The 72,089-nt window shown below is 35.9% G+C and overlaps 1 protein-coding gene and 1 non-coding gene across 2 annotated transcripts; both read right to left on the bottom strand.

Moving 5' to 3' along the window:
- Positions 1-20,268: 20,268 nt before the first annotated feature.
- On the bottom strand, positions 20,269-20,429 carry LOC134845330 (U1 spliceosomal RNA). Its single transcript, XR_010162745.1, has one exon. It is a non-coding gene; the product is annotated as a U1 spliceosomal RNA (small nuclear RNA).
- Positions 20,430-25,752: 5,323 nt separating this feature from the next.
- LOC134843677 (tyrosine-protein kinase Shark-like) lies at positions 25,753-53,983 on the bottom strand. Its single transcript, XM_063859888.1, has 8 exons — positions 53,068-53,983; positions 30,479-30,652; positions 29,695-29,850; positions 29,279-29,534; positions 27,973-28,250; positions 27,262-27,447; positions 26,761-26,979; positions 25,753-26,508 (listed from the first exon to the last, which is right to left on the bottom strand). Exons 1-8 carry the CDS (start codon positions 53,845-53,847, stop codon positions 25,900-25,902), a joined length of 2,658 nt encoding a protein of 885 aa, XP_063715958.1. The 5' UTR covers positions 53,848-53,983; the 3' UTR covers positions 25,753-25,899.
- Positions 53,984-72,089: the final 18,106 nt, after the last annotated feature.

Genomic DNA, 72,089 nt, shown 5'->3' with positions numbered 1-72,089 from the left:
CAGCAAATTCTCGATTATTCACTCAAGCAGAGCTACGACTCTCAACTCTAATGAGAGAATGTACAGCCATAATATATACACTGACAGAATATGAATTTCTGATACTTGGATCAAAACATCCCACAGTTTTATTCACAGACCACAAACCAATCATTTTTCTTTTCACACAGAAATCTAACCCAAACCACCGAGTTTACAGATTTCAACTAATTCTAATGAAATTTCCAAACTTACATATAGTTTGGACTGCAGGAAAAAATCTTGCATTACCAGACACCTTAAGTCGAAATACACCACCTGAATTACTTACACGAAAAACAACAGTTGAAATACCCAAAAACATAAAATTCTACCTTGCAGAAAACGAAACATCACCCCGATTAGAATGCAAATATGCAGTAAAAACTGATATTGAACAATCACAAATAAATAATTTACAACATTTCCCACTTTATTTAGATTGTCAAAATAATCATTATGAAGTTGATCTACTTGGAACATCAACTTTCAAACCAATCCCATATTCTCAATGGATAAAAAATAACACCCAACAAAAACGAACAAAACAACACCCGCCTAAAAAAGACCATTTTCCACTAATTGAAAAAGAAGATTTAACTGATAAAATAAATTTATCAGGACCACAAACAAATGATTCAAAATACACAATAAATCAAGTTTTTGACCTTCACGACCCACTTGATACAATACCCTTATCTAAATTCGAAATTGAAAACATTTTTCTCCCCCCAACAGATACGATTACAATTTCAACACTGAAACAATATCAAAATCTTGACCCGATAATTCGACAACTGAAATCATGGCACAAATATAAAACTAAACCTATCAAAGCAGATTCAACCATACTAGGAAACAAAACACTCCTCCGATATTTTCGCAAATTTAACAACACAACAATTAACGAAAATACAGACCTTTTAGAGTATAACCTGAATGAATCTACAGTTCCATGTCTCCCTATAAGTATGATTCTCATCGCTTTTAATATTTCACATACACAAAATATTAAAGGACACTCTGGATCAGAAAAAACATATTCAAATTTTATACAAAATTTTTACTTCCCAAATGCACCAATTTGGATAAAAGTACTATGCAATGATTGTATAGTATGTCAGCTAAATAAACCTTACCCAAATCAAAAACAAATAGCACAAAAACAAGATTTCAAAGGACAAAGTTTGTACTTTAATCACCGTATCTCATTTGATACTAAAGGCCCAATTTCACCCTCATCAGAAGGAAACTCCTACATTATGGTAATTGTTGACGCATTTACACACTATGTAGCACTTAACCCAGTACCACATTGTAATGCTTATTACGCATACACAACACTTTATGAACACTGGATAGCAAAATTTGGACTACCAGAAATTTTAGTTACAGACAATGGTACAGAATTCATAAATAATGAAATAATAACACTATGTCATTTATATAACATTAAACACAAACCACGTACATCTCATGCACCTTGGACAAACGGCTTAGTCGAAGGTATGAACCGTTCACTACAAGAATATCTTAGATGTATCATCAACGGAAATGATACAAAATATACCGAATGGTCAGCAGATGTAAAATTATTTACCTTAGCATATAACTCACAAATCACGACAACTTTAGGAATGTCACCATATGAAATGGTTTTCAACCAAAAGCCACGCAAACCAATAATGTTTACAGCAAATTCCCATAAAAACGCACAAGGTTATTGTCAACCGAATAAAGACTCAATTTGTTATAACCTCCCATTACATACGCACGATGAAGATCATTTTCATCACCCACAAATTCTTAAATTAGCCTCCGGTACACACACCGAATGGATTTTAAATAGAGATAAGAAACACAATGAAATTTACCAAAAAATAACGAAAAAGTTATTACAAAGACAAAACATAAATGAACAAATCAATTCACGTTTTACACCAGCTTCCGATTTAAAAATTGGAACATTTGTTTTAATACCTAATTTTAATACTCAAAAAGGAATTTCTAAAAAATTACAACCCCTCCGAAAAGGACCCTACCAAATAATTGCAAAACCCACTGATGTCACATATAAAATTACCGACTCAAACAAAAAAGAAATCGTTCAACATCGAAACAACCTATTACCTTATTACCCAAAAGAATACGCACTCCGCGAATTAACTCAATTATATTCTTTCACAGGATTAAAAATCATTCAAAATGAACCACATCTGAAAAACACAGAACAAAATGATAACCCCACCGAAAATCAAAACACAAAACCAACCGCCACCAAAAACAATACACAAAACCATAAAGAATCTCCAAAACCAAGAAAAAATAGAAAAATGACAGAACAAATAATACCCCAAGAAGAAATAGACAAATCAGAACATAGAAAAACAACAAGACTCCGAAATCAACCACGTAAAAACTACAAAATGTTCATCCCCCAATCTAAAATATTAAAGAAAGTAGAATTTAAAAAGTAATTTTAAGATTTTATACTTCACAATCTTGAAACCTCCGTAACATTTTTCATTTCAATTTTTCAAAATAACATGCTCACAAGTACGCAATAATTCTAGTTCAAAATAGACCAATAGGATTCATCCAATCCGCCACTTTCTCTAACTCAAACTAAGACCAATTAGACGAATAATCTAGAACTCCAGGCACATCTCTAACTATAACTTTACAACCTCCAGGTCAAAAATAAGCAAACCACTCCAACTTGACAACTAAAATAAATATCACCATAATACCGTACCCCTCCCTTATCTAATAACCCAAAGATCAACAATATTTCCCCAACTCAGACCACGAATACCCCCAAAACAAATTTGATAACTTAGCCTAAAGTAACAAAATGAAGATTTTAATTAGCCTAAAGTATAAAAATCTCACCATACCCCGGATCATTTGACAAACAAAAATAAAGAAAAAGACGACCTCCCAGTCACCATGAAAATTGCCCCCAACAATTTTTTACAAAACTCAACCCACTTGTCAAAAAACTAATAAATAATTCGACCACACTAGAAAATCGCCTCAAACAGCAAAAAATATTCGACCAAGAGATCATTTCTTAAATGCTCTTCTCTCAAACAGTCGCTCAAATACTTATAAATTTTAAACATTTTTTTTCAATACTTGAAGCTTTTATAATATTTCTTTTTGATATACTTGAATCTTTTCTAATAATCTTAATCATTTTTTGTAACATTTTTTTAATTTTCTACACAATACTCGAACTATTCCTCCAACTTTCCAAAACCCTTGAATATATCCACAGGTACGATTTTAACAACTTGTCTAAATGATACGAACAATTTTCAGTAGAACTGATATTTTTTTATTGTTTGTAATCTTCATAACATTTTTATCATCCCTCATTTTGACAATATGTAAATGTATAAAGAAAGCAATCATCACATTTGCCCTAGCAACAATTTTTCTAATTATTTTTTTGGAAGAATATTATAATAAACATAAACCTTCCCACTAAAGTAACAATTCAAAAATCCATCAAAAATTGCTACCCAACAGTCACAGAATCAGTCTTCACCGACATCATCCCAAGATAATCCAACACCACCTTTAACTACTCAAAATCCTCAAACATCTACACGAATTTCTTTTCAAGACAATCCATACACTTTTGAAGAACGGCACGCTCGTTTATCTGAACCACTAGAACCAGTTCAACGACAAGCATCCCTAAGTGAACCAACATATAATCTTTACCCAACACTACCACAAGAACTAAGTAGAATACGAAACCTTAGTCAAAACCAAAACACAACAGAAATAAATAGACAAATTATACATCCTCGACGAAACAGAAATTTTCAAACTCCCCGAGTTCATTTTGATATACCTCAATCCCCATCACAAACCACTCCAGAAAACACCACTGGTATCACACCAGAAACTCCTACACTTTTTTCACAACGAAGCACTTCAAGTCTACCCTCAGACTACTTAGGTTCAACACCAACATCTGAACAAATACATGAAAATCCCTTTAACCCCCCAAACCTAACATCACGACTACCATATTGGACTACACATTCATTCACACAAGGTGAACCAAATTTAGTCAATGACCCCATAGATATTTCTACGGATACAACAACATCCTCATCACTACCAGAAACATTATCACTACCATCAACACCATCAATAAGCCAATTTTCACCACTACCCTTTAACTTAAATTTCCCAAATAATCTAGACGCCAGATATCGAGAACAATCATCAATAAATATTCCTTTAAGATTAGATTGGAATACATTCACAGCACCTCCACCATTATTTGGACAACATCAAGAAAGTAACCGCCTTCATAACTGGGCACTTAATAGATTACAATATCGCCAAGATATTCACAACGATATCCGTGATCACAATATTCAAATACTCCAACAAAACAGTTTACAATTAAAGTTTGAAATCACAGTTAAATTAAACAATATTACACAACATCCCTACCCATTAAATCCACCTAACATAACAGCTCAATCACTACCACCACCGTTTATAACTACTGAAGTAATATATAAATACGACAGATACACCAAAAACACAATTGGTTACATTACATTTTATAACCCATACTCAGGATTATCATACACATGTATATTCTAAAATTATTAATTTTTCTCCAACTCCTTTTTCTAGTAATCTCAAATCAAAACATAAACCCTTCTCCTCGTACAGGACCACAAGATTTATTAGTAACACATTACGATTGCGAAGAAAATGAACAAAAAACACTACATAAATATGCAATAAATCAAGTATCACAATGTGAAACAGAACCACAAGCTATAGAAACCACAGATATAATAGCAACACTCTATTCAAAAGCCCGAGCAACAACAGTTACAGGTTATAAATTCACAGCGACATTTTCCGAAAAGAAAGTACATTGTTCACAAGTCTCCAACGGCAACAAAAACCGACTTGACCATGAATCATTCTATCAAAGTAATATAGAACGTCTTTTACATCTCAATCCCGACGATTGTAAAAATGAATTACTTAGACTAAACATCACACAAAATAAAAATTCCCAAAAGAAAATTAGTTAATTTTCAAGTTTTTTCAGACTCTGTACACCAATCACAACTTGAAAGACACCAAGGACATATAAAACTAGACGAAAAATACCCGTATAACGGCGCACACGGACGATTAACCTATGACCTACATGATAAACATTGGATACCACACATTGGTATAAATAACCCATCAAACTGCAAAGCAGACACGAAAAATAAAGGATACCAAGAAAAAATGTTTTTCGATTGGAAAATACAACTCGAAAAAATACAACTCACACGAGATTTATCTGATAATACAATGATCTATCAAGGAATCCGACTACCTTGTAAAAATGATCAAGGATATTGCGACCCTACAACAAGAACACAAGCAACAATTGTTTGGTTCCCCGAAGATACATGTACAACATTTCAAGTAGCAAAAATACACGCTCGTATGATAAAATTTCACGAAAAATATTTCATACAATCAATTCCTTATGAACAAGTCCATCCATCACGCAAACTAAGATCCGATTTTAGAAACATAGACAATATAGAAAATAAATTGACACGTTTTCAAATATATCAAGAAACAGAACTTGCATGCAAATACAGGAATCCACTTCACAGAACACAATACTCTGAAATATTAGTTGAATACGAAAAAGGATTCGACATGACCACTGGAAAAGTAAAAATCGACCCATATGCCACAGGTCATCCTCTAAACGAAGGAACATCCTATATACCAGTTAATTTTGAAAAAAGCAACGGACAACCTGGTGGACATCTAAAACCTTATGACACCAGAAGCACACGCTTACAAGAATTATCACTAATGAATACTACATATTTCGGTAATATCCACTATGATATTCATTTAGATATGAAACTAGATTATACAATTAGCCGAATTTTTCAAGAAATGTCACTCTCCGAATTAGAAACACTACACCAACTATGCGAATTAGAACGAACACAAATATTACAATCACTTGCACTAGCAGTATTAAAAATACCCTACGCAGGATACTTATTATCTGGAAATAGATCAAATTTTTTAGACTATGAAGGAAACATCTTATGGTTTTATACTTGTACTAAAAAAGTATCACCACTATACGTTTTTGAAGATAAACGATGTTATAAAAGAATCCCTATCTTTTATAAGAATAAAGTACATTTCGTGGATACACTTTCACGAAGAACCTATTTCTGGGATACCGCAGTCCCATGTGGATCAGAAAATAGCCACAATGTAGTACAACTAAACCCTGATGAAAATAAATATTATCTTCTCACTCCATATCCCACATTAATGCAATCACTCAAAAAATTTTCACCAGAAAGCATTCGCGCTATCGCTCGAAACCCAAATATAGATTTACAATCAATAGGAATCTATTCAAAATCAGATATTCAACATCACATTAGAACACAACAATTCCAAGAATTATTAACACAAATGGACACTATACAAAGACAATCAATAGACCAAAATTTACGCAAACTTGCAGAAACCGCAGGATTTGCCGATATCTACACGCAAGACTATAGCGGATATTTTAAAGACATTAAAGATTATATATATCTAAACGGCGAAAAATACCGTCCCCAAGATATATCACCAATCAACATTTTTAGCTTTGTTACACTCAAGAATGAAATCCTTGATTTTCTAGGATGGCCCTACTACATCTTAGAAAAATTGACTATTTTATACGCAATGTTTAACTTTATTGGATTTCTTTTCTCACTCTTAAAAGGAATCTACAATACATGTGCTATACACACACAAGTAAACAGACAAGCAAGCGTAGCACGCATACTCTTTGCAGGATTTTTTGGAATTTTTTCCACATCTATAAACAAAATTCTTTTAGACGCACAAATAAAAGAATATAACACAAAATTAACAACACGACAAAATACATACGACGAAGAACATAACAATGTCGACACACAGCCAACGGCACCACAATTACCACCCCTACCAAATAACCATCCACTATCCCTAGTCCCACGAAATTTTCGAAATTTAGCAATCACACATAATCCAAATTTTCGACTCAATACATCGCAAAGTCCCGTCCAACATATAATGACACACCAGTCACAAGATGATAATACTTATGAACAAATTATTGAACAGCCCCATACCACCGCTTTTCAATCTCAAAATAATCATTTTTTTAGCCCACGATGAGCCGCCAACTTGGATCACTACACCGATCAAATTCCCATCCAACCAATCTTACCTCTCCAATCCCAATCATACCACTTTTTGCTTTTCCGCCACCCGATTTTCCATCTAGCAATGTAACATCAGGCATGAATTCCGACACTAACTCACATATTTCAGTTTTATACTCCATCTCACAGCTAAATAACCCGAATATTGAAACCCCCGATGAATTTGCCGACTCAGAACCATCCCCATCTAATAATTTTCATAACCCTTCTAATTTTTCTCAACCTCCTTTTCAACCCATATTGTCAAATAACCCTGACCCAATCACTCCCACACCCTCTTATGCTTCCCAAGTTACCCCAACCTACTCCTCACACCATTCTGACCAATCATCTCATTCTCCAGACACCCCCCGAATCTCCCCAGAGCTAGATAATTTTATTACCCTCCAACAACAATCCTACCACCTCAACACCCCGACCATAAACCAAATCTCCTCCACTACAGATTCATCCAATCCCCCTACACCCTCTACAAATTATACTGAATCATTAACACCATCATCCACATCCACTATATCTTCACTAAACACAAATAGAGCTTACCGCACTTTTAAAAGAAAATTCCCCAACCATCCTTTCCCAGCAAAACCAGGAACAGCCCGTGAATACATAAACCACCCCCAGCATACTAACACTAAAGAATTTTTAGCTATCACTTTACCCTCATTTCCACAATACACTTTAAACACCCCTCACGACGCTAACGAAACACGCAACTTTGTAGATGAATACGTTTTAATGCCCACTCTCTCTTGGACCTCATACTATCATTTCACTAACCCTCTTTGCTTACCTTTATTCAGCACTTCCATCGATATAGAACGAAACAAAGACATGCTATATCGACTAACTACACCACTAACCGCTAGACAGTTTACTTACGTTGGATATAAAAAATCACTAAAAATACACACTGCACCTAGAGCTAATGAATATACGCTAGAATACTACGATCACAACATCATCAGAGCTAACCAAGATCAATTCTTAGACGACGATCGCTTCGCTAATCCACAAATCACCGAGAAATTTTTCATCAAGACACCATATGTATTTACACTAAACATCTTCGACCGAAAGTTTGATCACATTATTTCAGAAGCACTAACAAACACACAGGCATACGAAAGTTTTAAAGAACGCTTCGAAATTTTTTCACTAACCTTTCATTTTCTTGCACCACACGAAAGAGATTTACACTGCTCACACGATATTATGTTGCGAACTAAACAAACACATACATACAGTTACTATCGTTTCATCCAAAATCACTTTGACCTCCACACACCCTCTAGACAACCACACCATCGTTTCCAATTCATCAATTCAAAATACACTTCACCGTATTTCCTAAATTTCACATATTGTATTAAAGACACTAACCTCCATGGTATTCTTCGTAATTATGACCCCATAACCCAAATGTACATTTTCTGCCCCATCACCAAGACCTTCAACGCCGAAGAATCCCGACCCCTCCTTATCCCGCACGAGTTTGTACAGCCTATAGAAATCCCCATTTTAGAATTCATCCACAACACTAAATTTAACCACAAATTATATAACTTAATCCAAAACACACCTTATGAGTTTGCAGTAGGCACTGAAGAACTAACCACCATTAAGGCACTTCAATTGCTTTGGCCACTGCTTCAAACTAAAAATATCATCCGCATCTTAGCTAAACTACTAACAACTTCAGAACTAATTCACGACATCTTCCCCCACGGTTTTTTCCCCGACGACTAACAGGTAAGTATGAATTCAATGAATATTACTAACTAATTAAAATATTGAAAAACTCACCATTCTTTATTCATGTTTTCTTTAGATTTTTAGCCTTCATCCTAGATCATCTGAAAAATTCACAAAAGAAAAATAAAAAATAGCAAACTTCTTCAAAACTGTTTAAGACTCTATTAAACTTTTGCACCAACAATTAAATAAATATAATACCAATGCAGTAAATTAATTTATAAAATTTTCCCCCAAAAGCAGTAAATCTAATTATAATGAAAATTTGTATCTTAAAATTCCCCCATAACTAGCAGTAAATTTCCAAATTCTATGCAGTAAATTAATAAAATGCAATTGCAGTACTAACCTTTTGATATTTTCATTCATTCGCACAGAAATTCTATCCACACTCGAACAGCTCGCCCACGAAGAATTGTTTAAAATAATGAATTTCAGTTTCAAGTTTTCACACTCAACAACTCTAACATATAATAACATGTTTCAAACTTTCCTTTAACCCGGTTGGAAAGGAATCATATACTAAACAAAACTAACCAACGCAGCTTACTAAATACCACAAATCATAGAATAACAGCATGACTAAGAAAAGGAAACCAACGGTACCCAAACCGGATTAACCCAGTTTAAAACTGGATAATTTATTCTTTTGAAGACTATTACAAAGTCTTAGAAAGAGATAATAAAACACAAAAAAGTCGAAAGACAAACCCATACCACAAACAATTTGCTTTTTGGAAAAAGTACATAACCAACAAGACACAAGTAAAACCACAACAAACCCAACATAAAACGTTGTCACATAACAGGACCCCTCACAAAAACCGCATGAAATCATACTCCCACACCTGGCCTAACCCACCAGGAAGGACGTCCTGAGCATGCTCTATAGCCGGCCTAACCCACCGCGCTACATCCACGCTTTGTGACCACACCTTTATTTTTAATAAGAGCTACTCAAGGGTGAGTAACTCTTCAAAATAACCGAACTAAAACAAAAAGCTTTTGTGAAAACAACTAACTAAAATCATTATTAAAAAATATTAAACTAATAAAAGTTTTATAAAATGTAAAATCACATGATGCAATATATAGATCAGAATACAACACCAAGGACGAACATCAAAAGACAAGACGACCCCACTACACTCGAGAGAGAATGACCAACTACAATCGATATGCCGCTCACAATCACAACTCAAAGGATTTAGAGTACGACTTGACCTCGCAGAAAAGGACTTCATTGAATCAGACCAATGACCACCTCGATGACCCAAGTGTACGTACAGATCCGAGTAACCAGGCATCCCCTCCACGCACAGTCTCCACGCCATTCCCAAGCTAGATCAGACACAAAAGAAGTTCTCCACGAAGAACAGAAAAACCTGACATAGCCAACCATTCTGAAATCAGAATTGATTTTGTTGCAAAGACTCAGTCGTTGTCACAAGAAGAAGCGGAAGAAAATTATGATGTTCGCCAAATACCAACGTCCATCATCCACCCTTGAATTACAGAAGAACTGTTCTAAAAAACTCTGTAAAACCCGGATGGGTGGAACCTGATCTAAACTATATTTTATGATTGGATAAATTAAATGTTTTACCAATGTAAAGTATTTAATATTAACCAATCATGATCAATCTAACTAACAACCCACTTATTTGTAAGTGCTGAAGTTACTTGTAATTTCAGCACCAGAGAGATTTGAATTTAACTTAGAAATTAGTTGGACTCTCCCGAGCACTTCAGCAGCCGCAATAAACCAGTATACCCTAGATCTATTGAGCCTAGCAGAGACTAGTTAAACAACCTGAGACTAGATAGTATAAGAGTAAGATTAGGATCGGTATTAGACTAAGAAGTTGCACGAATCTATCCGGCCGAAAATAAGATAGCGTGACGAGCAGACGGTGTACCCTATCCGAAATTACTCTATGAGTTATACACCCCAGTCATAACTCAAGTGGTCAGAAAAGGAGAGCGTCAAAAAAATGTTGTGAGGCGTGCAATTTTGAAACGTAACAAAAGTTATAAAACGCTTGAGTATACAATTTAACCAGCTCCAACTTTGGTTAGGTCCAAATGAACGCCAGAGGGTATATTTGAAAAGATACAAATCTGGGCTAAGTTTTTGATGGAACAGCTCATTATTATCTGTCTCCGTCAAACAGTGTGTTTGATTCACCCTTCATCGTTTGTTGCCTGTTTCAGACCAACTGGACCAACGACAGAGATATGAACAATCACGAAGAATCCGTTTCGGTGCGAATCTGATGCCAAACGACTGGCTTTTCTCGGAATCCATTCATAGTTCTGGTTTCCTCTGGAACTGAACGCATATATTACTCACAATCCCAAAATCATTTCAAAAACATCCCAAACTTGACGGCTCATATCAACTTAAGCCCTTCACTTATTTGGACAAATCAAATATTCTTTTTATGCTATTCAGATTGACTAAAAATGCGCTAGCGCTTTGAGCAAAAACTTGATCCTGATTGACTGCTATATGCCAAAAAAAACTCTGAACACCAAATATTCATTTAAGCTTTCATGCCCCTACACGTCGACTGAAAAGAGTATATCTACTTGATATGAAGGCATTTGGACTTCATTTATAGAAAAATGTTGAAAGTTTGTTTCTTTGTCTCTGGACAACTCCGCTGGAAAAATTTCACCTTCATCATATCATATATACCATCAGAAGTAACAGTACATTCATCTTTTTATTGTAACGCTGTAGATTCACTCTAACGCTTCTATTAATCGTTAAGTACCTTATAACTTCACTAGTAGTAAACTAATCTGATCTAATAACAAAACCGCCCGTGATGTACTGGCTCCTTGAAACCAATGACCACGCTTTTGTATATAGTGTAAATCGAAAACTGGTGTATTATCAATTTAAAAAATTATAATAATTCAATTGTATTTTCAATTGCACGTTTTCAATGTGTTAGCTTTTTTAGTTTAGTGCTGGTGGCTAAATTACTTGAAAGTACAGTGCTGATTTAAATTATCCGGACAAAACGAACAAAACTTGAATTTTCAAACGCGTTTTTCTCAAATTGGGTTAAGATTAGACAAAAAAAGAAAAGAGAACAAAAGTTGCTTAGAATTTCATCAAAATTACTATAGTTACCATCAAAATTCCGAAATTCTCAACCAAAGTTTTACCCTAAAAATGGGTCATTTTGGCTTTTTTCAATTAATCAAGAATTACACTGAAACTACTTTGTTAATTGATGAAAAAATTACATCACAAGAAGCATCCTACATAGTCCAACAAAGTTTAAGAAGGGTTAAATCTCCAAAAATTTGCGCAAATTGTTTAAAATGTGTTTTTAAACAGAGATTCTGGGTTTTATTTAGTAAAAATCACATTTATTAACTGTCAAGTAAAAACTTTTTTTCTTATACTGGTTTTTGGAGATTTAACCCTTCTTAAACTTTGTTGGGCTATTTAGGAGGCTTCTTTTGATGTAATTTTTCCATCAATTACTAAAGTAGTTTCAGTGTAATTCTTGATTAATTGAAAAAAACCAAAATGACCCATTTTTGCGGTAAAATTTTGGTTGAGAATTTCGGAGAAAAAATAGCACCATAGTAATTTTGATGAAATTCTAAGCAACTTGTGTTCTCCTCACTTTTTGTCTAATCTTAACATAATTTGAGGAAAACGCGTTTGATAATTCAAGTTTTGTTCGTTTTGTCCGGATAATTTAAATCAGCACTGTAGTACTGCATGAAAATGTACGTAAGAAGCTACCCTAAAAAAACTCAGAAACGGCTGTGATTTTTAAAAATAAAATGAAAGCGCTAACGACGGAAGTAATTTTTCATAAAAATCAATCTATGGCCCTTTTATAAAAAAAAATCATAATTTTATTGGAACTTGAAACAAGATGTTTTTGAAGGTTGTTTTTGTTCCAACCATTGAAAACGGGTAAAAACTTTGTCTTCGGGTGTAATTTAATTTTTTTCTTTTTTTTCTTTTTGTTTTCCTGCAAAATCAAGTACCACAAAAAATCATTGGACTGGGTTAAGCGATATATCATATTAAAGCCCTCTCAGTCATAATTCGAACCACATTAAGAAAATCACAACTCTCTAATTTCGAGAAAATTCGGTTGGAAATTTTGGATTTTTCGTCTTCTTTCGAGCGAATAAAGCAAGCGAGCAGGCTTACCACAGCTGAGTTTTGTCTAATTTAGGTCCTTAAAATTTAATTTTAAGCAAGTAAAACTAGTTTTTGAAGTTTTTTTAGCTTCATTTCGGGAACCGAAAAAGTTTGAAAAAATTTTTTTTTTTAGTTTTCTAGTCAGTTTTCTTCAAACAATTTTGTCCAATTTGCTTATATTTTTATGGCTGTCTAATATGCCTAATTTATTTTATTACGACAGAATCTTTTATCACACCAAGCAGAAAAAACTACATTACTTTGGAAGAAAAATTTCTCCAATAGTTTCCTCAAAACTCTGAACTAGAACAAGTTTGTGCTACTAGAACAAGTAACCGGCTATCCATCTTTTCATTGTTATTTGATTTTTCATTAAAGGCACCAAATATCTTTAAGCCTAATTCGCTTTGCTGAGGCAAATTATTTTCTAAAATTAGATTGGAAAATAGCCTAATAATGCTTGAAATTTTTTGTTTTAAAACTGAAACCATGAAAAAATCAAAAATCTCTGAAATAATAAAAAGGTAAGGTGCAAAATTGAAAAAAGTTTTTTTAGTTTCATCCCATTTCAGTCAATTTCTATAATATTTAGTTGAGTTTTGCTTAGCTCAATTAGTAACAAATAATGTGCAGAAGTTCATTGGAAAACGGTTCAAGTTAATTTTCAAGTTCAGGATAAATGACGATATCCAATGATGTTCTGGGTGGAGTTCACACCAAAAAAAGCGTTAAAAAAGTGTTGAAAAATCAGCGATAACCATCAAGGGTTTAACACTACACCTTAACCCTAAGAGCAACAACTTTCAGTGCTGAGTCAGCACTGAATCAAAAATGAAAATTTTAATATTTTAACAATGAAAATTAAAATTATGTAAATCATTGCAAACTTCAAAGCTGAAAAATCTTCACAAAGCTACCTAGTTTTTTCGACGGACTATTAAAAATCAATCATTCCTACGTTTTTCTTCTGATGCTTTTCCTCCAAAAATTGATCAAAAGAGTTTGTTGAAGAAAAAACTGATCAAATTGATGCATTACGCTATAGTCTCTAGCGGAGAGACGTTTGCCGCAAGCATACGGTTTCAAAAGGATCCCCTAAAATTTGAAGATATGTGATCCCTCGCGTTAGAAAAGGTCAAATTCAATATAAAATTTTACATTTTTTAAAGGAAAGCTATGTAAAACTTGAGCAAAACGAACGCACAAGCTCTAAGTAATCAAAGAAACAGCGCTGAATTGTTGCTGGAAAAACTTGAAATTTCAGCGCTGAAACATTGCTAAATAAAAATTGAGACAGCGCTAAAAAGTCATTTTTTCTAATTACGAAATCAAATTATTTTTTGTTTTGATGGTCATAATTAAATCCGCAAAAAAATGTTATAAAAAAGAATCATCGATTAAAATGATCTGAAACTGGATTCGCAAGAATTCTTTGTTGGGTTTTACCTGGATTCAACTTCGGGTCTCATCGATTTTTCGATGGGGAAATGAAAAATTTTACAAGCTTTTGCAGATTGTGGCAATCTCCGGTAATCGAGCTCTGCTGAAAACCTTGAGTTACTTTGAATATTCAAAGTAATAAGGTAAAATTTTTGCACCATTATTTTTCTAATGAATGATACAAACAAAATCTATGAACGAAAACCTCAGGTGTGACATTCTTCAGCTTTGGGGTCTGAAAATTGAAAAAGCCCCCCTAATTGCTTGTCTATATTCTGTGTCGAAGCAACCTGCTTTCAAAACCATTCCTAATTGAAAGAAGGCAAGCTTATTCGTCACAATAACTTCCCTATTAAAATTATTCATAATACTTTTAGGGGGTGGAACAATCAAAGAAAAACTACACATTGTTCAAAATTTCATATACTTGCCAACTTTTTCTTTCCGATACGAAATTAAAAACACTTTGAAGGGCAGCCGGAAACTTTAGGTTTTTGACCCTGATTTACGCAGTTTTTTTGCTCATTTTTAAGAAACATTCTCAGTTTTTTACGCTCAAAAATGAAAAAAAAACGTACAAGGCTGGGATTGTTTAAGGAAACTCTGTGAGTAGTGAAAAAAATTTTAATAAGGTTATTCACAGTGCCAAAAAGTGCGCCAAAAACTGCCAGTCGTTTTCATAAAAATTTCGTGTCTTGGGACTGGCAAGCTCACAGCACGTATCAACCCAACTCCCATGGCCAAAATTGACCGGACACGAGAACAGATTGTGGGCTAAACCCGAATTCCGCACAAAATTTTCCAAGAACCGGTTTCAATTTGTACGCTGATAGTTTAAGACTACGATTGCAATCGATTTTATTCAGATATAATAGCAAAGACCTCACAAAAGTTGATTTTAATCAATTTCAAAACGGTTTAATTCGATCTTAAAACTTAGCTTAAGAAATCAAATTCAATCGAATCAAAATCATTTAAATTCGTTTTGCCATTTTTTTTTTGGTTTGGTTGGCATACGGATTCTGAGTAATGATAAAATTAGCTTTTTTCCATTTTTTGTATACTTTTAAAACACATATTCTTTGCAAAAAATTTTTGGCTATCAATCAATAGACAAAAATGAAGATAAAATTATCAGTATGATTTTGATTTGACTTCTCGTATCTTTTGCATACCATTGGATACTCTTAGTTTTCACACCGCAAGAGCCTTTAGATTTGCAAAGTTTTATAGGGATGACTTTCATTTTTGAGTTTTGGTAAATAATTCTCCTCGAGTGACTCTTGCTCTCTGAAGCTCTGATGGAGGTTTTTCTTGAGTAAAAAAATTCGCTCAAATTTCCAATCAAAACAATTAAATAAATCTTTTTGTTGAGATTTTGATGAATTTCAACGCTTTGCACATGTCCATTTAATTTGATAATTTTTTAGGCAAAAAAAGACTTTCCTCTATCATAAAAATTCATCAATCTATTCTCATTCGATTTACATATTTAAATCGGGATACCGTAAATCTATTTTCAAATAAATTATTATCTGTAAAAAATTAATTTTTATCCAATTCAATTGCAAGTTTGTCATTTCAGTGCGGGCTACTCTTAGTTAATTAAATCTCATATTTAAAAAAACGTTTTGGGTGCAAGAAAAAACGTCGTGAGAATTCATCAATTAAATATAACAAAAACTGGTTGAAGCACAGCCAACTTTAGAAAATTGACCACTTGAAAAATTTCGTACATTTTTCGCTTGTCGAATTTTTTCCAGGATTGCCAACTCAGTTTTCCGAGATCTCCTAAATCACTAGAAAGACCCTGTTTTGGCTCCATTTTCTTCGCAGGTAAAATATTTTTTTAACAAAAAAAAAACAGGCCAGAAAAAACGTTTTTAGGCACTTTTTTGGAAAAATTGGTCAGAAAACTCCGTTTCTTTAATGCGCACTCCCCCTCTAAAATAGCAGGTTTTGGCGCCAAATATGCCTTTAGAAAAAATTAAGGTCAGTTTGCCAAAAATGGATGTCTTGAAAAAGTACCAAAGAGAGAAGGAACCCTTTACGTCATCGGGGGGTTGAATCGCTGAGGCACCCCCATCACCCCACAAACCCGCTACTGCACCTTATTAACCAGCTGGTCCTTTGATATTGCTTCCCAAGACCAGTAGCGGATTAAGATGAGCGTCCACCAGTTCCCTTTTTCTTCGGAGAGATTCGACCCCATGACTGCCCAAACGGTCCTCCTGTTGTTCCCACTTTACAACAGTTGGAACTTGATGTTTACAATATGAAAGGAGCCAATTTTTATGAACCAGGAAGCGAATATTATCAGTTCAATTCTACTGATTCTGATAACTCAACTAATGGAAACATTGATTGGTATGAATTGTAATTAAAATTCTATTACTTTCAAAAAGAATTTACAACAATTCTTAGGTCGACCGAGACGTTCAGTATCATCAATTCTCAGCCAGGCACAAAATCTTCGTTTTATAGGCTCTTTAAGGGAATGGAAACTCGATAGCCAAAAAATTGGGCGTGTTCTTCATCCATAACTTCTCAAGGGTGCAGTTTCGAAAACATTGTTGACCTGCTTTCTAAATTCTGCCAAATAATTTTCCGAATTCTCCAAAAAGTTGAAAAAAACAGGTATTTGAGCAAATTTGGAAAGATTTGACAAAAAATGCGTTGTTTTGGTGTGCTCGTCCCTCAATTTTAGTTTATATAAGCGCTCAAGATTTTAGGGCTGGTCAACAAAAATATTTAGCTTAAGACAATAAAGATTAATGGTTCGTCAACGAAAAAAGATGCTGTGAAATAGTACCAAAGGGGGATACTTTGGTTGAGGTTCGAATCCCTAAGTGTCCTTCCCCCCCTTTAAATCTTCAGCTGCCTATAACAGTTCAATGTTTTCTCAAAAAACTGCCCTGCTTTTCAATAATATCTCAATTCAGGCCACTTTTTTCATAACATTTTGTAATTTTCGATCAAAAACGTTTGCACTCTTGAGACATTTTGGTTCAGATTTTGATGTGACGTAAAAAAAAATAATCAAAATATTTTATTTTCTGTTTTTGTTTGAGGTGTTGCTGTAGATTAAAAAACAGTTAACGCAAAAATTTTGATGCTAATTGAAAAGAAACCACCTTCTTTTGAACAGATTCTTGTCAGAAACTTAGATCGTCAAGTTCCAAAGCTTCAAATTGATTACTTTCACCTGCGTCACAAAAATAGTCACAAGTAAAAGCAAACAACTTTGATTAAAATATATTCTTCAAACCACTAATCTCAAAATTGGCTTCTTTATCAACGAATTTGATTTTAAACATTTATCTGAGAAGAACAAACGTTGAAATGAGGTTCCTGATAGTTCTTCAGTTGTTCGCTGTTGCTTTCTGCAAAAACGTCAAGGAATCTATTTTCAACGACTCTTTGATTCTTTGGGACATGTATCGAGACCCTCTCACAGGAGTGTACTGTGACAAGATCTACATACAGAGTCAGGTTCCTTGCGGACCCTCAAACAACTTCTACTCCAGTGCCGGAACAGGAATGGGTCTGATCATCAAGACCATTATGGCCGAGTATGGCCACTCAAGCTTCGAACAAGCCGAATCAGATGTGATCCATACCTTGCAAACTATGGTCGATGATTGGCCGAAAGACACCCACGCGGGATTTTTGATCCACTTTACGAACCGAAATTGGCAAGTTATTTCAGAGTTCTCGACCATCGACTCGGCCGAGTTGGTGCTCGGAGCTCTATTTGCCGGCAATTACTTCCAAGGAGAGGTCTTGCAGCTTGCGAATGTCCTCAAAGACAGCATTGACTGGTCGGCGGCCATTAAGTCGGCAACCAAACCGAGAATTTTCTCAGTAGTTGATCCGGATACTGGCACGATGGGAGGGAATATTAAGCCATACAACGAGTACTACCTTAACGCGTATATAGCTTATATAACCTCCACGTCACCCGAATCCAAATCTGCTCAGCATTTTGAGACCTTCTGGGAAACTAATGGCGGGGAACCAGTTGGAAATGGGAGGAAACCCGTTCATAAAAGCTATCACGGATTTGACCTTCTGACAGACCAAGCTGGCGCCTTCATGTCCGGGTTCATCCCCCAATTCTGCTATTTCATGTCCAAAAGCTTCCAGTTGAACGATTTCTACTCCAACCAGATGTTTCCGGCCTGGCTCAGAGCAGACAAACTATTCTACTCTTTGAACATTCCTCACAATGCAACTGTGTGGGGCGTGCCGATTGCGGGAAAAGTGTTCGGAGCCGGGGCGGGTCCAGGGCTATCTGGATACTCAGTTGACAGAATAGACCAAAGTCCCGATCTGATATTTTCGGCCGCTATTATGGCCGGGTTTCTGCCGGCGGCCAATGAAACCGAACTCGAAGAGATCAATGAGCAGTTAGAATGGCTCTATGAGAACGAAGTGTGTGCCTACCCTCTAAGTTTCGAGGGCAAGCAGATCAAGATTGTGTGGAGGTGTTCCATTATACAGGGGAACTGGCACATCCCTGTCGTGGACAGCATCGACTACTCCACTTTCACTTTGGGTTATTCTCTCAACTTCTTGCCCGCTGACTTCTTCCTAACATATGCTGCGTAGAAAAACAAACTTGTATAAAATATAAATCAGAACTAACTGGCGCAGTCAGATCAGTTTGATTTGTCACATTTTTGTATGATACACAAATCATGTAATTAAAGTTTTCACTTGGGAGCAAACGGATTTCATTGTACAAGTTTTGTCAAAAATTGTTAGAGTTGGTCCTACTTTGAGCTAATGGGTCTTTTCTGTTATACGGCCCAAAACTGATCCTTTTGTTATTTTGAAAGTTGAAAATTGCATCATAATTTTCCAACCGATTGAAATTATTAACAACTATCAAAGGTAAAAAAAAGTTTAAAATTTTTTATTAACAACCCGCTCAATGTGGCGATTTGGCAATTTTGGGCCGATAACAACAGAAAAGACCCGAACTAATGTTTTAAAAAAAATTAATTGACATGTTTTTAGTCGTTTGATTCTGAATGCTTAATGCGCAGAATTGTGGGCTTCTATGTCTTGCAAGCTGCAGTCTTCAGACAAAAACTGTTTCTGAAAACGTCAGGCGGTTATCGGCACGCATTGTTGACCCCGCCTTAAGACCACTCAATCACTACACCCCCTCCCTTGCCTACCGGCGGCCCGGCCTCAGTATAGAGTTTTTGCAATAAGGAGGAGCTCAGTCATTTGTGGTGGGTTGAAGGAATATATTCCTAACTTAAGGGAAGAAATATTAGAAAGGAATATGCGGTTCATTCATTTGAGAAGTAGTTTTCGATGCAATCTGACATCAGTGCCAAAATGGGGGCTTGCATGCCTGACTATGTAACTACACTAACATATATTCGAGTGTTCCTCCTATATCTTGCTGCATCTTCCAATGGTTGGCAAATATGACATCTGAATAATCGGATCGGAGTAGCTAATGAGTAGCTGTTGTGCTTCAAATCTGAGGAAGACTGCGGAAGATTTTCAACCACTGCTCCCAGGCAGGATGTTCCGCTAAATTAAAATTAGGAAAGCTCATATTAATCAGGGAAAGCGCGTACGCAGTCCCTACACTAATAAATTGTGCGTCCGAGTTTCTCACTTGGAGAAATCGCAGGGGTCAACCTCCGCGCAGTGCAATGCAAAGGCCTCGCCCTGGACCACCTCTCTGCTTGATCGGAGGACGGTCGGCGCCAGGTAAGTATGAAGTACTTATGCAAAAATTCTCACTATCGTATAAGAGTTGCTGGCATTTCATTCCAAGGTGAAATTTATTATCCAGGATTTTGTCGATGTTTTCGATACTCTTGTCAATACGCCCACTAATTAATGTTTTTTTATAAACAGACATGTATCAACGCCGATTTCAGAGAAAAATTACTTGGATTCAAACTCAAACTTTTCAGACTCGATTCGATCAAAACAGGACCAGGACTATGTTAAGACCATATTTGGTCATACTACCAAATATGGTAATGTAAACTAAATCACATGTGCAATTGTTTGTTGCGTATGGACAAGTGAACCAATGATATACGAAGGATCCGCAGCCAATGAATCGCGTCCAGGCCGCTCAATGATAAGCACAGAGATTATTCTATCGTTAAAGTAATTGGATTGCTACCTCGAGAAATTTAGCTTATCTAAGAAGGAGCTTAACAGCAGGAGCTTAATTGTAGCTCAGCCTGGCTCTATCTCTTCCTTTTTCCCCAAACTCGCTTCAGTATCAATTTTATGGTGTAACGAGTAATTTTACAGGGTTAAATGTGTTGACCAAATATGTCTGGCCTAATTAGTCTGCATGTCATCTTTCATGACAATCGGACCATGTGAAAAATGAATACTTGTACAAATCCGCAAGTGGGGGGGTATCCCTCAGCTTTTCCACTGACTGCATCCTGGTAACAGGAAGAAGCCGGTAGTTTGTCAAATACACCTCCTCCCTATGGAGCCTATGAAACAATTGGCATTCCGATACACAACTAAACCAACGGTTAAGCGTATGAAAATACTGGGATCTACTCAACAATTAGCCCCACCCCTTTCAAGAAAGGACGCAATTGCTGGATCTAATAAACAATTTCACCCCCTTCCTTTCAAGAATTTTACATGGATGCTCTAATGCTAATTTACTGCTTTTGTTCACAGGGTGGCAATTTTTTAGCCGATACCATATGTACGGCGGTTATTGAGTAGATGAGAAGCCATGTGTGCTGATGATTGATTCAATGTCGCAGTAAACTCGAACTTCAAACTGTAGAAAACCAAGCTACCATTGATTCGTTAATTCAGTGATATTCAATTGGTCGACTTTCACCTTCTTACTCTTGATCAAAATAGATAAAAAATCTGATCAAATGTATAGAAGAAATCCGTTCGGTAAGCTCACAGAAAATGGGAAACGATTGATACTTGTTAGAGTTTTGATTTTTAACGTACATGATAGGTACTCAATAAAACTGTACAAACACATTTATTTAAAAAAATAGGATAACAGCTTGGTATTATAGGAGGCTAATAGTGCATCGGTTATGCCTGCACTAAAGATGATTACTTTAGGTACAGTCGTAACCTTTCTAGTAGGAAATAATATAGAGCTCTCTACTCCCCCCCCCCCCCACAATTGTTGAGTAGATCCCATTGTAACATAATCTAATGCCCCCTTGGAATAGGGGGAAAACAGTTAAAAAGATCGAAGGTCTTTTTTTTATTCTACCAAAACAACTCAACAGCAAATCATTTTCAAATTGAACGATTTGACCAAAATAGACACTGTGATTGTTTTTACTTTCAATCAATCAGATTTGATCATTTGATTTTCTGTTTTCCTATTTTAAGAATTACAATTTGAGTGGAATAAGAAGTAGGAACCAGATTAAGAAAGGTTTTTGTTGTGGATCGGTGCAAGGCAAGAGATGTTTAATGAAAATTTTAGTGAGACTGATGTTAGTTGTAATTTACCCAAGCTTTAGTTGGTATTTGTAGTTGTTATGTGGAAAAAGTATACAAAAGAAACAGAAAATGTCACTAGGGATAAATTTAGTTTTCGTTCACATGTTCTCAATTTTAGCAGCTTCTTGCCAAAATTACACATATATAGCATCGCATTCATAGATAGAAATAATTAAATTCAGAAAAATTTAACATGGTTGACACATTGTGACAGTTGGCTAAACTCGATTGATAATAAAGAGAGAGAAAGAGAGCAATAAAAATAAAATCACTTCGCTTCGTTTTCATGTTGCACTGGCGTTTTATCATCGAGAATGTCACTCGCTACATCTGTGGCATTGGTCTCTTGACTTCATCTCGCAATCTGGTTGTCGTGTACAAGAGCAGTCCGTTCTAATTGTTTGGGTTAGATCCAGTATGTGTTGGCCCACGTCAAATGCAGGCTGTGCGTCCATGTCTTTATCGGTGTCTTCATAAAAAGTATGAAAAACTTGTTCCATCATAATTTCGCTGAGCGGCAAAAATTCAAGCTCCTAGGTTTTTTGAAGGAAAACAGAACTCCTGTTTTGAGGCACGAAGCATGACTTGGAGTAATATTCAATTTGAAATGGGGTGAACATAAGAAAACCGACCAATCAAAATCTTTCCATTTTTTTCTCTGATCTGCGGCTCAAAATTACCAAAACCTTGAATGAGTTGATATGTCTGAAATTAAGCTATGGATATCATTCTGCATTCAATAAACAGGTTAAAGCTTTATATAGGTCTTTATTTATATTCGGATAAAACTGATAATCATCATTTGAAAATTGGTTGATTTTACTTTCGGCTAAAAAAGACCAGTGAAAAAGAGAAGCTCAATCAACAAATTGATAATTTTGGGCCGAGTAACAAAAAACCCATTTATGGCTATCCAATTTCCAAAACATCAAAAAGATAAACTTAGAGTTCCATAATAAAAAACAATCAGATATCTGATAATTTGCCTAAAATATTGATGTACTGCAGGGTCCTACCTTCTTTCACCTATTAACAACAATGGTTTACATCGGCTACCATCTAGTTTCGGCACTAATTGTTTCTCACTGACAATACCATTGTATTTAATAGCTCAAGGTTTGAGTTGTTTCAGAATATTTTGCCAAAAATTTCACAAAATTGATTTGAAAATAAACAACCGTTAAACATTGAAAAAAAATTATGTAAATTTTCTCAAAAAACAAGATTGAAGATTGTCAATTTATTTTAAATTTCAAAATTTCAAAAAAAAATGAAATAAACATAAAATTTTTGCAGTTTTTATTATGATTTTTTATTAGTAATTTTTGAAGAACATTTTGTCCGTTATGACATTTGTAAATGTCTGAAATCTAGGTTTTTTTCGAATAGTTTCATCGCACCAGGCACAAAAAAGTCAGTCATTTAGAAAAAAAAACAGTTTTCAAGAAGATGGTCGGAACATTCTGTGCTACTTGCACAGCAACCGGCTATCAGTTCTAGTCTGAAATAATGACCCGCCGAATCTTTTCAGCTGTTAAGTAATCACTTTGTTTTGCACTGGGTCGGCGCATGTTAAAGTTTTGCCTGAACATTCAAAGAAAATAAAAGAACAAAATAAGATCAAAAGGAGCGTCCTTGATGCGGAATCCGCTTACAATTCACAAAACGCACAGTTTAGCATCGTAATGCAATTTTAATAAAAAACAAGGCGTGACTGAAAAAGAGCAAATTGAGAAAATAAAATGCAATTTTCTAACAAAAACAAACTTCAATCGCGTTTATTTGCGACATTTGCAAATTTTTCATTTGTTTTCCAATTGGAAAGTTCGCTTTAAAGGAAAATAAAAATTTATTCAGCAAATACAAAAAATTTTGAGCGGAAACGACGTTTTTGCTACTTGCTTTCTAAATGATTTTAGCACTAGTGATATTTTTTTTGATACAAAAAACATTGCATTATAGTTACCAGACAGAACTGAGAACAAAACCATTTCGATATAGAAATAATTTTTAAAATTGTTTTTGAAGAACTGGATCTACAAAAATTTTCAGGTTTGTCTCACTTGATGTACATTTTGAGCATCATTAAAGACCATTGAAAACTGTCGTGAAAGCCATTAAACAGCAAAAAATAAGCATTTCCACTAATTGTTTGGCGGCAGAAAACCAAAGATAATTAGGTAGACGCCATTTAAGCCAAAAATAAATTTGAGCTATAATGTTTCCGAAGTCAAACTTTTTGAGCCATTTCCTGACTTCACTTAATATTTTGGTAATTCAAATGACGCAAAATGATTAGATTAAGCCAAAAAAAAATTAAACCGAAAACATTGAAACAGAAAGATGAAATAAAAGGGAAACTACACAAACTCAGAAATTCTTGAATCAGAGATGCTTCGAATAAAACACATACCGCTTCGGAAAAAACCGACGAAGAATAAACAGACAAATGTGAAACCTAAAGGCAGATTTCGTACAGACAACTTTTTTTGCGCATATAAGACTAAGAATAACCCATTGCTGATCAAGTTGCACAGAAAAAATAACTAACACAAGCCACCCACAGCAGATAAATATGCTAATAAATTGACATTGCCATGCAGCAAAAATGCCACCAAATACAAATAGACACTACTTTGAATGTAATAATTTGGATTAAGCCAAACTGAAGGCATCTATACTAACTTAGCATTTAAAAATTAGAAAGCATATAGCCAAATTATGCATAAATACGCAATTCGAAAAAACTATAGGTTTGGTTGAAAAATTTCTGATATCGAGTTTTTTTTATTGTGCTGTTGTTTAAAACAAATTACTTTTTTCGGTTCATTTGATGATTGAACATGGCATCAACTGTTTTAACTTATTACTAATCGGATGTTAGAGCTTATGTTATCAAAAAGTCGAGGCACCGAAATTTGCAATTCAGGTTGGAAAAAATAGTCGTATACGTACTTAACGCTCATTTAAATACGCAAGTGTCATTAGCGTTTCAATTACAAATTCAGTCTCTCATCAAATGAAAAACAAAATCATAGCCAACAGACAGTTGGAAACGAGTCAATGCATGCAGGTAAACAGAAAAAAAAAGACTTTCATTTTTTTAAAAATTCTCAACGTCCGAATTTCATTTAAAATACGGTCTTTGTAATTCTAGAAAAATTTATGATTGACTTAATCAAAGTCTAACCGCGAAAAGCTACATTTGAGCCCGAACAAATTTTAAGACTTTCTCTCAAAAAAAAACAAAACAAAAATATATATATATCAACTATATCAAACTCTAACGAAAAAAAAATGCAGACCAGTTATTCTCGACAAAGAGAACTTTTTGATTGCAAATCACGACCCAGAGCGTTTTTATACGATGCACACTCACTAGAATCCAAATCACGACCAAAAGGTAGTTACTTGAGCTTCTGGTAGCTTAAACTTCTTAGATGAATGATGAACACACATCATCATGCAGATGCCTGGCTTTGCGTAGAGATATTCTCAACAGTGTGTCGAGAACATCAAATATCACGATAAAATTTGAAACTCTCAGCTAAAAAAAAATTTCATCTAGCTAAAACATAAAACGCGAAAGAGTGTCAATTCAAAACTCAGAGCAACTAACTAAATTCACTCGATCTATCTACTCATACTGAAACATAAATTTAAGTTCACAATTGTTGCGTCAAGTTTAAGTTAAATAACGAAGAAGTGTACATTAAAGAGAGACTAAACAATCTTTGAAGGTCGCTTTATTTTCAGCATAGAGTCTTTAACTACTAGTTTATCTGGGGGCTTGATAGCATCAGTTGGTTCTTTTTCTGTCTTTTCATTGCCATTTGAGACTTCCTCGCTAATATTAACAACCTTCGCTTCTCTGGTTTGGGGTTCGTAAACTTCCACCTCGACCATCTTGGAAGAAGTCTCGACATACTTGACTAGAGAACCGTATCCACTGCTACTTCCAGTCGTGTATCCTGAACCAGTCATTTGCAGCTGACTACTGTTGCTATTATTATTATTAAGGCTGCTTTGTTGCACATTTTCATTGCTTGTGGTATCTGGTTTATTGGCACATATTGTAACTTTTTTAACCGGCGATCCCGGGATACTTTTTCCGCCGCCGGGGTGTGTAGAAGAAAGAGGGTCTGTGATTGCTTTGGCAGGTATTGAGAATGCAGCTAGAAATTGGGGCGACATGAATAGATTGGTGAGTTCGGCGAAGGTGGGTCGGTCGGCCGGCTGATATTCCCAACAGGACATCATGATCTGGTAGATGGCGTCCGGGCACCCAGCCGGCTGGGAGAGACGCTGACCTTCGTCTATCAGGTCAAACACCTGTAAACAAAGCTAATCATAGAAAAACACAGCATCTCATACATCCGTCAACTACAAAACTCAATTGTTGTGTTCTTCAATTTAGACAAAACTAATATTCCTGCTAAACAATCCAACATTAACCTTATTACCAATAGTCGCCCTCAAGCAAAATTTGTTAAGGATCTCAATTCAATAAGAAGTTTCCTGTTCAATCGAAGTTTTAGGCTTTTTGTATTAAAGTTACGAAAGATACTTGATGAGATAGCTTACCTGTTGCCAAGATAGATCTCCATAAGGTTGCTGTCCATATGAGAATATCTCGTGCATGGTGACTGCGAAAGACCAGACGTCAGAGGCAGAGGAGAAGTGCCACCGGTTGACACTCTCTGGCGCGTACCACCTCAGGGGCCACTTGCCCCCCTTAGTGGCCACGTAGTACTCCTTCCCCTCCCCCACCATCCGACTCAGTCCAAAGTCACACAGCTTGCACTGCAACACACGGCAATATGAACATTATCTTGCAGATCGCTTTAGAAACATGAATCTACTTCTCGTAAAGAAAACCAGAACACTCACATAGTGGCAAAAAAAATCTCTGTTGTTCATTTTTTTCCCAAGATTTTTTCGTCAGAATTCACAGAATGATCAATTTTATTTTGTTACGTAGGTCGCAATAAGATTTCGAATATTTTAGTCTTTCGATGCTTAACAGAGAAAAAACTAGGAACTTGAACCGATTGGAAAGCATTGGTTGAAGCAACAATTCCTTACCATTTTGTAGGACTTGAGGAGTATATTGCGTGCTGCGAGGTCTCTGTGTATAAGTTTCCTGGCCTCCAAGTATGCCATGGGTCTGGCTATCTGGGCACTCCAGGCCACCATCTGCTGCAGAGTCACAGTGTCCCCACTGTCTATCAGGAAGTCCAGCAGACTGCCTCCACACACCAACTCAGTTATCTGCACCAAACAATCCACTAAATTTACAAGTCACATCTGCAAAACCGATACTCAACTCAACTTAAAAAATGAAGTTTTTCGTTGAAAATCTTTCAGAAAAAAAAACCTTCAAAAAAATTTGATAAAATTAACCCAACTTGCGAATAATGAATGAATAGGTAATTTTTTAATACCGCATGTAAACCAGTTTTGAAAACCAAACAGAAGCTTCATTATTTTTTGGCATTTGCAACTTGAATTGAATTTAAGAAGAAATCATTAGTCAAACCAAACCGCCAAATAAAAATTTAAGTGTCACCAAATTAAAAGGTAGCGAAAAAGCACTTCGCAAACAAAATCGAGAAAACTGTAAGAAATAGCTCTAGAAAGCCAAAAACAAAACAAAATTAGGAAAAATTCTAAAAATCAGTTTTGTCGTGCAAAAAAAAACTTTGCTATAAGCCTGAATCGAACCTCCGACCTGGAAATTAGAAGTCACTAAAGGATAATGTGTCATTTAATATGGAAGCAGTTTAAGCTACTTACCAGCATGACAGGCGGTCCAAATGAGATCCCAATGAGTTTCACTATGCCCGGGTGGTGTATGTTGAAGAGAGCCCTCACTTCAGAGAGGAAATCGATCTGGCAGTTGGAGTCTTTCATCGCCATTATCTTCTTCACTGCTACATGTTCACTCGCTGGACTGCAGGCGGAGGAAGCAGCTGTCATGGTGTCTCCTTGGTTGAAGGAGGGCGACAGAGATCCCTTTCTGGTCCACATGGCCTCAACCACCTCTCCATAGGCACCCTGGCCAAGTGTTCTTCCTGGAAACCAGAACAAATATAGTCTCAGTTCCGAAAGCAGTTTACGCATTCTACTTTTGAGCTTTAAAGCAATAACTATGCTTAATCTTGACACTTATCCGTTATATTCCTGCAGTTGAGGTTATGTTCTACAATCTTTCATTTTATCTTAGCAAGCTAAATTAAAATGCGGGGTCGGTATAGCGGAAAAATCCCCCTTCTCTATTTGCCCCGGCCCTACTACCGCTTTACTATCATGAACCTTGATTTCGAGGGGGAGTTCGATTTCAACCATTTTACCGTAGACGGTCGCACTTTGAAGAGGCGTATGACACTGGAACCCTCTAATAGTGACCGAAGTGGGACTCAAACCCACGGCCTCCGTTTTTAAGGCCTCGCGTCTTACCTTCTCGGCCACAGCCGCTCTCCTAGAAACATACCCTTATCTCTTGCGGCTTCTCAAACGGTGAGTAAGAAACATTACAATAAAACGCTATTGTAGCATTGCAAGTTAGCCGAACAGAATAGAGATGGAAACAAACAAGTCGAAAAAAACTGAAAGGTTCTTATTTGGAAATTATCAAAACTTCAATTTCAGAAAATCAGCCGAGAAACAACCATGGAAGATTATCGAAATTTTTTTGAGCGATTAAAATTTAGAACTTCAAACTTTTACACTAAAGTATTTATTAAACTAATAATCTATTTTTGTCTTTCAAATGCCGCCACATAATACGTTGATTAATCCGACAACATATAAGCCGAAGATTTTTGAGCAGAAAAAAAACAAAATAAGGAAAATAAATTAAGTCGAATCTAGTAAATTTACAAATTACAGGAGTAAATCAACAACAATTGCAACTACAATGAAAACTGCGTAAACCAGAACAAAAATTCGTAATGTGACAACTAAGCCGAGAAAACATAACGCAGACAAACGGAAGCCAAACAACTCAATTTTTCACGGATGTTTGAATTTTTCAACTATCATGCTTTGAGAAGTTAAAAATATTTTTAAAGCTAATTTATGTTTCGAACAGTCTTCTTACCGAATATGAGTTCATCAGGCGCAATAAGCACAGCATTCTGTGCCATCAGATTATCGCCTGCCCCTGTTTCCTCGCTTTTCAGCATCTCCGTCTGTGCACCATTTGAGGTATCGATGGTGAGGGGCTCTCTGAGTATGGGCCCAACTGGTTTGCTGAGTTTGAAAGAGGCCATGCTCTTCTCACAAGAGAAGTAGTCCACCAGTAGTTCCAGGGAGGGGGAAAATGGACTGTCGTCTATGGCAAACATCTCCACTTCCTGCCACAAAAGAACAACAAAATGACAGAAAAAAACATAGACCATCATAAAATCACATCAATTGGTTGAAAGTGTTTCATCATGTAACATTATTTAGAAGTGAGTTCCGAAAATTTGGTTATTTCACTCTTGAATAAAAGTAGCCAAACTGGTCAACTACCTTCTCTCCAATTTGGAACAGTCGTTTCTGTATTTCGTAGTTGAGCAGGTGGTTCTTCGACATCAGGGACAAAACTGGTCCCAGACACCTCTTGCTGCCACGAACCAGAAACATTCCATCTTCACTCCCGTGGTCCTTCAGAATGTCGTGGGCTTGCTGAAAATTACAAAAATTACTTAAAGACAGTAAGACAATAAATCAGTCATTTCCAGTTCTCAAAACAATAATATAGTTCAGTTTGCACACTTAGCAAAAGCATCCTATCTCTATAAACGATACTGATTCCGTCACTGTTGGAGAGGTCCTTGTGTCATCCGCATCCTCAAGGTGGGACCGGCTACGGCAAAATAGATGACAGTACTCCTCCCCCCATCGGTTGGCTCTACATTGAGTAAGACCAGGGGTTTAAAAAGTACTGATTTGGTACTGAATGACATTTATTTGGAATTTTTCAATACAAACCAAACAAATCTGTATCAGTTGATGCATCGTCGAATAATAGAAAAACATCATAATTTTTGAGACCTCTCGCGTCAACTTAACAACCTTTCCAGCCTTTCAAGAAAGGGAGAGAGATTATTAAGTATAGTAAATCAGCGAACTTTCCACCAACCAGAATTTTCAATAGAACGCTCTAGAGCTAATTTACTGCTTTTATTAACAGAGGTGGAGGAAATTCTTTAGTGGATACCAGGGGGGGGGGGGGGGGGGGGGGATTGGTGGGAGGAGAAGAGGTGTGAGATTGTTAAGTAGACGAGACTTCTCTAACTCGGACAAAACTCACATATCGTGACAATTCTGGATGCATGAACTGGTCGAGAGTGAACTTGGGCTGGTGAAACTTGTGTGATATAATGTACTCTACTATGTCCGAGTGACCTTTCTCCCTCCCCAAATCCAGGGGCGTCTTCCTCTCATTGTTCACTGCAAACAAAGCTGCTCTATTCTGCACAAGCCACTAAAATGTACAATCAAACAATCTGACTTCAAAGAATTGATATGTTAGACATACAAGAGTTATGTATAGAACCTTCACCTTTCCTTTTAAATATCTATGGCTTGAATTTATGACTCGAGATTGTTTTTTAACAGATAACACTCCAATTTTCTCACTGATAAAACAATTTCTGACTGCTTCTAACGACACAACGCGACTTAATTACTTATTATTAGTTCATCGTTGTTTATCATAACTGGTATTTTTTTCATTCTGTTTATTTTCCACTACTTGACACTTGCAGCAGTGGATAACATCTGTGGATAAACCCCGCAAATCACAAACAACAAAATTCATTCAACCCAGTATGGTCATCTAAAAAATAAGAAATCTAAGGATATCAGCTATAATTATTATCAATGGCAGCAAAGCTCAGGCGCAGATCTAGGAATTTTTCGAGTGAGGGGGGCGGATTTTCAAAAAAATTTTGAAAATTTTATCGACCTTTTTTTTAACTTCAACCAAATTGATTTTCTCTCGCAAATCAATACAAAGACCCTATTTTGACAAAATTTTCTGCGCCGTAGGCAAATTTGTAAAAAAAAAACAGGCCAAAAAAGGCGTTTTCAGTCACTTTTTGGAAAATTTTGACTAAAAAGTTGCGTTTTTTTGGAGCGCGCTTCCCCCTCAAATATTAGTATTTATTGGCGCCTTTAGAAAAACTTTAGTGTACCTCGCCAAAAATAGATATTTGTATCTCAAAATTAGAAGAAAGGGGGACCAAATCAGACAACAACATTCAAAGTAAGAAGCAAACAATTGAAATCATATTAAAAAATCCAGATCCGGTTTAATTATTTTCAGCGACAGCAAAACTTTCTCCATCTCGTCATCTAAATATCACGTGATACTTATCAACTGAAAAAATAACCTTTCTTTGAAAAGCAGCATGAGTTAGCAATAAACGCCAAAATTCAGGTAATAACTTAAAGCAGCTTCAAATTATTGTCTCTTGGTCGTCATCTTAACATCAAAGGAACAACTATCATATGAAAGGGTTAGCTTTTTTTGAAAAGCATTATTAAAACCAAGATTTAATATTAAAGTATGAAACTACCAAAGCAATAATTTAACAACCGGTAAATCAGACAAAACTCAACCCTGGAAATAAGCAGCTACAAATTTCAAGCAGATACTTACACAGATCAGTTTTAGTTTTGTCACCGATAGTATAACTGTCGCCAGCTCTTCATCTTATCACCACGTGAAAGCGATCAACTGAAAGGATAACTTTTTTATGATCGGCAAGCAAAGTTGAAAACAAACAGCAAAAATCAGGTTTAAAAAACGAGATAATATAAATCAGATTAAAAATACCGATCAGCTTTAATTAGTTTCAACTACAGCAGAGCTGTCACCAGCTCCTCATTTAAACATCAGGTAAAAGCTATCAGTTGGAAAAGAATTGTGTAACCCAAGCTAGAAAAATGAAGTATGAAACAATCGCAGATCAAATTTTATTCGTCCTCTAAATGTCACGGTAAAGCTATCATTTGAACAGATGCTATTCTTGAAAATTTATGTTATGCAGGTTAAACAAGAAGTTCAAATTTTGAAGTACTTGTGGGAATATTTACTACAATGACTAAATGCAATTAAGAAATAAGACAATGAAATGAGATGGGCATTGAAAAGTTGCAATTAAACAGCAAAATTCAGGAAGAAAACTATTGAAATCATACAAAAAATATACAGATCAGCTATAAGTTTTGTCAACGACAGCAAAATTTTGTCAATCTCATCATCTAAAAATCCCGTCAAAACTAGCAGCTGAAAACAACCATCTTTCCAAAGGAAGAATGTGAAGGGCCTTGCAAAGTTAAAAAAGCAGCAAAATTTAGGTAAAAAATCAAAAACAAATGAAATCAGATGGAAAGAACAAGCTGCTTTAATTAGTGTCAACGAGATCAGAACTGTCATCTAAACGTTACGTAAAAGCTATAAATTGAAAATTTATCAAAAGCTATCAATTTTTTTGAAAAGCAGAAAGTAAACCAAGCGAGAAAATATAAGTATGGAACTATCAGAGCATCAACTTTTTATTCCGATAATCAATCAAAGTAAACGAACCCAGAAAAATCAGCGTACAATTTAATGCATTTTAACTTACACAGATCACTTTTATTTTGTCAAAGACAGCCAAACTCTTTCACCTAAACCTCACAGTAAAGCTATCAATTGAAAAGATGTTAATTTTACAAATTCTGAAATCCAGGCTGGAAAAAAGATGCTCAAATTATAAAGAACGTGTTTGAATGTCTTGAAACAAGGACTGAATGCAATTAGAACATTAAATGAGGAAAGGAAATGGATATTGAAAAATTGAAATCAAACAACAAAAATTCGGAAAAAAAACAATTGAACTCATATTAAAACATACAGATCAGCTTTAATTATTGTCAACAACAGCAAAACTTTCTCTGTCTCCGCATCTAAACATCACGTGAAGCTACAAACTGAAAAATTAACTGTATTTGAAAAAGAGTATCAGATGGGCATTGAAAAAAAAAAACCAAATTCAGGAAAAGAATCGAAATTATTTAAAATCATACAAAACTATATCGATCAGCTTTAATTAGCGACAACGACGAAAAAAATGTCTCTACCTCATTATCTATCTTAGCATCCCGTGCCAGCCATTAACAGAAAAAAAATATATGAAAAGCAGCATGAAAACCAAGGTAGAAAAATGAAGTATAAAACTATCAGAACTTTAACTTTTATACTGACAATCCAGCAATAAAACTCAATCCAGGAATAAAGCAGCCCCCAAAATCAAGCTTATTAAGTTAAATCGATTACTTTTATAATTTATCAACGACATCAAAAAAGGTCTTCTAGCTCGTCATCTAAAATCACGTTGAAAGCTATCAGCTGAGCAAAAATGTTGCGTGAAAACCAGGTTGCAAGCCTAGCCTGAAAGTTAAGGCAAGAAACTATCAGAACAATTACACGGATCATCCAGTCACAAAACGCTCGGCAGGAAAGACGAACTCAAATTAGACAAACGTACACAGAGGAACAAAAAATTCTCTAATTCGTCATCTAATTATCATAAGACAAACATGGAACAAAATTTCTAAAATACATTCAGGAAAAAATAGCAAACAATTGAAATCATGCAAAGTTAAACCGATTAGCTTTAATTAGTGCCAACGACATAAAACTCTCTCCACCTTGTCATCTGAACATCCCGTGAAAACAATTAACTTACAGGATATTTTTTTGACAAGCAGTATGCAAACCAAATTAGACCCACTAAAAAAACTCAATCCAGGAATAAAGCAGCCTCCAAGTTGAAGCAGATAAACTTGCACATATCACTTTCAAACTTTGTCAACGATAGCAAAAGAGTGATCAGCTTGACATCTAAAAATCACTTGAACAAGACCAATTGGACAGAAAACTACTTCATGAGACATGCTTTGAACCAATTTCAAAATCGAACAGCAGTATTTAGGAAAAAAATTAGCAAACAATTGAAAATAAAATCATTTAAAAAGATCAACTTGAATCAATTTCGACTGTGAAAAATAGTCTCAAGCTCGTCACCTAAACATCACGTAAAAGCAATCAATTGAAAAGATAAACCTTTTGAAAACCAGTATGAGAACAACACTGAAGTTAATATCATACCGCAAAACTATGTTTAAAAAATCAGAAAACAATTTGGATCAGGAAGAAAATAACTCAAATCGAACAGCAGTATTCAGGGAAAATTGGCAAACAATTGAGAACAAAAACATTAGAAAAATCGACTTGAATCATTTTCAACTATGAAAAACAGTCTCAAGCTCGTCATTTTAACATCACGTGAAAGCTATGAATTAAACAGATAAGTTTTTCTAAACGCATCATGGAAGTTCAGTCTGAAAAATAAGACAAGAAAACTATCAAAACACTAAAAGGGATCAACCAGTCACGAAACGCAATACAGAAGACAAAGACGAACAACTCAAAATAGACAAACGTACATAGATCAGCATAAACTATTGTCAGAGGCAGATAAATATTCTACAGCTCGTCATCTAAACATCATGAGGTGTGAAAATTTTTAAAAAACATTCTGTAAAAAAAGCGAACAATTGAAATCCGAAAAATTGAAGGAACAGCTTTAATTAATGTCAACGACAGACAAACTGTCTCCAGCTCGTCACCTAAACATCACCTAAAAGCTAAAAAGCTATCAATTGAGCAGAAAAGTTTCTTGAAAAGCAGCATGCAAGACCAGCCTGGAACATTAGGCAAAAAACTATCAGTACACTTATACGGCTAATCCAGTCACAAAACGCATAGCAGGAAAGACTAACAACTCAAATTAGACAAACGTATATAGATCAGACTTAACTATTGTCAATGATAGATAACATTTCTGTACAACATCTAAACATCATGAGGGAACATAAAAAACTGAAAACGAACAGCAACATCGATGACAAAATATCATAAAAGGTAAATCTGAAAAAACTTATACGGCTCAGCTTCGAATATTTTCAACGACGGCATAACTGTCTCCAGCTCTTCGTCTGAACATCACAAGAAGGTTATCAATTGAACATACTATTTGATGGTTTATATAATCCAGGCTGGAAACAAGAATATAAAGCAGATATTTCATTGTTCCAGTGCAAGAACTAAATGCAAGTGAGATATAACATGAGATGAGATTGGCAAAAAAAAATCAAACAAAAAAAAATCATTTAACAAAAAGAAAATAATTAAAACTATAAAGAATCAAACAGAGCAGCTTTAGTTAATGTCAACGACGGCAAAACTGTCTCGAGTTCGTCACCTAAACATCACGGATAAGCTAACAAAAGGAAGGATACAAAATTAGAAAACCAATACGAGATGAGCATTGAAAAATAGCAATCAAACAGCAAATATTAGCTAACAAAAAGAAGAAAAAACACACTCAAATAACAATATTCAGATCAACTTTAGTTACCGAAAACGACATCAAAACTGTCTACAGCTCGTCATCTGAATATCAAGTGTAAGTTATCAACTGAACGTAATATTTTGAAGGTTTATATTATCCATGTTAAAAACAAAAAAAAATGAAACTATGCGGAAAATCTTGGATTACCCTAGTACAAGAACTAGAAGCCGGTGAGAATTAACGCGAGATCAGGGCAAAAAAAAACTTTAAATCAGTGAGCAAAAATCAGAAAAAAAACAATCAAATGAAATCACTTAGAATTAAACCGATCAGCTTTAGTTTGTGTCAACGACAGCCAAACTGTCACCAGATAGATATCTAAACATCACATAAAACTTAACAAAAAAGGATACAAAAATTGAAAACCAATATGAGATGAGCATTGAAAAATAACGATCAAACAGCATACATTAGCTAAAAAAATAAAATTAAATAAAAATTACAATCAGAAAACAATTTTCAGATCAGCTTTAATTTTTTTCAACGACAGCAAAACTGTCTACAGCTCGTCATCTGAACATCAAGTGAAAGTTATCAACTGAATATACTATTTTGAAGGTTTATTTTATTCATTTTAGAACACAAAAGAAACGAAACTATGAGGTAAATCTTGAATTATCCTAGTACGAGAATTAAAAGCCGGTGAGAATTAACACATCAGAAGGGCAATAAAAACTTTAAATCAGTGAGCAAAAAATCAGAAAAAAAGCAAACAAATGAAATCACTTAGAATTAAACCGATCAACTTTAGTTTATGTCAACGACAGCCAAACTGTCTCCAGCTTGTCATCTAAACATCAAGTGAAGTCTAACAAAAAAGGATGCAAAATTTGAAAAGCAAGAAGATATGAGCATTGAAAAATTACCATCAAACAGCAAAACTTAGTTAAAAAACCGAAAAAAAAATTAAATCAAATAAAATTATTCAGATCAGCATTGATTATTGTCAACGACAGTAAAACTGCCTCCAGCTCGTCATCTAATCATCACGTGAAGGTTATCAATTGAACATACTATTTTGAAGATTTATACAATCCAGGTTGGAAACAGAAAAATATCATGCAGATATTGGATTGCTCTAGTAGAAGAACTAAAGGCCAGTGAGAAATAACATATGAGATAGGCGAAAAAGAATTAAAAACAAACAGAAAATTAATAAAAGAAGAAAACAAACGAAATCAGATAGAATAAAACAGATCAGCTTCAGATATTGTCAACGACAACAAAACTGTCTCCATTTCGTCATCTAAACATCACGTGTATGCTAGCAAAAGGAAATATACAAAAATAGAAAACCAATATGAGATGAGCATTGAAAAATAACGAGCAAACAGCATATATTAGCGAAAAACTAAAAGAAAAAAACTACAATCAGATTACAATAATCAGATCAGCTTTAATTTGTTTGAAGGTTTATGTTATCCATGTTAGAAACAAAAAAAACGAAATTATGAGGTAGATCTTGGATTGTCCTAGTACACGAACTAAACGCCGGCGAGAATTAACAAGAGATCAGACGGGCAAAAAAATTTAAATCAGACCGCAAAGATCAGAAAAAAATAAGCAAACAATTGAAAACATTTAGAACTAAATCGACCAGCTTCAGTTATTGTCAAAGACAGCAATACTGTCTCCGCCTCGTCATCTAAACATCACGTGTAGGCTAACAAAAGAAGGGATACAAAATAAGAAAACCAAAATGAGATGAGCATTGCAAAGTAACGATCAAACAGAAATAATTAGCTACTAAACATAAGAAAAAAAATTACAATGAAAAGAAAATATTCAGATCAAATTTAATTATTGTCAACGACAGCAAAACTGTCTACTGCTCGTCATCTGAACATCAAGTGTAAGCTATCAATTAAAAGTAGTAATTTGAAGATTTATGTTATCCATGTTAGAAACAAAAAAACGAAAGTATGCGAAAAACTTGGATTATCCAAGTACAAGAACTAGCAGTCGGCGAGAAATATCATGAGATCAGACGGGCAAAAAAAACTTTAAATCAGCGAGCTAAAATCAGAAAAAAAGCAAACAAATGAAATCACTTAGAATTAAACCGATCAGCTTTAGTTTATGTCAACGACAGCAAAACTGTCTACTGCTCGTCATCTGAACATCAAGTGTAAGTTATCAATTGAACTTGGTAATTTGAAGGTTTAAGTTATCCATGTTAGAAACAAAAACGAAACTATGCGGAAAACCTTGGATTATCCTAGTACAAGAACTAGAAGCCGGCGAGAAATATCATGAGATCAGACGGGCAAAAAAAAACATTAAATCAGTGAGCTAAAATCAGAAAAAAAAGCAAACAAATGAAATCACTTATAAATAAACCGATCAGCTTTAGTTTATGTCAACGACAGCAAAACTGTCTACTGCTCGTCATCTGAACATCAAGTGTAAGTTATCAATTGAACGTAGTACTTTGAAGGTTTATGTTATCCATGTTAGAAACAAAAACGAAACTATGAGGAAAACCTTGGATTATCCTAGTACAAGAACTAGAAGCCGGTGAAAAATTACATGAGATCAGACAGGCAAAAAGAATTAAATCAGACAGCAAAAATCAGAAAATAAAAAGCAAACAATTGAAATCACTTAAAAATAAACCGATCAGCTTTAGTTTATGTCAACGACAGCAAAACTGTCTCCAGCTCGTCATCTAAACATCACTTATAAGCTAACAGAAGAAAGGATACAAAATTAGAAAACCAAAAAGAGATGAGCATTGCAAAATAACGATCAAACAGAAATAATTAGCTACTAAACATAAGAAAAAAAATTACAATGAAAAGAAAATATTCAGATCAAATTTAATTATTGTCAACGACAGCAAAACTGTCTCCAGCTCGTCATCTAAACATCACGTGAAAATTAACAAAAAAGAATACAAAATTTGAAAACCAATATAAGATGAGCATTGGAAAATTAAGATCAAAAAGCAAAATTTGAGTAACAAATAGAAAAAAAATGAAATCAAATAAATTTATTCAGATCAGCATTGATTATTGTCAACGACAACAAAACTGCCTCCAGCTCGTCATCTAAACATCACGTGAAGGTTATCAATTGAACATACTATTTTGAAGGTTTATACAATCCAGGTTGTAAACTAAAAATTATCAGGCAGATATTGGATTGTTCTAGTACAAGAACTAAAGGCCAGTGAGAACTAACATGAGATTGGCGAAAAGAATTAAAATCAAACAGAAAAAATCCTTATAAAACAAGAAAACAAATGAAATCAGATAGAATAAAACAAATCCGCTTTAGTTATTGTCAACGACAGCAAAACTGTCTCCAGCTCGTCATCTAAACATCACGTGAAAATTAACAAAAAAGAATAAAAAATTTGAAAACCAATATAAGATGAGCATTGAAAAATTAAGATCAAAAATCAAAATTTAGGTAACGAACAGAAAAAAAATGAAATCAAATAAATTTATTCAGATCAGCATTGATTATTGTCAACGACAACAAAATTGCCTCCAGCTCGTCATCTGAACATCAAGTGTAAGTTATCAATTGAACGTAGTAATTTGAAGCTTTATGTTATCCATGTTAGAAACAAAAAAACTGGACTATGCGGAAAACCTTGGATTATCCTAGTACAAGAACTAGAAGCCGGTGAAAAGTAACATGAGATCAGACGGACAAAAAAAGCTATAAGCAGAAGCAGAAAAAAAAGCAAACGAAAGAAATCACTTAGAATTGAACCGATCAGCTTTAGTTTATGTCAACGACAGCAAAATTGCCTCCAGCTCGTCATCTGAACATCAAGTGTAAGTTATCAATTGAACGTAGTAATTTGAAGGTTTATGTTATCCATGTTAGAAACAAAAAAAACGAAACTATGTGGAAAACCTTGGATTATCCTAGTACAAGAACTACAAGCCGGTGAGAATTAACATAAGATCAGACGGGCAAGAAAAACTTAAATCAGACAGCAATAATCAGAAAAAAAAGCAAACAATTGAAATCACTTAAAATAAAATCGATCAGCTTTAGTTTATGTCAACGACAGCCAAACTGTCTCCAGCTCGTCATCTAAACATCAAGTGAAATCTAACCAAAAAAAATGCAAAATTTGAAAAGCAAGAAGATATGAGCATTGAAAAAGTAAGCTCAAACTGCAAAATTTAGGTGAAAAACAGAAAAAAAAGAAATCAAATAAATCTATTCAGATCAGCATTGATATTGTCAACGAGAGCAAAACTGCCTCCAGCTCGTCCTCTAAACATCACATGAAATCTAACAAAGAAGGACACAAAATTTAAAAAGCAATAAGATGTGAGCATTGAAAAAATAAGATCAAACTGCAAAATTTAGATAACAAATGGAAAAAAAAATAAAATCAAATAAAATTATTCAGATCAGCATTGATTATTGTCAACGACAGCAAAACTGCCTCCAGCTCGTCATCTAAACATCACGTGAAGGTTATCAATTGAACAAACTATTTTGAAGGTTTAAACAATCCAGCTTGAATACAAAAAATTATCAGGCATATATTGGATTTTTCTAGTACAAGAACTAAAGGCCAGTGAGAACTAACATGAGATTGGCGAATTAAAATCAAACCGAGAAAAAACTTTATAAAAAAAAACAAATGAAGTCAGATAGAATAAAACAGATCAGCTTTAGTTATTGTCAACGACAGCAAAACTGCCTCCAGCTCGTCATTTAAACATCACGTGAAGATTATCAATTGAACATACTATTTTGAAGGTTTATACAATCCAGGTTGAAAACAAAAAATTATCAGGCATATATTGGATTGTTCTAGTACAAGAACTAAAGGCCAGTGAGAACTAACATGAGATTGGCGAAAAGAATTAAAATCAAACAGAAAGAAAACCTTATAAAAAAAGAAAACAAACGAAATCAGATAGAATAAAACAGATCAGCTTTAGTTATTGTCAAAGACAGCAAAACTGTCTACTGCTCCTCATCTGAACACCAAGTGTAGTTATCAAATGAACGTGGTGATTTGAAGGTTTATGTTATCCATGTTAGAAACAAAAACGAAACTATGTGGAAAACCTTGGATTATCCTAGTACAAGAACTAAAAGCCGGTGAGAATTAACATGAGATCAGACGGGCAAATAAAAATTAAATCATACAGCAAAAATCAGAAAATAAAAAGCAAACAATTGAAATCACTTAAAAACTAATCGATCAGCTTTAGTTTATGTCAACGACAGCAAAACTGTCTCCAGCTCGTCATCTAAACATCACGTGAAAATTAACAAAAAAGAATAAAAAATTTGAAAACCAATATACGATGAGCATTGAAAAATTAAGATCAAAAAGCAAAATTTAGGTAACAAATAGAAAAAAAATGAAATCAAATAAATTTATTCAGATCAGCATCGATTATTGTCAACGACAACAAAATTGCCTCCAGCTCGTCATCTGAACATCAAGTGTAAGTTATCAATTGAACGTAGTAATTTGAAGGTTTATGTTATCCATGTTAGAAACAAAAAAACTGGACTATGCGGAAAACCTTGGATTATCCTAGTACAAGAACTAGAAGCCGGTGAAAAGTAACATGAGATCAGACGGACAAAAAAAAGCTATAAGCAGAAGCAGAAAAAAAAGCAAACGAAAGAAATCACTTAGAATTGAACCGATCAGCTTTAGTTTATGTCAACGACAGCAAAACTGTCTACTGCTCGTCATCTGAACATCCAGTGTGAGTTATCAATTGAACGTAATAATTTGAAGATTTATGATAACCATGCTCGAAATAAAAACGTAACTATGCGGAAAACCTTGGATTATCCTAGTACAAGAACTACAAGCCGGTGAGAATTAACATAAGATCAGACGGGCAAGAAAAACTTAAATCAGACAGCAATAATCAGAAAAAAAAGCAAACAATTGAAATCACTTAAAATAAAATCGATCAGCTTTAGTTTATGTCAACGACAGCCAAACTGTCTCCAGCTCGTCATCTAAACATCAAGTTAAATCTAACCAAAAAAATGCAAAATTTGAAAAGCAAGAAGATATGAGCATTGAAAAAGTAAGCTCAAACTGCAAAATTTAGGTGAAAAACAGAAGAAAAAAAAAGAAATCAAAAAAATCTATTCAGATCAGCATTGATATTGTCAACGAGAGCAAAACTGCCTCCAGCTCGTCCTCTAAACATCACATGAAATCTAACAAAGAAGGACACAAAATTTAAAAAGCAATAAGATGTGAGCATTGAAAAAATAAGATCAAACTGCAAAATTTAGATAACAAATGGAAAAAAAAATAAAATCAAATAAAATTATTCAGATCAGCATTGATTATTGTCAACGACAGCAAAACTGCCTCCAGCTCGTCATCTAAACATCACGTGAAGGTTATCAATTGAACAAACTATTTTGAAGGTTTAAACAATCCAGCTTGAATACAAAAAATTATCAGGCATATATTGGATTTTTCTAGTACAAGAACTAAAGGCCAGTGAGAACTAACATGAGATTGGCGAATTAAAATCAAACCGAGAAAAAACTTTATAAAAAAAGAAAACAAACGAAATCAGATAGAATAAAACAGATCAGCTTTAGTTATTGTCAAAGACAGCAAAACTGTCTACTGCTCCTCATCTGAACACCAAGTGTAGTTATCAAATGAACGTGGTGATTTGAAGGTTTATGTTATCCATGTTAGAAACAAAAAGGAAACTTTGTGGAAAACCTTGGATAATCCTAGTACAAGAACTAGAAGCCGGTGAGAATTAACATAAGATCAGACGGGCAAAAAAAATTGAATCAGACAGCAAAAATTAGAAAATAAAAAGCAAACAATTGAAATAACTTAAAAATTAATCGATCAGCTTTAGTTTATGTCAACGACAGCCAAACTGTCTCCAGCTCGTCATCTAAACATCAAGTGAAATCTAACCAAAAAAAAATGCAAAATTTGAAAAGCAAGAAGATATGAGCATTGAAAAAGTAAGCTCAAACTGCAAAATTTAGGTGAAAAACAGAAAAAAAAAGAAATCAAATAAATCTATTCAGATCAGCATTGATATTGTCAACGAGAGCAAAACTGCCTCCAGCTCGTCCTCTAAACATCACATGAAATCTAACAAAGAAGGACACAAAATTTAAAAAGCAATAAGATGTGAGCATTGAAAAAATAAGATCAAACTGCAAAATTTAGATAACAAATGGAAAAAAAAATAAAATCAAATAAAATTATTCAGATCAGCATTGATTATTGTCAACGACAGCAAAACTGCCTCCAGCTCGTCATCTAAACATCACGTGAAGGTTATCAATTGAACAAACTATTTTGAAGGTTTAAACAATCCAGCTTGAATACAAAAAATTATCAGGCATATATTGGATTTTTCTAGTACAAGAACTAAAGGCCAGTGAGAACTAACATGAGATTGGCGAATTAAAATCAAACCGAGAAAAAACTTTATAAAAAAAAACAAATGATGTCAGATAGAATAAAACAGATCAGCTTTAGTTATTGTCAACGACAGCAAAACTGCCTCCAGCTCGTCATTTAAACATCACGTGAAGATTATCAATTGAACATACTATTTTGAAGGTTTATACAATCCAGGTTGAAAACAAAAAATTATCAGGCATATATTGGATTGTTCTAATACAAGAACTAAAGGCCAGTGAGAACTAACATGAGATTGGCGAAAAGAATTAAAATCAAACAGAAAGAAAACCTTATAAAAAAAGAAAACAAACGAAATCAGATAGAATAAAACAGATCAGCTTTAGTTATTGTCAAAGACAGCAAAACTGCCTCCATCTCGTCATCTATACATCACATGAAATCTAACAAAAAAAGACACAAAATTTAAAAAGCAATAGGATATGAGTATTGAAAAATTAAGATCAAACTGCAAAATTTAGTTAACAAATAGAAAAAAAATGAAATCAAATAAATTTATTCAGATCAGCATTGATTATTGTCAACGACAGCAAAACTGCCTCCAGCTCGTCATCTAAACATCACGTGAAGGTTATCAATTGAACATACTATTTTGAAGGTTTATACAAACCAGGTTGATAACAAAAAATTATCAGGCATATATTGGATTGTTCTAGTACAAGAACTAAAGGCCAGTGAGAACTAACATGAGATTGGCGAAAAGAATTAAAATCAAACCGAAAAAAAAACCTTATAAAAAAGAAAACAAATGAAGTCAGATAGAATAAAACAGATCAGCTTTAGTTATTGTCAACGACAGCAAAACTGCCTCCAGCTCGTCATTTAAACATCACGTGAAGGTTATCAATTGAACATATTTTGAAGGTTTATACAATCCAGATTGAAAACAAAAAATTATCAGGCATATATTGGATTGCTCTAGTACAAGAACTAAAGGCCAGTGAGAACTAACATGAGATTAGCGAAAAGAATTAAAATCAAACAGAAAAAAAACCTTAAAGAAAACAAACGAAATCAGATGGAATAAAACAGATCAGCATTGATTATTGTCAACGACAGCAAAACTGCCTCCATCTCGTCATCTAAACATCACGTAAGGTTATCAATTGAACATACTATTTTGAAGGTTTGTACAATCCAGGTTGAAAACAAAAAATTATCAGGCATATATTGGATTGTTCTAGTACAAGAACTAAAGGCCAGTGAGAACTAACATGAGATTGGCGAAAAGAATTAAAATCAAACAGAAAAAAACCTTATAAAAAAGAAAACAAACGAAACCAGATAGAATAAAATAGATCAGCTTTAGTTATTGTCAAAGACAGCAAAACTGTCTACTGCTCCTCATCTGAACACCAAGTGTAGTTATCAAATGAACGTAGTGATTTGAAGGTTTATGTTATGCATGTTAGAAATAAAAACGTAACTATGCGGAAAACCTTGGATTATCCTAGTACAAGAACTACAAGCCGGTGAGAATTAACATAAGATCAGACGGGCAAGAAAAATTAAAATCAGACAGCAATAATCAGAAAAAAAAGCAAACAATTGAAATCACTTAAAATAAAATCGATCAGCTTTAGTGTATCTCAACGACAGCCAAACTGTCTCCAGCTCGTCATCTAAACATCAAGTAAAATCTAACCAAAAAAATGGAAAATTTGAGAAGCAAGAAGATATGAGCATTGAAAAATTAAGCTCAAACAGCAAAATTTAGGTAAAAAACAAAAAAAATGAAATCAAATAAATCTATTCAGATCAGCATTGATTATTGTCAACGAGAGCAAAACTGCCTCCAGCTCGTCCTCTAAACATCACATGAAATCTAACAAAGAAGGACACAAAAATTAAAAAGCAATAAGATATAAGCATTGAAAAAATAATATCAAACTGCAAAATTTAGGTAACAAATGGAAAAAAATGAAATCAAATAAAATTATTCAGATCAGCATTGATTATTGTCAACGACAACAAAACTGCCTCCAGCTCGTCATCTTAACATCACGTGAAGGTTATCAATTGAACATACTATTTTGAAGGTTTGTACAAACCAGGTTGAAAACAAAAAATTATCAGGCATATATTGGATTGTTCTAGTACAAGAACTAAAGGCCAGTGAGAAATAACATGAGATTGGCGAATAAAATTAAAATCAAACCGAAAAAAACCTTATAAAAAGAAAACAAATGAAATCAGATAGAATAAAACAGATCAGCTTTAGTTATTGTCAACGACAGCAAAACTGCCTCCAGCTCGTTATCTAAACATCACGTGAAGGTTATCAATTGAACATACTATTTTGAAGGTTTATACAATTCAGGTTGAAAACAAGAAACTATCAGGCAGATATTGGATTGTTCTAGTACAAGAACTAAAGGCCAGTGAGAACTAACATGAGATTGGCGAAAAGAATTAAAATCAAACAGAAAAAATCCTTATAAAAAAGAAAACAAATGAAATCAGATAGAATAAAACAGATCAGCTTTAGTTATTGTCAACGACAGCAAAACTGTCTCCATCTCGTCATCTAAACATCACGTGAAGGTTATCAATTGAACATGCTATTTTGAATGTTTATACAATCCCGGTTGTAAACTAAAAATTATCAGGCGGATATTGGATTGTTCTAGTACAAGAACTAAAAGCCGGTGGGAATTAACAAGAGATTAGACGGGCAATAAAAATTTTGAATCAGACAGCAAAAACCAGAAAAAAAGCAAACAAATGAAGTTATTTAAAAATAAATCAATCAGCTTTAGTTTATGTCGACAACAGCAAAAATGTCTCCAGCTCGTCATCTAAACATAACGTGAAAATTAACAATAAAAAGAATACAAAATTTGAAAACCAATATAAGATGAGCATTGAAAAATAAAGATCAAAAAGCAGAAATTAGGTAACAAATAGAAAAAAAATGAAATCAAATAAATTTATTCAGATCAGCATTGATTATTGTCAACGACAGCAAAACTGTCTACTGCTCGTCGTCTGAACATCAAGTGTAAGTTATCAATTGAACGTAGTAATTTGATGGTTTATGTTATCCATGTTAGAAACAAAAAAAATATCAGGCAGATATTGGATTGTTCTAGTACAAGAACTAAAGGCCAGTGAGAACTAACAAGAGATTGGCGAAAAGAATTAAAATCAAACAGAAAAAATCCTTTTAAAACAAGAAAACAAATGAAATCAGATAGAATAAAACAGATCAGCTTTAGTTATTGTCAACGACAGCAAAACTGTCTACTGGTCGTCGTCTGAACATCACGTGAAGGTTATCAATTGAACATACTATTTTGAAGGTTTATACAATCCAGGTTGAAAACAAAAAAATATCAGGCAGATATTGGATTGTTCTAGTACAAGAACTAAAGGCCAGTGAGAACTAACAAGAGATTGGCGAAAAGAATTAAAATCAAACAGAAAAAATCCTTTTAAAACAAGAAAACAAATGAAATCAGATAGAATAAAACAGATCAGCTTTAGTTATTGTCAACGACAGCAAAACTGTCTACTGCTCGTCGTCTGAACATCAAGTGTAAGTTATCAATTGAACGTAGTAATTTGATGGTTTATGTTATCCATGTTAGAAACAAAAACGAAACTATGCGGAAAACCTTGGATTATCCTAGTACAAGAACTAGAAGCCGGTGAGAATTAACATAAGATCAGACGGGCAAAAAAATTAAATCAGACAGCAAAAATCAGAAAATAAAAAAGCAAACAATTGAAGTCACTTAAAAATAAATCAATCAGCTTTAGTTTATGTCGACAACAGCAAAACTGCCTCCATCTCGTCATCTAAACATCACATGAAATCTAACAAAAAAAGACACAAAATTTAAAAAGCAATAGGATATGAGTATCGAAAAATTAAGATCAAACTGCAAAATTTAGTTAACAAATAGAAAAAAAATGAAATCAAATAAATTTATTCAGATCAGCATTGATTATTGTCAACGACAGCAAAACTGCCTCCAGCTCGTCATCTAAACATTAAGTGAAGGTTATCAATTGAACATACTATTTTGAAGGTTTATACAAACCAGGTTGAAAACAAAAAATTATCAGGCATATATTGGATTGTTCTAGTACAAGAACTAAAGGCCAGTGAGAACTAACATGAGATTGGCGAAAAGAATTAAAATCAAACAGAAAAAATCCTTTTAAAACAAGAAAACAAATGAAATCAGATAGAATAAAACAGATCAGCTTTAGTTATTGTCAACGACAGCAAAACTGTCTACTGCTCGTCGTCTGAACATCAAGTGTAAGTTATCAATTGAACGTAGTAATTTGATGGTTTATGTTATCCATGTTAGAAACAAAAACGAAACTATGCGGAAAACCTTGGATTATCCTAGTACAAGAACTAGAAGCCGGTGAGAATTAACATAAGATCAGACGGGCAAAAAAATTAAATCAGACAGCAAAAATCAGAAAATAAAAAAGCAAACAATTGAAGTCACTTAAAAATAAATCAATCAGCTTTAGTTTATGTCGACAACAGCAAAAATGTCTCCAGCTCGTCATCTAAACATCACGTGAAAATTAACAAAAAAAGAATACAAAATTTGAAAACCAATATAAGATGAGCATTGAAAAATTAAGATCAAAAAGCAAAAATTAGGTAACAAATAGAAAAAAAACGAAATCAAATAAATTTATTCGGATCAGCATTGATTATTGTCAACGACAGCAAAACTGCCTCCATCTCGTCATCTAAACATCACATGAAATCTAACAAAAAAAGACACAAAATTTAAAAAGCAATAGGATATGAGTATTGAAAAATTAAGATCAAACTGCAAAATTTAGTTAACAAATAGAAAAAAAATGAAATCAAATAAATTTATTCAGATCAGCATTGATTATTGTCAACGACAGCAAAACTGCCTCCAGCTCGTCATCTAAACATCACGTGAAGGTTATCAATTGAACATACTATTTTGAAGGTTTAAACAATCCAGCTTGAATACAAAAAATTATCAGGCATATATTGGATTTTTCTAGTACAAGAACTAAAGGCCAGTGAGAACTAACATGAGATTGGCGAATTAAAATCAAACCGAGAAAAAACTTTATAAAAAAAACAAATGATGTCAGATAGAATAAAACAGATCAGCTTTAGTTATTGTCAACGACAGCAAAACTGTCTACTGCTCGTCGTCTGAACATCAAGTGTAAGTTATCAATTGAACGTAGTATTTTGATGGTTTATGTTATCCATGTTAGAAACAAAAACGAAACTATGCGGAAAACCTTGGATTATCCTAGTACAAGAACTAGAAGCCGGTGAGAATTAACATAAGATCAGACGGGCAAAAAAATTAAATCAGACAGCAAAAATCAGAAAATAAAAAAGCAAACAATTGAAGTCACTTAAAAATAAATCAATCAGCTTTAGTTTATGTCGACAACAGCAAAAATGTCTCCAGCTCGTCATCTAAACATCACGTGAAAATTAACAAAAAAAAGAATACAAAATTTGAAAACCAATATAAGATGAGCATTGAAAAATTAAGATCAAAAAGCAAAAATTAGGTAACAAATAGAAAAAAAAACGAAATCAAATAAATTTATTCGGATCAGCATTGATTATTGTCAACGACAGCAAAACTGCCTCCATCTCGTCATCTAAACATCACATGAAATCTAACAAAAAAAGACACAAAATTTAAAAAGCAATAGGATATGAGTATTGAAAAATTAAGATCAAACTGCAAAATTTAGTTAACAAATAGAAAAAAAATGAAATCAAATAAATTTATTCAGATCAGCATTGATTATTGTCAACGACAGCAAAACTGCCTCCAGCTCGTCATCTAAACATCACGTGAAGGTTATCAATTGAACATACTATTTTGAAGGTTTATACAAACCAGGTTGAAAACAAAAAATTATCAGGCATATATTGGATTGTTCTAGTACAAGAACTAAAGGCCAGTGAGAACTAACATGAGATTGGGGAAAAGAATTAAAATCAAACAGAAAAAATCCTTTTAAAACAAGAAAACAAATGAAATCAGATAGAATAAAACAGATCAGCTTTAGTTATTGTCAACGACAGCAAAACTGCCTACTGCTCGTCGTCTGAACATCAAGTGTAAGTTATCAATTGAACGTAGTAATTTGATGGTTTATGTTATCCATGATAGAAACAAAAACGAAACTATGCGGAAAACCTTGGATTATCCTAGTACAAGAACTAGAAGCCGGTGAGAATTAACATAAGATCAGACGGGCAAAAAAAATTAAATCAGACAGCAAAAATCAGAAAAGAAAAAAGCAAACAATTGAAGTCACTTAAAAATAAATCAATCAGCTTTAGTTTATGTCGACAACAGCAAAAATGTCTCCAGCTCGTCATCTAAACATAAGGTGAAAATTAACAAAAAAAGAATACAAAATTTGAAAACCAATATAAGATGAGCATTGAAAAATTAAGATCAAAAAGCAAAAATTAGGTAACAAATAGAAAAAAAACGAAATCAAATAATTTTATTCAGATCAGCATTGATTATTGTCAACGACAGCAAAACTGCCTCCATCTCGTCATCTAAACATCACATGAAATCTAACAAAAAAAGACACAAAATTTAAAAAGCAATAGGATATGAGTATTGAAAAATTAAGATCAAACTGCAAAATTTAGTTAACAAATAGAAAAAAATGAAATCAAATAAATTTATTCAGATCAGCATTGATTATTGTCAACGACAGCAAAACTGCCTCCAGCTCGTCATCTAAACATCACGTGAAGGTTATCAATTGAACATACTATTTTGAAGGTTTATACAATCCAGGTTGTAAACTCAAAATTATCAGGCAGATTTTGAATTGTTCTAGTACAAGAACTGAAGGCCAATGAGAACTAACATGAGATTGGCCAAACGAATTAAAATCAAACAGAAAAAATCCTTATAAAACATAAAACAAATGAAATCAGATAGAATAAAACAGATCAGCTTTAGTTATTCTCAACGACAGCAAAACTGTCTACTGCTCGTCGTCTGAATATCAAGTGTAAGTTATCAATTGAACGTAGTAATTTGATGGTTTATGTTATCCATGTTAGAAACAAAAACGAAACTATGCGGAAAACCTTGGATTATCCTAGTACAAGAACTAGAAGCCGGTGAGAATTAACATCAGATCAGACGGGCAAAAAAATTAAATCCGACAGCAAAAATCAGAAAATAAAAAGCAAACAATTGAAGTCACTTAAAAATAAATCAATCAGCTTTAGTTTATCTCGACAACAGCAAAAATGTCTCCAGCTCGTCATCTAAACATCACGTGAAAATTAACAGAAAAGAATACAAAATTTGAAAACCAATATAAGATGAGCATTAAAAAATCAAGATCAAAAAGCAAAAAATAGGTAAAAAATATTAAAAAAATGAAATCAAATAAAGTTATTCAGATCAGCATTGATTATTGTCAACGACAGCAAAACTGTCTACTGCTCGTCGTCTGAATATCAAGTGTAAGTTATCAATTGAACGTAGTAATTTGATGGTTTATGTTATCCATGTTAGAAACAAAAACGAAACTATGCGGAAAACCTTGGATTATCCTAGTACATGAACTAGAAACCGGTGAGAATTAACATAAGATCAGACGGGCAAAAAAAAATTAAATCAGACAGCAAAAATCAGAAAATAAAAAGCAAACAATTGAAGTCACTTAAAAATAAATCAATCAGCTTTAGTTTATCTCGACAACAGCAAAAATGTCTCCAGCTCGTCATCTAAAGATCACGTGAAAATTAACAAAAAAGAATACAAAATTTGAAAACCAATATAAGATGAGCATTGAAAAATCAAGATCAAAAAGCAAAAATTAGGTAAAAAATATTTAAAAAAATGAAATCAAATAAATTTATTCAGATCAGCATTGATTATTGTCAACGACAGCAAAACTCCCTCCAGCTCGTCATCTAAACATCACGTGAAGGTTATCAATTGAACATGCTATTTTGAATGTTTATACAATCCCGGTTGTAAACTAAAAATTATCAGGCGGATATTGGATTGTTCTAGTACAAGAACTAAAGGCCAGTGAGAACTAACATGAGATTGGCGAAAAGAATTAAAATCAAACAGAAAAAATCCTTGTAAAACAAGAAAACAAATGAAATCAGATAGAAAAAAAACAGATCCGCTTTAGTTATTGTCAACGACAGCAAAACTGTCTACTACTCGTCGTCTGAACATCAAGTGTAAGTTATCAATTGAACGTAGTAATTTGATGGTTTATGTTATCCATGTTAGAAACAAAAACGAAATTATGCGGAAAACCTTGGATTATCCTAGTACAAGAACTACAAGCCGGTGAGAATTAACATAAGATCAGACTGCCAAAAAAAACAATTTAAATCAGACAGCAAAAATCAGAAAATAAAAAGCAACCAATTAAATTATTCAGACCAGCATTAATTATTGTCAACGATAGCAAAACTGTCTCCAGCTCGTCATCTAAACATCACGTGAAGGTTATCAATTGAACATACTATTTTGAAGGTTTATATAATCCAGGCCGGAAACAAAAAGTATAAGGCAGATATTGTAAGCTAACGAATACGTGTAAGCTAACAGAAGGAAGGATACAAAATTAGAAAATCAAAATGAGATGAGCATTGAAAAATAACAATCATACAGCAAAAATTAGCTAAAAACTAGAAAAAACTACAATCAAATAACAATTTTCAGATCAACTTTAATTATTGTCAACAACAGCAAAACCCTCTACAGCTCGTTATCTGAAGATCAAGTGAAATTTATCAATTGAACAAACTATTTTGAAGGTTTATGTTATCCATGTTAGAAAAAAAGAAACGAAATTATGAGGTAGATCTTGGATTAAACTAGTACAAGAGCAAAATGAAATTATTCAGATCAGCTTTAACTATTGTCAAAGACAGCGAAACTGTATCCAGCTCGTCATCTAAATATCACATGAAAGCCATCCACAAAAAGGAGATCTTCTTTTGAAAAGCATTATAAAAACCAAAACAGAAAAATTTGAAGCACAAAAAAATCAGAGCATCGATTTTTTATACCAAAAATCCAGCTACAAAAATCAACCCGGGAAAAATAGCTTCCAATTTCAAGCAGAAAAAATACACAAAACACTTTTAATATTTGTCAACGACAGTAACACTGTCTCCAACGCGTCATCTCAAGATCACGTGAGACCTTTCAGCTGAACGAATGATTTTTCGAGAAGCAGCAATTTATCAAAGCCTAAAAAATGGGCTTGGAACTATCAGAACACTTTTATAGCAATTATCCAGTCAAAAAAGTAAAAAAGGAAAAGAAGAACAACTCAGTTACACAAATAAACACAAATCAGAGTAAATGTTGCCAATTACAGCTAAATCAAACGCCAATTTAAAAAAAGAATGCAGATTACACGATAATCATTGAGTCTTAAAACGCATTGGAAAACAACTAACGAGCGGCAAATAAGGAAATTGGATCGACTACTGTTGAACCGAAAACGTAACTGTTCATTAAAAAATTTGAGCTTCAAAATATTAAATGTTTTTACGACCCTTCCGTACTGAAACACAAAAAAGCATAACAATATATTTGGCACTCGAAACTATGCAATATAGGTTGACTAAGCCAAAATAACATCAACTAAAACTGTCTAATCGAAAAAAAAAAGAAATGAATTCACAAATTACAGCAGCACTTTCAATTATAGTAAATACTGTTTAAATCAATATAAAATCTATGCTTTGGAAAGCAAGCCCAGAAAACCCAAAAGTACCACATATTATAATTGGCATTTCAAAAAACGGAAATTGATCCGACGGAAACTCGGACAAAACCTAAGAAACCGAAAAAAAATATAAAATCAATGCCTGAAGTGAACTTCACCTAATTACTACCTAATCTCAACAATGGTAGAAGGTAGTCGGAACAATCAGGGATTCAACGAGAAGTAGTGTTATCCAGTAAAATCCAGAATGCTATTATGGTTTAAACTCATACTTGCCTCAAAAATTTTGAAGTGATTGTTGATGGCAGCCAAATGCAAAGACGTTGACTTGCTGGATACGCAAAACCCATTAACTGCAGCGCCATGCTGAATTAAGGCTGTCACTACTGAAAAATGGCCTTCTTTGCAAGCTACATGCAGGGCTGTTTCTCCACTACTGTTTATATTTTCGATGAAAGCCCCTGAGTTTACAAGCATACGAACAATTTCTGTGTGGCCACTTTTAGCAGCTACGTGTAAAGCCGTCTGGCCGCTTTGATTTCGCCAATTGAGGCTCTTTTTATCAAACTGCGATGAGCACAAAATTGCACGGACTGTTTTAACATCCCCATATTTGCATTGCTCGTGTAGTAAAGAATTTGGAGTGAATGCAAGATAATCAAAAGGAGCTACATCCCCAGGTACGAATGAAGTAAGAGATTGGGGTAACAGCGCGTCTTTGTTGCTCTTGTTTTGAGGATTTTTCAGATAATTCAAGAGAGAATCTAGTCCAATGAATGGTTGAAGGTTGTTATCATCAAGACAGAACACACAAAACACATCTCTCAATATTTGATAGTGAACAATAACTTGGTTAAAAACAGCTGACAGAACAACAGATTTACTGTATGAGCTGCTTTCTCGGATTAGATAACTTCCGTTTGTTTTAGACAATAATAAGCTTTCAGCTCGCTCACGTGACAACTTTCCATGGTACCATGAAAGCTCGGATAATTTGGAATGAAGAGACCGTTCAGTTTTCAATTCTTCATCAACATTAACGTATGGTCTGTTCATCTGGACTGGGCGTATTGCTTTTCATTTGACAGTCAAATTAGAGATAGTTTGATACCAAAAACTTGAGCTGTCATTTTTTCTGGTGATCATCAGATAGAACCAAATTTTCCAATACGGCAAGCTTGAGTGAAACATCTTTTCTGAATTAGAAAGAAAAGATCTAGCGCCTAACGCATCTCCGCTGCTTCGAATTTTGACACATGAAAAACCGCATATATTGGAAACAAGCTCTGCAGCCTTTGAGTGTACTGACAGCACCCACTTGCAGGGTTGCTAATATTAAAATCCATAAACTTTTAATCAAATTTTGAAAAACACATAAAAATATCATATCTCGAAAATTTGAAGGGCCTTTAGAGAAATTTGAATTCCAGATTTTCAACTACTGAGATGACCTGGGAGCACCCCACTAAAATATTTAGAATTTCAAGATTCATGAATTTTTTAAAACCAAGTTTCCCAAAAAAAAAATTATAAAACCGTCATATCTGAGAAATTAAAAAAATTTGAGCATTCTATTTACAAGCACGAATCGGAACGCCTCGAAGTGCCCTGACAATAAGGTTGTCTCACTATAAGTGAAATTGTTTGTGGGTTGTTCTTTGAAATTTTTAGAAAAAAAAACGTCACAAACAGGAACTAAAAGGTTTTGTGAAATTGTTTGTGGGTTGTTCTTTGAAATTTTAAGAAAAAAAACGTCACAAACAGGAACTAAAAGCATTTGAGTAGTCGGATTCAGACTCAAGGCTTCCAACCCCTGAGAGTACCCATACTGTACCCAACAAAAAGGTTATGAATTTTTTCTTAATTTTTCCCTATATTGGTTTTCCATATATTTTTTTTTTTTTATTCTATCTTCTTTCTTATTATCTGTAGAGGTAATCAGAAGGTCAAAAGTATCATAGTAACCGAGGTTACAGTCATGAGTCCCTTCATCATGTATTCCAGTCAAAATCCTTGGAATTTTCTAGATATGGAAGTGATAATGATAAAAGAAGATGTCAAGTGTTTAAGTCCTTTTCATTTAAAATCGATACGGGTTACGCTTCTTCAATAAGAACACGCAACTCGACACGAGATAATATAATATACAAGTGTTACAAATAAAAAATTTCGTCGAAAGTTATTTTGTCATTTATTGTTCCGAGTACGCAAGCGGCGTTCGCAATCTGTATTGCCAGGGAGATTCTCTGTTTTAAAAAGCTGCCTGCTCTGGGTTCCTCAGTGCATATGCTTAGGTTCTTACAAAGCTTGCTCAAAAAAACTTCTGTGCTGGGGCCGGCCGCGCCCTGAATTTCAAAAGCTAGCGGTTGAAAAAGATATCCATCATTTACAAGATCTTTATATTTGTCAATTTTTCGCTCTTCCGCTTCAGCGGCAGCCGTACCAGGGTTACAAACAGACCCGGCATTAATCCTACAAGGGGCTAAGGAGTCTACTACCGTTACATCCCACAAGAGCTGCTTACCATCAGCCCATGGAACGAGCGTCAAACCGTCTGGTCGCTTCTGATCGGTCCTGTAGAGGTGTCGTGGTTCTAAAACAGACGGAATGTGAGTAGATGATAGACTCTGCTTTATAAGGGGATTCAGGTTTGAATGCCTAGAGAATCTCCCTGCACTTTTGAGGCAAGAAAGACCATGCCAACCATCCTCGGTAACGTCTTTTCCGCACACGCATTTATGCCGTTCGCATATTTTTGATCCTAATCGAAGTCCTATCGCAATTCTGAGTTGTTGGTTCGACAGTTTTAACCTTAAATTTTTGCAGGGGATGACGTTCAACCATTGGGATCCAAATCTATCTTGGAACGCGTTGAACCTTTTCACGTCCGTTGGTTCGAGTCGTAAAATCAAGTCTGCAATTTCGCTGTCAAAAATTGGCTCCGTCCAATTTTTTTGGATTTCATTTTCCGGAGCCATTTCAATTTTTCCAAGGTCAAACCACCGTTTAAGCGCATCATCATAGGTTCCATCCACATGCTCCAAACCAAAGATGTCGCTCAAGGCATCTTTCGCTCCTACTGCTGAGGCTAAGAAAGCGGGTAAAGCGAGTAGACGAGCGGAAGAAACGCCCAAGCCACCTTTGGCTGCCGGGAGAACTGCTTGTAAAAACTGGTTATCATCCATTTTCACGTTAGTGACCTTGCATAACGAATTTCTTAGTAATTTATCGTAGCGTTCCAAAAAATCATTTTGCAAAAAACAAGGGCTCGTACGCAAAAAATATAGGAGTTTTGGCATGCTAAAGCAATTTTTCAGGAGGTAAAAACCATAATGGGCGTCTAGTTTGTCAATGACATCCGAGATTTTTTCAAGCTCCCTAATTTTTTCGTCGAGTAATTCTTTTCGGCAAAGTTCGCCGATTGGAGATCCTAAAATGAGGAGTTCTTCTTTTGTTTTTATTTTTATTTTGGGGCATATTTTTCGAAATTGTGTTAAAATTGAATTATACTGTGTACTAGTAGTCGGTCCCAAAAAACAAAGTTCACACTTCTCAGTGTTTAAGCTCAGGCCGTAAATTTGTTCCGATTTCAGAATGTTTTTAAGGTCCCGGAGTACTACCTTATAGTCGTCGGCTAAATTCCCATCATCTAAATACCAGATGTTAATTTTCGACTCCAACTGTTTTCCATATATTAATTTTTCCATAAAACTATGGAAAATTTCATGAAAAACGTCATATCGAGAAAACTGCAAGGTTTGAGCGGTCGCATTTGGTTGCGAGATATGCATCTCCTGAGGTTAAACTCACGGTACACATTTTGTGTTGAGATTTTTTGAAAACTTTAAAAATCTATGTTTTCTGAAATTTGAAAAAATCACAAAAAAAATTGTGACATTCGACCAGAATGGCGTCTAAAATGCATGGCAGAATCGAAATTTTATCTGCAACAATTGGAGTGGGAGAATTGGCTGTTTCAGAGGATTAACGGTCTTCTTTGATAAACTGAACGGATTGGGATAGGTCGGTTTTAGCTGATTTGTAAAATTTTAAAAATTCGATTGCAGACATGTGACCATTTTTATTTTCGCGAATGCAGAAAAAGCAAAAAAAATCAGAAGAACGATTTTTGCTGTGATTTTCGCGATTTTCGCAGAAAAATTTAGTCCCAAAAAATTTTTGGTTTTTTTTTAAAACTTACATGTCTAATCAAAATTTTGACTCAGAAACTTCCAGACAAATTAATTTAAAACTGTTTAATTAATTTTAGAGGTTAAAAGTAATTTAATCTTAATATTAATTTAGAGGTCAACTGTGATTGGCTAATTTATTAACATGACGATTCAGAGCCAAAGTGTTTGTTAAATTTTGTAAATAACTTTTGTAAACTGATGTTTTATCGTCATTTAGATTAGTTTTTTGTAAAAATCCTGACGATGCTCGTAGTTGCGAAAACGTTTGAAATTTACTTTTTAGCAAAAATTTCTTCAATTGTATTTATATATTTGTGATAAACCAAAAAGCGAAGAGCTCAAAATTCCAACTGTTTTCCCATTAAAAGGCCAGTATAATTTTTTTAAATGATTTTCATCAATGTACAGAGAACTTTTATAGTTTTTTTATCGTTAAGTAGAATATGGCCAATTTTTATTTGAGTTAACGAAATGTTTCATTTTGTAGCAGCTAGTTCCCTGTAGCATCAACATCCTTAACGCATGTGAGAAAAGTAATACGAGAGCCTTATTACAGCAATTCCTGAGCTATCCCTTAAAAACAACTTGCTGAACCAAAGAAAGAACCTCCGAAGATTACTGGAAAACAGTCCACGGAAGGAGAAAAAAGTGGTTGTTTGGCACGACGTTGTGAACAACATCATTAGCAGCCACAGAACAAACAACTATCGGCCAGCCGGTATCGAGGAGCTGACAAACTATTTAAAGTCGAAGAAGCAGCAGATGTTGGCGATCAACTTTTGCAGAAGGTAAGGAAAGCCAGATTTGTTTAGTCAGCTTCTCGGCACAAGAGTTCTCACTATTCCAGCTACAAAACAGCTACTCTCCAAGAGAAAGCAAAAGAACCCGGAGCAGCTCAAGGAATATTTGAAGCTGCACCAGAGTGCTGAAATGGAGCTGAAATTTCTGCGATTGGTAGGGGCACACAAAGGAAAACTGTCAGAGCTGATTGGCAATATGAGGGGCAAACAACATGGACCATCACAGACTAGGACGAAGGCGAAAGCAAGACGTGAGCAGAAGCTGAAGGCGGAGGAAGTGTCTGCGCTTCAAAGACAGGGGTGAGAAGAGTGTGATTTGTTTTGCTTTGGCCCTTGTCAGTTTCATTACTCGCGGCCTGCAAAACAATGAACACAGTCTTTTTGCCTGCTGTTTGGCTCAGACAATTTTTAAAAACAAAACTGAATTGGAAAATTGTGTTAGAATATTTAAAATTCTTTAAAAAAGTTCAAGTATCTGTACATAGACCGAATTTTCTGAGAAAATGTCTAAAAAACGATCTAATACCGGACTTTTGAACTTAGGGTCCCCGAGAACGGGTTTTTTTTCGGACTAGGCTGTGCATAAATTTCAATTGGAACTACTAAGAACTGAAACTTCTGGGGCAAATGAGGATAGGAAAAGGTACGAGGAGATTCTAATGAAAGCAAGATCACTGGTGCAAAAAGAAATTGACGAACAGTGGTGGGCATCCATTTTCCGCTCCGTGAGGCGTCAAGTTGAGGTAAGCTTAAAGACAAAAACAGAAAATTATAGAAAAAAGTTCATAAGAAAAACTGTCCGAGAGACAAGAGAAACCTCTCGGGGGGAGAAATGAGCGGTCAGTTAAGGTACTAGTTAACATTGATGGTTATATGAAGTGCTATCAAATGGGCCCGAAGCAACCCAATAGAGACAAATTTAACGAAACACACTTTTTGGCGGATATCAACATTTTCCTCTCACAATTGAAACGTCAAAAAACATCATGTGAAACGTTATGTGAAATAGAAGCCGCGGCAAAGGCATTTGCAAATACTTAAGGCAAACCCCAAGAGACAAAGCCGTTGAAAAAACGAGGAAAAAACTCAAAATTTATTGGGTTGCTGGCTGTGCCTTTTGATAAAGGGGTAGGTTTTTGGATAATGAGGAAACAAACGTACGAATCCAAGCTGTAATCTTTGTTGCAATCTGCTCAGTTAGTGGAAAAAGATGCAAACACTGATGAGGCAATACTGGAAATTGAGAAGGAACTTAACAAAGAATTACTAGCCATGAACAAAAGAGACGAGATAAGTGATCAATTATATTCTAAGATGAGGTCAACAGGGATGGTAACCCGCCAGTTTGTACGGTTTAGCTAAGGTACACAAGGCTGAGACACCCCTACGACCAGTACTATCATTTCCGAGCAGCTCGTATGAGAGTATTAACAAAATGCTTGCAATGTTTTTTGACGACGCCGATGGAGCCAATATAGAAACCAATACTAAAGAAGCCAGAGAAACAATTGAAAACGTTGCTCTAGATCTGGATGAAACCATAATATCTCTTGATGTGAAAAGTTTGTACACTAACGTTCCCCTGAAGGAGGCCAGGAGTCTCTTCCTGAAATTCGAAGAGCAACTATGAAAAGGCTTTTGAATATGGCGGTCAGCAAGGTATATTTCAAGTGTAATGATTCATGGTATGAACAAGGTGATGATTTAGCAATGGGCGCGTCCCTCGCTCTAATTCTGGCCAACTTATGGCTGTAAGACTACGAGTTTGCTCTAAGACAAGAAATACTGATGGGAACGGAGATACAGCAAATTATTGACAAAAAACAGCTTGTGCCCATGTTGCAGCAGGAAAGTCGCATTTAGATCAAAAGGGGTTGAATGCGAGAGTTGCCGAAACTGGTATCATCTAAAATGCGGAAAAAATCCGATGACGTATACGCATCAAAAACCGAGATAGTCTGGTACTGTGAAAGCTGCTGCCGAGCTAAGAACAAGGAGAAGGATATTCCCCAGGTGAAATTGTTCCTCAGGTATGTGGAAGGCATTGTTAGAACAGTCAGAGGGGAGCCGAGTTGTCTTCTCGATGCCGCCAATTCTCTTCATCCAAATCTGCAGTTCACTCTAGAGAAAGCTAATTCGGAGGGCATTTTGCCGTTCCTGGATTTGAACATGAATGTAATACAGGGTAGGGGTGTAATTTGCAGTTGATATCAAAAACCAACCGATACAGGGACTAAATTGAACTATAGAAGCTGCGCCCCAACTCAGTATAAGCGTAGTGTTATGCAAGGCACTGTACACAGGGTTTTTAGGAGTACATCTAGCTGGGAGCAATTTGATAGGGCTATGGAAACGAATAAGGCGCAATGGCTGACAAATCAGTACCCCGAAAATTGATCCGCAAAGGTGGCTTCAGACGCCTTGTACAAAATTATCGATGGTAAGGGCAAGCCACTGGATAGTGAGAGTTGTTTGTCAACTCAATCACCAAAGGATGTTAAGCCCCCATTGCTGATGATGCAATATAGAGGTAACCAGAGCCAATATTTTGCTAACAGGTTACAAAAATTAACTAACGTTCAAGTGGTTTTCACCACAAGGAAACTAGAATCATGTTTACCGTCACTGAAGTCAGCATTTTCTAATGACCTCAAGTCAAGAGTGGTTTATAAACTGTCAGGTAGTGGATGAACTTCCACCTATGTCGGACAAACTGTTCGACATTTGACCACTAGAATTGAGGAACATAAGAAAGCAGACTCACCGGTAGGCCTCCACCTTTAGCAAGGGCAACTTATGGGAAATAGCGCAGATCATAGTTGGGAAATTATAGATAGGTCAAACAACCAAACAAAATTGTTAACACTACAGGCAATACATTTTAGGAAAGAGAAACCGGTTTTGAACACGCGCGATGAGTTTAATAGCAGGAAATTAAAACTGAAAATTTATTCCCAAAAAAATTTTGATTTTTATTTAAAATGTCCATGTCTAAATCGAAATTAAGACTCAAAAACTTCCAGAAAAATTAGTTTAAAACAGTTTGAGAAACTTTAGGGGTTAAAAGTTTTTTAATCTTAATATTAATTTAGAATTCAATTGTGATTGGCTAACTTTTTAACTTGATGGTTTATAACTAAAATGTATGTGAATTATTCCAAATAACATTTGTAAATTGATGTTTTATCGTCATTTAGATTAGTTTATTGTAAAAATCCTGACGATGCACAGAGTTGCGAAAACGTTCGATTTTTTTTAGCAAATATTTCTCCAAGAACGACAGCTTTTGCGAAGAAAACCAACAAAAAATATAAATTTACCGTGGAAGTTGAAGAGCATTCCGAACTGTAACGAGTGTGCAGCTATGTGCCATTCCCCCGGCGGATTGGCACAGTCGAACCATCAGACGAGAACGAAAGTGGCATTAGAGACGAATTCGGTATGATAGGGATGGTCAGAACATTCCAGAGTTTTTACATTTTAAATTTCGATCCTCAGCAGATTATTTCTGAGAAATGCCGAAACGGCAATTTCGAACCCAAAAAAAAAAAAAAAAAAACAAAAACGCCGTTAAAAACAAGTTGAAGAAAGCAAGAGGAAAAACGAAGTTTTTTATCTGGACAATCCGACACGATAAAACTTTTAGCTGGAGCAGATAAGAAAAATGAGGCTTGAGTGGGATTTGGAGAGATAAGAGCGTTATCTCAGGAGGAAAACGGAATTAGAGGCCCGGTGTCCAGAGACTGTGTGAGATATCAAACTTACTTTTTAGCTGCTGTGATGACTAAATACTTGAATTAACTCCAATTTTAGATAGTATTTCAGAGCATGAGTAGCTAGAAAGAGAAAAAGTCAATCCATCCCCGATGGAATTAGTACTAACTGTCACTAAAAACATTTTAAAAAAAGATTTCCAGCCGTGTTTTTCATAGTAGTCACGTAGTCTGGGTATTCGAGACCCGGCTATGTGGTTATTTTTGCATGTAAACGAAACCTGATCAAAAATTGTTTGACCGTTGCCCTAATATTAATAACTTTTTACTGAGCCCTAAACAGACGAGAAAACTAACTGGCTAGGTCTAGACGGACAAAAACGAGTAGAATTAAGGTAGCTGACCCCTGCGAGTCGTCAACAGGTGCTTTTGCTACGCTCCGTCACTATGTAGTATTTGGGCGAATGTTATATAGACTTTTTATTGCGCTCCTTGGTGGCCCCGTTAAAGGCAAGACAATCATGATTAGCAAACGTTTGAGCGACGAACCCTCCGCGCCAGGCATAGGCTCAACTTAGAGTCTTATTGTCCCCTGTTGTACTAGGTGGAAGGTACCGACCCTCCGCCTGGTAAGATTCAGCTTTTTAACTTAGTTAAGACGGAAATTTCCGGTGGTCGGAGGGTTAGGTGGGAAGTCATGAGCCGGCTTATCCCAAGGCTCTGGGACCAAAACAAATTACAGAGAAAGCGCAAAACCAAACAAAAAAAAACTAAAAAGAAGCCAAACACAAATTTAATTGAAAACAGAAAAGTACAAAAATAGTATAAAAAAAACGAAAAAAACCAAAAACAAAAACACAAAAATACAGTTTATGTATTATTTCCGGACAAGATGTGATCTGACCTTCCTATTTATTTTAGTTTCAGATTGGTTTATATCATTTCTGATTGAAAGATCGAGTATTTTGCTGGTTGATTAGGTACCCTACCTTGAGTGTTGTTTGAGTATTTAAGCACGTTAATGAAAATTTTGCCGGTGACCGGAGGGCAGAGTACGTATTCCAGATTCAACAGGAGGCAACAGGGAAAACATCAACAACGACTATTTGGTATCGTTAACACAATTTTAATATCGCTCGAGTACTCTTTCATTAAAAAATTTAAGTAGTGGGGGACACAATTGGCGCGGTCCGGTTGTTTCCTCCATCGACTGCGAGTTTCCAAGTTAAGGGTCCTAAATCGGGTATTTTGGTGTAACGGAAGAAACATTAATGTCGACTAACGACTACTAATAGGTTATTATCCTCATTATATCTCACTTATCTCCCATTTGGACCCAAAAAAAACGACCTAACTTTGTCGAAAATTACAGTTTTCCACCAAAATGTGAACCCCAAATTTATGGATATCCAACTTTTTTCAAACAACAAAAAGCTACTGCGCAGTGAGCTACTACGTAGCTCGAGCCCCTTAACCACAGCAACCGCAAGCAAAAGGACTCAGTAGAAGTTAGCGAAAATAAAAAATTTTCGACCCTTTTTTTGTAATTTTCCGAATTTCGTCAATATGTTTTGATGATCAAGTTTTTCAGTCTTTTGAGTAAAAATGATGAAAACTTTTGCGTTAAAATCCTGTTAGCAAAATGAGCTCAGTTGCTAGAATGATTTTTGAGTAACCCTCCGAATAGCTCAGTGGATAGAGCTAAACACTGAAAGTTTGAAAAGGAAGGAATGGGAGGGTCTAAATTTGATAGTTTTTGGCCAAACTTTTGTTTCATAACCAATGTTTCATAACCAATGCAAGGTTTTTTGCATTATTGCAGTGTTGAACATGGCTACTGCGCTCGTTTCAAGTATTTTTAATCACTTTCAGCAAAAATTGCGAAAAAAATTTCTGAGAACCTATATAGGTAGTAAAAAAAGGCCAAATTGCAAACGCGTTTTTGTTAATTTCTAAAAAACTAATCAAGAAATCGGAATAATTTTGGTACCATAAGCCGACGTTTTTGATCAATTTTCTGAACCGCAACAATTTTTATGTCGATAACTTCAGGAACAAATTTTTTTAGAATTTGTTAGTTCAGAGTTCGGACGGTCGAAGTTCGAAGGGAGTTTAGGGAACCCTCCAAGCGGCAGAAATTTTTATAAAACCACGTTTTTATCCTACTGGGTAGGTGGATCGGGTCAACCAAGATTGTTTTAAGCAAGCTAGACCGCAATCGGAGGCTTTGGCGCGGTTAAAATACTTGTTTTTTTAAGTTTTGGGGAACCATCCGAAGCAAACCTCGGGAGTCATTTGCGTCTTTAACAACCCTCCATTGTAAAAAATTTTTTCGGGAAACCCTCCGAGGATTTTTTCGGGAATTTGAGGGAACCCTCCGAAGTAACCCTCCGGAGCATATTAAGCTTTTTATTGATCCTCCATAGTGAACTTAGGGGGACCCTCCGAAGCAACTTGGTGTTTAAGGCACCCTCAAAGGTAACCCTCCGGAGTAAGCTAAGTGTTCTAAGAACCCTCGGGAGTAACCCGCCGAGGTGACTTAAGCCCCTTAACAACCCTCCTTATTGAAAGTTTGGAGGGTCCCTCCCGGATAATTTTAACATCTTGAATATCCTTTTAGGGTCGAAACAGAAGGTCAACTAGATGATCGGCTTAAAAATAAAATAGCCCAGTTGACCCGGAGATTCGCGATCAACTTTGGATTCTTAATCGGGTTCACCAGAAGTACCCGAACAAATTTATTTTTCGATTGTCATTTTGGTCCTGGGATTGCTTTGAACTACTTAATAGGACAGCTGGGGCAATCGCAGGACACATAAAAGAAGACCCTGGTGAGTGTATTAGGAAGACATCGTCCTGGGCTTTATTCGTTTGGAGTTTTCCAATTGAGGGAAGCCTTTTTCTTTAAAATTTGTTTGTCTGTTATTGAAACCATTACTGCTATTTTATAAAGAACTGCTTGATTTTAATTGAGGCATTGAATTCAGATATTTGTGGCGGTTAAGTGATACTGAAGCGAGAGATCGCTGTCACCTATAGGGTGTATTGTTATTTTATTGTCAGTTGTGTTTTGGGTGTTGGTTATAATATCTTATGAATTTTTGTGATGCTATTTTAATAAGTATTTGAGTGAAGTCAGTAGTAAGTCATTAATAGCATCTCTAAGAGATTAAAGAACGCTTTAGATATTGAAGGAGTTGAACAAGGAAGCTCAAGCAAAATTTCTAACAAAAAAAAATTTTTTTTTTCGTTAGAATAAATGTTTTTTTTCTCATATTTAACGACCTAGCTTATCAAAAAACATTCAGCGGAGAGACTCATTAGTGAAACGAGTAGGATTCCCATGCTGAGCACGGTGAGCATGCGGAGGTTTAAATCGGGGCGTAGCCAATTCTCGATTAGCAGTATCTCCGACGTTTTTGCTCGTGGAGCAACGAGTGAGGGTCATAGTGATCTTCCAGTGAGCGGAATGCAACTAAGAAGTGAGAAGAATCTAGATGGCGATGAGGGGCGAAACGCTGAGGCTTGGTTGGCGAACGTGACAGCAACCAATCCCTTCGAGGAAGGGGAGCAAACGCTAATCCGACCAGAACACCACCATCATGAGGACTTGAAAGAGCTTGGTGACGACTCTGAAAGGGAACGGATCGAGAAACCCCAGAGAACCTCGGAGCGTTCCGAGGCTGATGCAAGAATGGAGATGTTGTTCAAAAGGACGTCCAAATCGGAGACCAAGAGTAATAGTTGAAGAAAGGAAGAATCCTCTCTAGTCAAGCAGGGATGATGTCGAGCATAAGTCCCAGGGAAGAGCAAACAAGTTTAAAGCAAGGAAGAATTTCAAGACATTGTACGATGAACGCATGGCGACGCTCCAAACAGATGGATTATCTTCTGGCTTTGACCATCCGGGACTGATGCACTCGGACACCGACTTCACACCTAGCCCGAGACAGGAGAAGAGTAAGAAAGCAATGCCCAATTCGCCATCAAGATCGATGTCAGATGGGATGACGATGGTAATATCCTCGACGTTCGACAGGCTGATGATGCCGGTGGGAACACAGGAGGGTGGTGCATCATCGAGCACGAGGCTGAAACCTCAATTGACGTCATCGTCTCTAGGTCTTACCCCAGCGTTGGGAACGGCCAGTGACTTGAGTGGCTTGTTTGCCAACGTAATGACAAGCCTTGAAGAACTGCGACTGGATATGACGGAAAGGACCGACTGAGTGGAAAAAAGGGCTCAACAGGGCCATGAAAGGTTATTAGACGAGTTAGCAGAGGCGAAGTTACAAGCCAGAAGTGAACAGGCGCAGTTGATTCGAAACACCGATCAGTGCCTTGCGGAGACCTTAGCTTTAGCAATCAAGGAACCAGCAGAAAGCAACATTAGGATGACAAGAGAGATCGAGCGATTATTGAACGATCATGACAACACCTACGCTCACACGATTACTAGCTTGGAAAAGAGATTAGATGCCAAGGCTGACCTTATGATGCGCAAGCTTGATAAAATCTTGAGAGGCAGCAACCGAGAGATCAGCAACCAGTCATGCGGAGGCTCCACCGAGATCAAGAACGAGTTTTGTGCCTAACCATAGGGAGAGACCAAGGGCAGCCCCGTCGAGGGCAGATTGAACGAATCCAATCACGCCAGAAGACGGTGCCACATCGGGGGCACGCTTGCCCACGGGACCGCAGGTCAGATCATTACCAGATTTGACCACCATCTCACATGACACTACGATGTACGCTTCACTTCAATGTTTGAATCATTAAACAGGTCATTTGAGTCGTTTTTTTTTACTAAACTCTCGAAGTCTACTGAGAGAGGAGAGAGTTCAAGAAGGATTCTCAAGAAACCGACGTCGTACAAGGAAGAATCAGACGGCTGTATTGATACCTGGATAGAGCTGATGAATTTGCATTTTGAGAAAAAGAACTTTTCCTAGAAACAGGAATGTAGTGCACTGACGAGTAACTTAGAGGGCACGGCCCAGCCAGAACTGTGTGATGGCGAAAAGGTCGAATGAACGAGACAGTGCTCGCAAAATCTTCGACACCTTGCTGAATTGCTTCGCAAAAAGTAAACAGGAAGGCCAGAAACGGGGTCTGAAGGGTCTGATTGTCATCTCAGGGAAGACCTTCGACATGATAAGAGAGGGGACAAAAGTAATGTCAATAAAATCGGTCGCAGGTCATCAGGTAGTAAAGAATTTGAGTGAACCATCTGAGATCACGCTAATACACCTGAACATCTATGCTGACTACTTGAGAGGTAGAGAACCCAATTTGGATTCTAGGGCCGTGAGAGCGTTACTCACAACAGGTGGGCCGAGACTAATGAGAGTAGAAGGACATTATATAGAAATCTATGGCCCATACCCGATCCTGATGAACGTGGACGGCATATATGTTTACACGAAAGCTCACGTGACCAATGCCACGGACCAAGTATGCCGGATCTACATCAGTCGACAAGAGCTTAAGGTGCGACGATCCGTGAAAAGACTGCTCGACACCGGAGCGGTGGTCAGTGTCATGCCCATAAGCACCTGGACTGACATGGGTTTCGATAGGTCGGATCTGATTCCGACTAATATCAGACTGGCAGCGGCGAACCAGGGCGCATCTACGTGGCTGGGAAGACTCCCTTCAATTCGCTGCAGCTAGAAGGAAGGCATTTCTGGTCGTCGAAAATCTTGACGAATCCGACCAGTTCATCCTAGGTCGAGAATTCGTGCGCAAATTCGACGTCACAATCGACCTCAATGACGGGTTGATAAGGATCAAGGATCCAGAGAGGAAGTATGAAAAGAAAACGGTTAAGAAAAAAATACTGATTAACCAAGCAAAAGCGCCAATTTTTCTAGATCGGAAGGTTAGGTTAAAACCAAATCAAGCTGTAACAGCGACGTTTAGGATGAGGCATTTGAATGAGCTGAGTAACAACAGACAGGAGTGCCTGGTCCCCTACCCAAACACTAAGAGCTCAGCTATTTTAAGGAAGAAGCTTCTCACTCACTCAGAGCGGACTGAGTGTGAGTGTGTTGTTGAACACACAGGCAACAACAGTGATGATGAAAGGAGGAAAGAAGCTTAGCTATGCGTGGCCTCTGAACACAGACTATCAAAGTTTCGAGAACTTGAAGACGTTTAAATTAACGGTGTATCCATTACATGCTAACCAAGATTGTATACTGAAAAGAATCAATGATTTGACTTCTTTTAAGAAATTGTTTTCCCTGAAATCAGAGACAAATGATGGGCTGTCCAGTTGCTCGAATTTCGCGTCCGAGAGACCAACAGACATATAATTAGCAGTAAAGAAACCAGTCCTACCTGAGATAGAACACCAAAAAGGTAAAATATCGGATAAGGAACTAGACTCTCTTAGTTCAGTGTTGAATTGGAATTCGGATGTTTTGATAGCATAAAGCTGACATAGGTTGCTGCAATTTTCTAGAACATTAAATAGAGATAGAAGAGGGTTCAGTACCTCGCAGGGAGGGAGCTAGGAGAATGATCTCACACAATTTGGAAGCATGAAGGAAAGAGATTGAGATGTTAATGGAATACGACGTGATTGAACCGTCTAAGTCACCGTGAGCTTGCGGCGTAGTCATGGCAAAAAAGACAGTCGGCAACTTAGGTATTGTTGTAATTTACGTTGGATTTGGATCCTGCGTTCTGGCAAGTGCCCTTCAGAAAACAGGATTGAGAGAAAAAGGGCTTCGCGTGTGAGCTGGGACTGTTCCAGTGGAAAAGAATGCCGTTTGGACTATGCCATGCGACGGCCACATTCCAACGATTAATGGCTCAGACACTCACGAATGTGACTAAAAAGAGTGGCACCCTCATAATGTGTTACGTTGATGACGTGGTTATCGCGAGCGACACCCACGCTGGAGCACCATATAGAGAGACTAGACGAGGTCTTTACTTGCATGAAACAGGCCGGAGTGAAATGCAAACCTTACATGTGCGAAATCTTGAGACACAATTAAGCATCTGGGTCGTCTCGTAGACAAACACGGAGTCAGACCAGACTCTGAGGCGGCCGAAGCAGTACTGACATGGAAGGCACCGAAAACTGACACTCAATTAAGGATTTTTATCGGATTTGCTAATTACTACCGAGACATTTTCAAAGGGTATGCTGATAAGATGTACCCTATGCAGCAGTTGATGCGAAATACGGGTAAGAAATTCAGCTGGACCGACGAGGCTCAGGTCTCTTTTGAGAACATCAAGCGCGAACTTTGCGAGGCTCCGGTATTCGGTATGCCGACAGAGAAAGGGATGTTGGTGCTAGAAACAAACGCAACAGTAGCCTATGGGAGTAAAGTCCTAAGCGACACTGAATTGAAATACGTGCACCAAAAGCGGAGTTGTCCGCAGTGATTACCTTTGTTGAAATTTTTAGGGCTTACTTAGGGAGTGCCTCATTCAAGCTGCGCGTAGACAATCGAGCTCTTGGTTGGCTCAAGACCTATTCGATGGACCAAAGCTATATTGGTCGCTGGATCGTGCGTCTGGATGGCTATCACATGATTATAGATCATCGAACACGTGACAAGCACCAGAATGCCGACAGCCTCAACATGAAGACGGAATTCTTTGAGCGATTAGAAGAAAAGCATGCTAACCAGGCAAAAACTAAGGATGGCTTTTCCTTTCTGGATTCTGACACCTATGACAAGCTGCACTCACCAGATGGCTTGATAAGTCCGGGCATTTCATACCAGGGCACCTCGAACTTCCTGTAGAAACGGCTGCTGAGATAAAAGTGTTGGCGAAGGGTGATCCGGTTCCATTGGATATGCTAGTTCACTCTAAGCTGGTGCAGTAAGAACTTACCAGGCTAGGCATCAACAGCATAGCACTGTTAAACAAGACGATGAACGTAGCACCGAATGTCATGCGGAAACTCCGTGACCTGCTTGACAGAGAAGTTGAAAGGCATGATCATGAATAGATGGAGACCATGCAGTTGCTGACCATCACTGAAAGAACGTAGAAGAGACCGGTAGCAATTCGGAGTCGGGTCGTTGAACTGGATTGCCGATCAAAAGTGAGCCATCTAGTGAATTCGATACCAAAAAATGTCATTCTCAGGACCTCGTATGTGGAGTGTCAACTACGATGTACGCTTCACTTCAATGTTTGAATCATTAAACAGGTCATTTGAGTCGTTTTTTTTTTACTAAACTCTCGAAGTCTACTGAGAGAGGAGAGAGTTCAAGAAGGATTCTCAAGAAACCGACGTCGTACAAGGAAGAATCAGACGGCTGTATTGATACCTGGATAGAGCTGATGAATTTGCATTTTGAGAAAAAGAACTTTTCCTAGAAACAGGAATGTAGTGCACTGACGAGTAACTTAGAGGGCACGGCCCAGCCAGAACTGTGTGATGGCGAAAAGGTCGAATGAACGAGACAGTGCTCGCAAAATCTTCGACACCTTGCTGAATTGCTTCGCAAAAAGTAAACAGGAAGGCCAGAAACGGGGTCTGAAGGGTCTGATTGTCATCTCAGGGAAGACCTTCGACATGATAAGAGAGGGGACAAAAGTAATGTCAATAAAATCGGTCGCAGGTCATCAGGTAGTAAAGAATTTGAGTGAACCATCTGAGATCACGCTAATACACCTGAACATCTATGCTGACTACTTGAGAGGTAGAGAACCCAATTTGGATTCTAGGGCCGTGAGAGCGTTACTCACAACAGGTGGGCCGAGACTAATGAGAGTAGAAGGACATTATATAGAAATCTATGGCCCATACCCGATCCTGATGAACGTGGACGGCATATATGTTTACACGAAAGCTCACGTGACCAATGCCACGGACCAAGTATGCCGGATCTACATCAGTCGACAAGAGCTTAAGGTGCGACGATCCGTGAAAAGACTGCTCGACACCGGAGCGGTGGTCAGTGTCATGCCCATAAGCACCTGGACTGACATGGGTTTCGATAGGTCGGATCTGATTCCGACTAATATCAGACTGGCAGCGGCGAACCAGGGCGCATCTACGTGGCTGGGAAGACTCCCTTCAATTCGCTGCAGCTAGAAGGAAGGCATTTCTGGTCGTCGAAAATCTTGACGAATACGACCAGTTCATCCTAGGTCGAGAATTCGTGCGCAAATTCGACGTCACAATCGACCTCAACGACGGGTTGATAAGGATCAAGGATCCAGAGAGGAAGTATGAAAAGAAAACGGTTAAGAAAAAAATACTGATTAACCAAGCAAAAGCGCCAACTTTTCTAGATCGGAAGGTTAGGTTAAAACCAAATCAAGCTGTAAAAGCGACGTTTAGGATGAGGCATTTGAATGAGCTGAGTAACAACAGACAGGAGTGTCTGGTCCCCTACCCAAACACTAAGAGCTCAGCTATTTTAAGGAAGAAGCTTCTCACTCACTCAGAGCGGACTGAGTGTGAGTGTGTTGTTGAACACACAGGCAACAACAGTGATGATGAAAGGAGGAAAGAAGCTTAGCTATGCGTGGCCTCTGAACACAGACTATCAAAGTTTCGAGAACTTGAAGACGTTTAAATTAACGGTGTATCCATTACATGCTAACCAAGATTGTATACTGAAAAGAATCAATGATTTGACTTCTTTTAAGAAATTGTTTTCCCTGAAATCAGAGACAAATGATTGGCTGTCGAGTTGCTCGAATTTCGCGTCCGAGAGACCAACAGACATATAATTAGCAGTAAAGAAACCAGTCCTACCTGAGATAGAACACCAAAAAGGTAAAATATCGGATAAGGAACTAGACTCTCTTAGTTCAGTGTTGAATTGGAATTCGGATGTTTTGATAGCATAAAGCTGACACAGGTTGCTGCAATTTTCTAGAACATTAAATAGAGATAGAAGAGGGTTCAGTACCTCGCAGGGAGGGAGCTAGGAGAATAATCTCAATAAATTTGGAGGCATGAAGGAAAGAGATTGAGATGTTAATGGAATACGACGTGATTGAACCGTCTAAGTCACCGTGAGCTTGCGGCGTAGTCATGGCAAAAAAGACAGTCGGCAACTTAGGTATTTTTGTAATTTACGTTGGATTTGGATCCTGCGTTCTGGCAAGTGCCCTTCAGAAAACAGGATTGAGAGAAAAAGGGCTTCGCGTGTGAGCTGGGACTGTTCCAGTGGAAAAGAATGCCGTTTGGACTATGCCATGCGACGGCCACATTCCAACGATTAATGGCTCAGGCACTCACGAATGTGACTAAAAAGAGTGGCAACCTCATAATGTGTTACGTTGATGACGTGGTGATCGCGAGCGACACCCACGCTGGAGCACCATATAGAGAGACTAGACGAGGTCTTTACTTGCATGAAACAGGCCGGAGTGAAATGCAAACCTTACATGTGCGAAATCTTGAGACACAATTAAGCATCTGGGTCGTCTCGTAGACAAACACGGAGTCAGACCAGACTCTGAGGCGACCGAAGCAGTACTGACATGGAAGGCACCGAAAACTGACACTCAATTAAGGATTTTTATCGGATTTGCTAATTACTACCGAGACATTTTCAAAGGGTATGCTGATAAGATGTACCCTATGCAGCAGTTGATGC

The sequence above is a fragment of the Symsagittifera roscoffensis genome, chromosome 4, assembly GCF_963678635.1.
Source record: "Symsagittifera roscoffensis chromosome 4, txSymRosc1.1, whole genome shotgun sequence".
Lineage (NCBI taxonomy): Eukaryota > Metazoa > Xenacoelomorpha > Acoela > Convolutidae > Symsagittifera > Symsagittifera roscoffensis.
The sequence above is the reverse complement of the archived record's forward strand: the minus strand, read 5'-3'. Positions and strand labels throughout refer to the sequence as shown.

What these genes read in the sequence shown, in the direction of transcription:
- LOC134843677 (XM_063859888.1), bottom strand. Translation starts at nt 53,847, where the DNA reads ATGAACAGACCATACGTTAATGTTGATGAAGAATTGAAAACTGAACGG. An exon ending in TTGGACCGCCTGTCATGCTG is followed by an intron (nt 27,448 to 27,972) that starts GTAAGTAGCTTA and finishes TGTTTGGTGCAG; the next exon opens with ATAACTGAGTTGGTGTGTGG. An exon ending in TCCTCAAGTCCTACAAAATG is followed by an intron (nt 26,980 to 27,261) that starts GTAAGGAATTGT and finishes CGTGTGTTGCAG; the next exon opens with TGCAAGCTGTGTGACTTTGG.